The sequence below is a fragment of the Arvicanthis niloticus genome, chromosome 3 (genome assembly GCF_011762505.2).
Source record: "Arvicanthis niloticus isolate mArvNil1 chromosome 3, mArvNil1.pat.X, whole genome shotgun sequence".
NCBI lineage: Eukaryota > Metazoa > Chordata > Mammalia > Rodentia > Muridae > Arvicanthis > Arvicanthis niloticus.
In genome coordinates this window covers 127,280,707-127,352,795 of record NC_047660.1, presented here as the reverse complement: position 1 = coordinate 127,352,795, position 72,089 = coordinate 127,280,707, and the positions used below count along the sequence as shown (strand labels likewise).

At 40.9% G+C, this 72,089-nt stretch overlaps 1 protein-coding gene across 2 annotated transcripts; it reads right to left on the bottom strand.

Annotated features, from left to right (window-relative positions):
- Positions 1–21,958: 21,958 nt before the first annotated feature.
- Sf3b1 (splicing factor 3b subunit 1) lies at positions 21,959–58,780 on the bottom strand. 2 transcript variants are annotated; one of them, XM_034499117.1, is made up of 25 exons: positions 58,175–58,780; positions 50,462–50,628; positions 49,084–49,188; positions 48,684–48,798; positions 46,792–46,871; positions 44,265–44,435; positions 41,312–41,549; positions 40,131–40,343; positions 39,779–39,900; positions 37,557–37,754; positions 37,372–37,473; positions 35,849–36,028; positions 35,459–35,545; positions 35,091–35,361; positions 34,680–34,825; positions 34,429–34,575; positions 34,043–34,168; positions 32,480–32,701; positions 31,858–32,040; positions 31,658–31,769; positions 30,196–30,316; positions 29,330–29,461; positions 24,893–25,165; positions 22,899–23,115; positions 21,959–22,430 (listed from the first exon to the last, which is right to left on the bottom strand). In XM_034499117.1, exons 1-25 carry the CDS (start codon positions 58,200–58,202, stop codon positions 22,272–22,274), a joined length of 3,915 nt encoding a protein of 1,304 aa, XP_034355008.1. In that variant the 5' UTR covers positions 58,203–58,780; the 3' UTR covers positions 21,959–22,271. The 2 variants fall into 2 exon arrangements, 1 of the variants encoding a protein (XP_034355008.1); XR_013109533.1 differs by lacking the exons at positions 21,959–22,430; positions 22,899–23,115; positions 24,893–25,165; ... (14 more) ...; positions 40,131–40,343; positions 41,312–41,549 and adding an exon at positions 47,178–47,233 and having other exon boundaries at positions 44,305–44,435; positions 58,175–58,332.
- Positions 58,781–72,089: the final 13,309 nt, after the last annotated feature.

Here is a 72,089-nt window from a genome sequence, read left to right as displayed (position 1 = left end):
CGCAGCTAGCACTCCAGAACCACATGTTCTCAGGGAGCTGTCTGCCCCTCGTGAATAGGGCAGCCAGGCAGTTTGTCCAGCCACCAGGGCATGACTCACTGAGCCGAAGATATGGGCTTTAAGGTTTGACTGCCGATGGTCATTTAAAGACAACCACAACAGGAGCATCTGGTTTCAATTGAGGGTCTACTCTTGATGTCCTTTGAATCAGCTCAAGATTTCCCCTCCAGAACAATCCAAGGCTTTGTACTAAGTTTACAGTTTAAGGGGGGTGAAAATGCCCTTTATTTAAAACAAAATGCCATTGGCCACAGCACAATTTGGAAACGTCTAGCTCCCTGGGCCCTTCCATTAAGCACACATTCCATACACTCACCTCTGCAAAGTACTGAAGATATTTGACCTTTCTGGCCCCTAGGACTTAACACACAGCAAAGCCTTGATGGAAAATACCTGCACAATTTACAGCTAGCGGTGAGCTGAGCCTTGTTTATAAAAAGATGCCTCCTAATGCTATGTCCATGTGCACTGGCTGGCTGGTTACAGAACCGTCCCGCCCAGCACCCTGACCATTACTTGTTGTCCTTTATCTAATTATGCCTTTAGAAATTATTAGAAATAAAAAGGCTAGAATATGTAGTATACAGGCATTTATTTTTGGGTTTTGTTGTTTTGTTTTTTGTTTTTGATTTTTCAAGACAGGAGTTCTCTGTGGAGCCCTGGCTGTCCTGGAACTTGTTCTATAGACCAGGCTAGTCTCAAACTCAGAGCTCCACCTGCCTCTGCCTCCTGAGTGCTGGGATCAAAGGTCTTGCACCATCACTGCCTGACTCAAACTTTATTTTTTAAACAAGAAATATATATTGTGTCTAGAAAGCTTTTTAAACCAACTTATAATTCTAACCATAATATACAAAAGAATGGTTGGTCTTCTCATCCACACTTGGTCTTCGCCAGGAAGAAAGGCCAGCTTACTGTTTTAATTTGCTTTTCTTCAGTTACACACTGGCGAAGCATCTTTTCATTTTTGTATTTAGTTTTTGTTTGTTTGTTTTGTTTTGTTTTTCAAGACAGGATTTCTCTGTGTATCCCTGGCTGTCCTGGAACTCACTCTGTAAACCAGGCTGGCCTCGAACTCAGAAATCCGCCTGCCTCTGTCTCCCAAGTGCTGGGATTAAAGGCCTGTGCCACCACTGCCTAGCTGTATTTGTTTATTTATGTATTCACCGTGTGGATGGATGCACATGTCATGTGTGTGGTGGTCTGGGGACCACTTGTGAGAGTCAGTTCCCTCAACCGAGGGGCTCCTGGGGATAAAACGCAAGTTTCCAGGCTTGGCCACCGGCACCTGCACTCACACCAAGTTATCTCACTGACCCTTGTCAAATGTCTTTTTTTTTTTTTTTTAAATATTTGTTGGTTTTTATGTGTATGTGTGAGGACATGTGTGTCACTGCACACAAGTGGAATTCAAAGATGACTCGCACTTTGTTTCCTTGTGTGTGTGGCATGGCCCAGCAGCTGCTGAGAGCTGGTCCTATCTCCTCCTGTTTTAACCTAGGAGTGCTTGGATTTTAGACACACACCAAGTCTGAGGTTGCTTCTGGGAAGACAAATTCAGGCGTCAGACTTATCTGCAAGCTCTATGAGCCATCTCCCTGGCCCAAACATCTTTCTTTTTCCTTTTTCTTTTTTTTTTCTTTTCTTTTTTTTTCTTTTCTTTTTTTTTTTTTTTTTCTTTTCTTTTTTTTTTTCCTTTTCTTTTTTTTTTTTCTTTCTTTCTTTCTTTTTTTTTTTTTTGGTTTTTCGAAACAGGGTTTCTCTGTGTAGCACTGGCTGTCCTGGAACTCACTCTGTAGACCAGGCTAGCCTCGAACTCAGAAATCTGCCTGCCTCTGCCTCCCAAGTGCTGGGATTAAAGGCATGCGCCACCACCGCCAGGCACAAACATCTTTCTTAATCAACACATAAAATTGTTCCTATATATAAGGCATTTTAGTGGGTGGGAGGGGGTGTTGGTTTGCTTCATTTCTGAGAATATGCTATGTAGACCAGGCTAACCTAAAGATACTCTTGATGATTCTGAGTTCTACACTTAAACTTCTCATAAACAATATTTATTTACATCCATCCTATACATCCTAGAAAATACAACTCTAAAAATGTCATCAGTCTTTAGAAAATCAATAAAGGGTCAAAAGGGAAATTTTACAAATTAAGTGTAGTGGTTTGAATAAAAATGCCCTCATAGGCTCATGTATTTGAGTGCTTGGTCATTAGGGAGTGGTGCTATTTAAGAGGGATTAGGAGGTGTGGCCTTGTTGGAGAAAGGGTGTCACTAGGCTTTGGGATTTCAAGTGTTCAAATGAGGCCCAGTGTCTCTCTCCTCCCACTGCCTTCAGATCTCTATGTAGAACTCTCAGCTGCCATGTCTGTCTTCATGCTGCCCTGTTCCCCACTATGAGGATAATTGACTAAACCTTTGAAACTGTAAGCCAGCCCCAATTAAGTTGTTCTTTTTATAAGAATTGCCATGGTCATGGTGTCTCTTCATAGCAACAGAACACTGATAAAGACAATGGTCCAAAATATCCACAAGGTTAATACACACACACACACGCGCACACACACACACACAGAGAGAGAGAGAGAGAGAGAGAGAGAGAGAGAGAGAGAGAGACCTTGTGAGTTCGAGGCCCGCCTGCCCTACATCCAGGTCAGCCTGGTCTACATTATGAGATTTTGTCTCAATAATAATTTAATTTAAAAAAAAAACCTTCAATAACAACCACAAAATGCATTCATTACAGTGGACCATAATGCATTAGTTATGAAAAAGCAGAGATGTCGTCAGGTAAAAATGATAAATAGTCCTTATGTATATAACTCAAGAGAGCATCACATCCACTTTTCAGTGCTTCAACACTGCTTGACTTAATTGAACATTTTGTTATTTTAGCTTTGCAAATTTAATACCAGTATACACCTGAAGAAAAAATGGAAAAATTACCTAATGTGCTCCGATGAATCCATATGTGATAATAGGACCCGTTTCTTTAAACTCTTGTCAGCAGGGCAGAGTGTGGTGCTTAAACACCTTTAACACCAGCACTCAGGAGGCAGAGGCAGGCAGATCTCTGTGAGATCGAAGCCAGCCTGGTCTACAGAACAAGTTCCAGGACAGCCAAGGCTACACAGAGAAACCCTGTCTCAAAAACAAACAAACAAATGATCCAAAAAAGCTCTTCTCAGCCAGGTGAGGCAGTGCATACCTGTAATGCAAGCATTCAGGACACAGAGCCAGCAGCTGGGAGTACAGAAACTGGCCTGGAATATATACACAAGCTGAGGGAACACATAAGCTAACCTGGGCTACAAGGTAACGTTCTTTCTTAAACAACAAAACCTCTTATGCTCTCATCCAACTACTGTTTCTAATATTGGCCAGACACACACTGGTGTGGTCACTAAGGACACAGAGGCAAACAGTAGTAGTTCTCACACCATCGGGCTAGCATCCTTGTAGACAGCATAAGAAGCACCATATGGTGTTGGTTCACAACAAAGGCCTAGTAGAAAAACAGAGTAGGTTGGGGATACACGGCGGTAGGGGCAGGGTAGTCCATAGGGTATCATAGACAGGAAACCTGCTTCGGAGAGGGGCATTTGAGCAGGAATATGAATGACGGTAAAAGGAATCTACACAGACACCTGGCAAAAGAATATCACCAGGCAAGAGGGTATCAGCAGCAAAGGCCTGGGAGGGAATGTGGGTCAAGAGCAAAGAAGACAGATAGAGGAGGAGAAAGAGGAGGAGGAGGAGGAGGAGGAGGAGGAGGAGGAGGAGGAGGAGGAGGAGGAGGAATACAATGGAGGGGGGAAGAAACCAGGTCACTGGGGCCTGGAAAGCCTTTTTTTTTAAGATGTACTTATTTCATATATGTAAATATCTGTCGCTGTCTTCAGACACACCAGAAGAGGGCATAGGATCCCATTACAGATGGTTGTGAGCCACCATGTGGTTGCTGGGAATTGAACTCAGGACCTCTGGAAGAGCAGTCAGTGCTCTTAACCATTGAGAAATCTCTCCAGCCCATGGAAAGCCATTTTAAAGTCCTTAGATTTTGTCCAAAATGACTGGAAGCCACTGGAGGACTGAGGAGAGGCAGGGACAGAGGTGGCGGTCTTTTCACTGGGGGGAGGGCAGAGGGGAGCGGGACTAATCCTGTGTCAAGTAGGGAATTTAGTCAACACATTGATTTGGTTTCTTTTTCTTTTTCTTTTTCTTTTTCTTTTTCTTTTTCTTTTTCTTTTTATTTTTATTTTATTTATTTTTATTTTTCTTGAGATGCTTTTCTGGCATTTCTTTTATCACCCTGGTTAAGGACCTTTTTAGTTTTTAAATAGTTCAGCAACACTGGAACGGATGAGCTCAGTCAAGCGTCCAATCAAAGATGCATGTACTTCAGAATCGTTGCTTCGAAAGTTATTGTAAAGTTCACCCATCCATGAAATGTGACATGCTTAGGTTGAAAATTACTTCCAGCTGCTTGTGAAGATATACCGGAGGTGGGGGAGGTGGGGGAGGTGGGGGAGGTGGGGGAGGTGGGAGGAGGTGGGGGAGGTGGGGGAGGTGGGGGAGGTGGGGGAGGTGGGTGTGCTGATGATGGTTCATGCATCCCAGAACCCTCGAGGCAAACAGCTGTGGTGAGTCTTAACAATGCTTCTTTTAAGAAAGCAAAGACCAGGGCTGGAGAAATGGCTCAGCAGTTAAGAGCACTGACTGTTCTTCCAGAGGTCATGAGTTCAAATCCCACCAAACACATGGTGGCTCACAACCATCCTATCTGATGCCTTCTTATGGGTTGTCTGAAGACAGGCGACAGTGTACTTACATATGATAAGTAAATACAAACCTTTGAGAGAAAGGTTTGCGACCAGAGCGAGAAAGGAAAAAGAAAGAAGGTGCAGCACAATGTAAAACCAGGCATGGTGGTACATGGAAGGAGAGGCTAGGGCATCAAAAGTTCAAGGCCATCTCTGGCTACACAGTGAGTTTGAGTGGAGTGGAGGCTGTGGGTGGGAGGGAGAGTCTGAACTTAGCTCAGTGCCCACCAGTGAGATGTAAACAAAAAGCCAGTCAGGGTCGTGGTCTAAAAGACTGGCTCCTTATAAAGCGCCCAATCTTCCTTACGGTTAATACACTGGCTATGCTTCCAGACGTGCTGCAACCATTAAGAAAACTCACCACTAAGGATCCAGGATCACCTACCATCCTCCACCATTAGGTGCCTGCTTCCAATCTTTTTTAAAAAATAAGAAATAGACATTTGTATGTGTTTAAGACTCTGTGGATCTGGTTTTCTGTGGCTTGAGGGGAAAAAAAATTTTTTTTGAGACAAACTCTTTCTACATAGATCCCTGGCTGGCCTGGAACTTACTATACAGACCAGGATAGTGTGACTGCTTATATTCCAATGTTAATTGGATCCTCCAAAACTGTTTGCATGAGAGGGTCTCCATGGAGCTTCTGGGAACCTGTCCCCAGTTAATTCTGATTGGTAAATAAAGATCCCGACAGCAAATAGCTGGGGAAGAAAGACAGAGGCCGGATTTAGGATTCCAGGGCTTGGGACCTTGAGGAAGAGGAAGAAGAGGAGGAGACGCCATGGTTTAGGAGTGTGCAGAAAAGAGAAGCAGAGCCTCCATGTAAGGGGACCAAGAGAACACAGCCCAGAGGGTTGCTCGATTGGAGTTCAGAGCAGCCAAGATGGAACACAGAAATTAGTAAGTAGTAACTCAGAATTATTGGTGGGAGGTAGATTCTTACAGGATGGAGGTTAGACAGTTAACCAGCTATTGTGCTGCATAAGTCATATTAAAATATTGAGGTTGTGTGTGTGTGTGTGTGTTTCATTTTTTTTTAAGATAGGGGCTGGTGAGATGGCTCTGCAGTTGAGAGCACTGGCTGCTCTTCCAGAGGACCTAGGTGCAGTTCCCAGCAATCCCATGGCTGCTCACTGTTATCTGCAACTCAGTCCCAGGAGATCCAACACCCTCGTTTGCCCCCTAGCACCAGGCATGCATGCAGGCGAAACACCCATTCACATTAAATAAAATAAGTTGCAAAATAAAGACAGAATCTTGCCATGTATTCCAGGTTATCTTTGAACTCACTGTGTAGCCCAAGCTGGCCTCAAACTCCTGAGAGCAGTTATGACCTGCACCTCCACAGCTGGACCTTTCAAATCATCTAAGTGTCTAAATTCTAGGGTGCCCCAGTCCCACGGGGCATTGAACTGGGATCAGAAGACCTGGAAGAGAGAACTGGAGGACAGGGAACACAAAGAATGAGCGGCTTGCCTATAGTCTGATCAAACCGCTGATTTTCCTTTTTCACACAGGGGTTATAAACACATAAAGGCAGGATATGGGGAAGGGGATGACACAGGAGCGTAGGTGTTCAGGGGGAGTACAGATATCTTCCAGAACAGGGTATCGGCTGGGTGGAGGTTCAGGGAACAGGTCACTATGGCTCTGTCTATGATTCACTTGTTTCTTTTCTAAGCTGGTACTTCCCACCAACGCTTCCTATCCACAAGGTCTATGACTATTATCCAGGCTGGTGAATTTCCACCAAGGCTACTTGTTTACAAGATCCTATAGCCATCTGTTCAGTGTTTTTCCAAAGAGACCAAGACCTTGTATTAGCAGGCATGTATGTCAGGTCTATTGCTGATTTTAAGCCTTCACTGTATAAGCGAGGCTGCCCCTGACACTGGGGAAATAAAATGTCCTTGTTGCTTATAATCTAAAGTGAATAAAATACACCTATCAATGCTTAAAAGCACTAGTGAAATCTCACTTCATACCAACTAAATCCTTTCAGAGGACCACCAAGGAGCATCTCTCCTGATCTTCCAGGCATCCCTTCAATTAGTTAGTATTTAATGTGTTGTTTGGGGGGGGGGGTCTTTATTTATTTCTTTGTTTGAATTAGAGTTTTTCTAATAGCCCAGGCTGACCCTAAACTCAAAATCCTTCTATCTCACCCTGCATATACCCTGTCCCCAAGAGCTGGGATTACAGGCATTAACCACTGTAACTTTGATTTTTTCTAACCTTATTCTTAATGATGGTTCTTAAACACTTAACCTCCCTTTTAGCTCATTACCTATCAGAGGTAGTGAGAAAGAAAGAATACAGGGAAAATGGACCTGTTCAGAAAGGTTCTTTGGAGCAATTCCCATCTGTGTTGTCTGGAAATCGGCAGTTCAGTTCACAGGTCAGCAGTGGCAGCTCGATCCACTCACAAACATTCATGGATACAGCAGCAGTCTGCTATGATAGAGTCAGGATAACAAACACAAATCAATAGTGGTGGCACTACCTAGTAGAGACAGCCAGGCCTCAGCCTCAGCTAGAGTCAGCAGAAGGGATCTGGAGGGACACACCAGGGATAGTTCTTAGGCTGTGCCTCTCTCAGGGAAGTGAAGATCAGTGAAGACTCGAGACCAACAACCAGCAAGCCAACCTCAGCCTTTGTCACTGTCCCTCAAGTCTTATCCTTCCAAACATTCTACCTTCCAAACGTCGCATGTCCTCCACGGGTCTTGCCTCAGCATGTGCATCTGACTCAGCTGACATCACTCTGCCAATCAGTCCGAGTTCAAGGAAGCAGCAAGAAACTGCAGCACACCACCAGAAGTTTTTTTAATGCATTTCTTTCTGTGGAGTCCTGACAAATGCAGCTCAACTAAGCAGTGTAAGACAGACCGATACATGCACATTGTTAGCAAAGAATCCTTCATCACGTATCCTTTCACGTGCTTGCTTTAGCAGAACATCCTTTTACCTGTGTCTGCTTCAGTGAAACATTCCTTCTCGTGTTTGCCCCAGCAAAACATCATTTAACACAAATGACTTTCCAAAGAACCTTTAAGCTATTACTTCCACACTTGGCTAAGCTTAATGGTTTTTTTTTTTTTTTTTAACCTTTAAATGTCTATTGAGAGAGCCAGGTATGATAATATATGTCTATAATCTTATTACCTCAGCACGTAGAAAGTTGACGAAGGAGGATTTTGAATTCAAGAATAGCTTGGGCAAAATTCTGAAGAAAACAAGGAGGAGGAGGACCAGGAGAAGGAAGGAGAAGAGGAGAAAATGTCTATTTGAAAGGAAGTAACTCTAGAGCAAACTTTTAAATATGTTTCATTACTTACTAAAGTATTTCATATATTCATACAGTGTATTTTGGTTATACTCAACCCCACACCTCCTATTCCTTGAGATATTGCCTCATCCTCTCCTAACTTCATGCATGTTGTCTTCTTCTTCTTCTTCTTCTTCTTCTTCTTCTTCTTCTTCTTCTTCTTCTTCTTCTTCTTCTTTTTTCTCCTCCTCCTCCTCTTCTTTCTCCTCCTCCACTTTCTCTTTCTCCTTCCTTCTCCTTCCCCTTCTCTTTCTCCTTCTTCTTCTCCTTCTCCTTCTCCTCCTCCTCTTTTTCTCCTTGCTCCTGCTCCTGCTCCTGCTCCTGCTCCTGCTCCTGCTCCTGCTCCTGCTCCTGCTCCTGCTCCTGCTCCTGCTCCTGCTCCTGCTCCTGCTCCTGCTCCTGCTCCTGCTCCTGCTCCTGCTCCTGCTCCTGCTCCTGCTCCTGCTCCTGCTCCTGCTCCTGCTCTTTTTTAATAACCCACAGAGCCCAAGCTGGATGGTGGTGGTGTGCACCTTTAGTCCCAGCACTTGGGAGGCAGAGGCAGATGGATCTCTGTGAGTTTAAGGCCAACCTGGGTCTATGGAGTGAGTTCCAGAAAAGCCAGGGCTACACAAAGAGACCCTGTTTGGGGGGAGAAAAAAAACAGAGCCCAAAGTGTTCTGCCCATATACTCAAAAGTACCGGCATCCACAGGACCATGACTGGCACACCAAGCTCCACACCCCTAAAGAAAGCTGCTTCTCCCTCCTCTAGCGGCTATCAATTGTCAGAAGCTCCTCGGCTCTCTTGTCCTTGCCATGGGAGGACTGACCCCAACCCTGTGTGCTGTAATGCTGACTGGCTTGATATTGTACAGGCTTTGTGTTTGTGAACAACCACAACTGCCGGCAGTTCATGAGCACCACTGTCCTGTGGTGTCAGGAAAAACTTTTCGCCCTGTGCTTCCAGACTCTACCCTTCCATTTCTAGGGAGTTTACTGAGTGAGAAGTGAGCATTCCAGGAATCTCTGTTGTCGGCTTGCTGGCTTCGAGTTTTAATACATTGATAACAACTAGTCACATCTTAGCCCTTTTGTACTTCCTGGTGTGTGAGGAAAGAGTCTGTGGGGGTGGATGGAAGTGGAGCTCAACAGGAGAGTTCATACTTAGCATGTCTGAGGTTCTGGGTTCATCCAAAGAGGACCCTAGAACCAAGAACGTCCATTTTGACTGGCTCAGGATGAGAACACACAAAAATCTAAGTATAAAACATGTTACATGCTTTCTCTCTACTGTTCTTTGTGCCAAGATAACGACTTCTCAAGAATTCCAGAGATAATGTTGTTGTTAGCCCGGAATTCTACCTGGTCTGTATGATGAAGAGACTGTGGTGTCTTTGCCCCTCTCTACCCCTCCCGGCTGCTCTCGTTTGTGCCATCTGTAAACCATTGGTTTCCTAACTGTGAATCACTGTGTTTCACGGCTCATGTTACTGTGTTTCAACTTGCAGCCTCTTTCCACCCCCATGCTTACATGAGGAATAAGACAAAGTAGGAGGCCAGTTGGAATTTATTTTGCTGTCTCCACAGCAGATGCTAAATCCAAACTTTTAAAATAAAGAGATTTTTAGAAACATTAGCTTTTTACTCCAGAACAACTGCCCTATTCTTCCCTGAACTCATGTTAGGTCACAGGCCTTGGGTGGAAGTCTCTTTGGTCTCCTGTCTCAAGGTATAGACGTAGCTGTCTGTTGCCGCAGACAGACAGACAGACAGACAGACAGACAGACAGACAGAGAGACAGACAGACAGACAGACAGAATATCCTTTTAGCTAAATCAGTTTTACAAACTAGGATAAAGAGTCGTTTGAAAGTATGCCTGAAGGCACACACCTGTAATTTTAAGGCAAGAGAATCAAAAGTTCAAGGCCAGCCTAGGCTACATAGGGAGACCCAGTCTCAAAGTAAAAAAGAGGACTGGAGAGATGGTTCAGTCACTAAAGGCTAGGTTCACAATCAAAACATCATAATAAAAAGGGGGAAAGCGTAGAGGCACAAATCAGTGTTTGCCTGACATACGCAAGGCCATGAGTTAAATCTCCAAAGGAAGATTTTTAAAAATCTCTCTCTTTCCCTTTCTTCTTTCTCTTTCCTCCTCCTCCTCTTCCTCCTTTTCCTCCTCCTCCTCTTCCTCCTTCTCCTTCCTCTCTCTCTGTCTCTCTCTGTCTCTCTCTCTGTCTCTCTCTGTCTCTCTCCCCCCTCCCCCTGTTCTTATGTGTATATATGTGCCACATAAGGAAGTTAGGGAGTGATCTCTGTGTCAATTATCATCCCCCACCTCAGTTGAGACCATTGCATATGCCTGACTAGCTGGGCCATGAATTTCTGGGGATTCCTTTGTCTCTGCCTCCTGTCTCTTAACTCTGAGGTCATTGTGAGCCTGATACCGCACCAGCCCATCAAATAATATTTTTACTTCTCTCACACATGGCTTATCCATTTGATTCACAAATGTCCATCCTTGTTTTGTAACCCACTCTCCAGTTCGTGCCTGAGCCTCCAACCCTGTCAGACCCCTGCTGTCAACTCCTCCACTGTCTCTGTCTAACTAGGTTCTTTGTAAAATGGTGACTTTGAAGGGAAAGGAGGGGTTAATAGAGAAGTTGCTTCACTTTTCAAGACTAGTGCTGTAAACATGAACAAATAACAGCCACCACAGTAAAGGATGGCAAAGAAAAGCACAATCCAAGTTCCACAATCCCATGTGACTCCAGAATGTGTCTGTGGGTGACCACTCTTGGTTGTCAACCGGACTACATCTGGATTTAACCAAAATCCAAAAATGGAAGGCACACCTGTGAGGGATTTTTGCTTAATTTGAAGTCGGTAGATCCACTTCTAATCGAGATCTTTGAGGCAGGAAGACACCCCTTTAATCTGGGCCCCACGTCTTGCTGGAAGCCTTTCTAAGGACATGAAAGAAGGAAGCTTTGGCTCTTCCCCTGCTTGCCCTCACCTTCCTAGCAAGTCCATCCCTTCACTGGCATTAGAGCCTACTTCTTCTGAAGACCAGCTAGCCTCGGACTTTCCGTTCACAGCCAGCCATTGTTGGATCAGCTGGACCGAAGCCTTTGAGCCATTTAATAAAACCCTGTTTTATATGGAGAGAGAGAGAGAGAGAGAGAGAGAGAGAGAGAGAGAGAGAGAGAGAGATTCATTCTATACGTTTGTGTGACTCCTAGAGAATACTGACTAATACAGTGCCTGAGGCCAAGTCATTTGCATTTATAGGTCATTTTTCCTACAGCATCCTGAGCCTCTTATTCTGTCCAATTTTGTCAGATTTCAACAAATGAAGTGTGATTTTGCTGTTCCTCTGCCTAAGGAACAGAAACAACTGCACGAGAGAAACAGAAGCAGGCAAGGAGCCTGGGCCTGTTCACATTTCTCCTAACAATCACCTAAAACCATCTCTGGCACGTTTTCTTCTTCATCCTTGTGGGGAAGCATGAAGCTTCAAGGCCCAAATCTGCACCACATGGTTTTCATTTCCTGGCCTCCTCCCTGTGCACACATGAAGGCACTCCGGATGCAAACATTTACACATTTTTTCCTCCAGAGCAAATGAGGCAAAGAAAGTCAATACTCTGCATACACAACAGCCCGAGTTAAAAAACAAACCAAAACAAACAAACAAAAAAACCCAAACAAACAAACAAAAAAAAAACAGCATCTGTCCCCAGATTTGCACTGATCCTGCAGCCAGGGAAGCGTGTGGATGGACACCCACTCACCTCATAGTTCACGTTCTAAATGGGCAGGTATCCTTAGACTTATGTTATAGCTGACACAGTAGCTGCTGGGAGAGGGAGAACCTGTCTTTTCTGCCAATGAGCCCCTGATATGTTATCCAATCCCAGTAGTCAGCCCTGAGCACGTGCACAAAAAAGTAACACTACACTGGGGGCTGGAGAGACGGCTCAACAGTTAAGAGCACTGACTGCTCTGCCAGAGGTCCTGAGTTCAATTCCCAGCAACCACATGGTGGCTCATAACCATTTGTAATGGGATCCGATGCCCTCTTTTGATGTGTCTGAAGACAGCTGCAGTGTACTCATGTACATAAAAAAATAAATAAATCTTTAAAAAGAAAACACTAAATGGGAGCAGTGGAAGATAAATATAGGAAGTGTATATGGATGGATGGATAGATAGATAGATAGATAGATAGATAGATAGATAGATAGATAGATATAGATGCCTGTAGCAATACTTATATAAGAGGTCATGAACTTGGGAGGGAGTCAGAGGAAACATGACAGGAGTTGAAATGGAAAAAAGAAAGGTGGAAATGATGTAAAGACAGTATTTGTGTATGAAATTATCAAAAAAGCAAAAAAAATTAAATTAAAGACTTCTATTGATGATAGTTTCTAAATAAAAGACCTAGGGATAAATCCAAGCAAAATGAAGAATTTCTGTGGTGAAAACTGTAAGCCACTGAAGAAAGAAAGTGAAGAAGACAGAAGATGAACCTGCCTTTTGTGCTCGTGGCTTGGCAGAATTTAAACTGTGAAACTGGCTATGTCACCAAAGGAGTTCCACAGATTCAAGACACTCCTCATCAAAGTTCTAATGACATACTTCACACTCAAACACACAAAAGGAAAAAAGCCTGAATTTCACATGGAAACACAAATTGCTCCAAACAGCTAAAACAATCCTCAAGAAAAAGAGCAAATGTGTCAAAACGCCTGATTTTAAATTATACTACAGAAGCACAGTAACAATAGTACTGATACAAAAACAGAAGAGTGGGCAAAACAAAACCAGAAAACCCAGAAAAGAGCCAACGTGGCAACAGTTGCCTAACTTTCAACAAAGGCTGAAAGGTTTCAGCAAACCTTGGAGGAAAGGTGACCTTTCAGTAATGGTACTAGAAAAGCTGGGTGTTCCCAGGTAGAAGAATGAAACTGGATTGCTATATCTCACCCCACACAAAAGTCACTTTTAAATGCATCAAAAACTTTCATATGAGACCTGAAATTCTGAAGCTGATAATTGAAAACTTTTCAAGATATGTACATGGACTTTCCAACAGAACAAGAAATAATTCCAAGAATTGCATGAAACTTCTGACAGAGAGGGGTGGAAGTGATATAACAGTAATAGGTTTTCCCTAAGGTCTACCTAGTCTCAGATTCTTGACCACTTTAGCAATGTCAGGCATATGTTCCCTCTCACAGAGTAGCTTAAATCCAATCAAAAAGTTGTTGGTTACTCTCATAACATCTGTACCACACTGCAGCAGTATATACTGCAGGCATATACTGTTGTAGATGGCAGGGTTTGTAGTTGAATAACAGTGGTCGTTTGAATAGTAATGGCCCCATAGGCTCATAGATTTGAATGGTTGGTCACCACTATTGGGAGTTGTGGCCCTGTTGGGGGAAGTGTGTCACTAAAGATAGGCTTTGGGGTTTAAATGCTCAAGCTAGGCTCATTCTCTCTCTCTCTCTCTCTCTCTCTCTCTCTCTCTCTCTCTCTCTCTCTCTCTCTCTCTCTCTCATGCCTGCGAATCCAAATGTAGAACCCTCAGCTCCTCTCTACCGCCACATCTGCCTCTGAGACAACATGCTTCCTGCCATGATAATAACGGACTAAACCTCTTAATCCCAACTGAATGTTTTCCTTTCTAAGAGTTTCCATGGCCATGCTGTCTCTTCACAGCAATGGAACTCTAAGACAAGGTGGCAGGGTTTGTAGCTGAGTGACACTGATCATTGCTTTTCTCCTCTAGCACTATGCAAAGTACTTCCAGAACCGTAAACATCAGTCGGGAGAGGTAAAACTTCCAGTTGGGTACAAGCTAGACTTCTCCATGCTCAGTGAAACAAGTAAGTGTGGTCTTTAGCAGTACGACCTTACCACCAGGCGTAGAGGGTTAAGCAATAGCCTTCACAATAGCCAACGATGTTTGGTGATTGCTATGGGACCCTTCTACCCAACAACCCAACAAGATATAACCCCTTCCTAGCACCGGAGGTTTTAGTTGATGGTTTAAAATGTCTACTTGGAGCGCCATCTTGTAGTGTGCAGTTTTGCTACCCCGCTTTAAGCTCCAGGTGGACCACACTACCAGCTCCGCTCAAGTTCCCTCAGATCCACAGATGAAACACACACATCAGCTTATTTTCAACCTGCCTTACTGACTCAATTGGTGGGCACTTCTACTTTCTCTCAGCTAGCGTGCCCTCCCCAATATCCTTAGCTCAGCACCCTAAATCTGCCCTCAACTTTACCCTTCTCAGTTACCTTTGGTTCCTTGTTCAGCAACCCAAAACTGTCCTCAGCTTTAGTTGTGTTTCTAATCTCGCATCTGAGGAAGCGGCCTATGGCTGCTCTGCCCAGGATCTCTCATGGCTGGACACCTTTTCACTCTCTGAAGCATGGTGAAATCTCCCTTCCTCTTCCTGCATCCCTTAGCCTGCCTGTGGGGACCCAGAAGTCCCACCTCTTTCCTTCCACCCAGCAAATAGCCCCTGGCATCTTTATTGATTAATCAAGAACCAATGGGGAACAGGACCTTAGCATCAGAACCACCCCCCTACATCTTATCTTTTCTGTCCAATAAAATAAAAAAAATAAACTTTTCTTCCTTCTAGTAGCAGTAACTACACAGCAGGAGTTCCCAGCCTCTCTCTGATGGCAGTTGTATTCCTTTGCTCTAGTTTTAGAGTGCTGGAACCACTTGACTTGGTTCAGCTCACCCAGAAACAATTTTCCCCTCTTCCTAGACTTATATCATTTGCGCGTGTATACCATCCTAGAATTCCTGAGTTAACAATGGATTCTCAGCTTCCCACCAGCAATGAGCAAGTATCCTCTTTCCCAGCAATCTCACCAGCACGTATTAGCATTTGTTTTGGCCACTCTCACTAACGTAAGATAAATTTTCAATGTAGAATATGCATTTTCCTGGTGGCTAAGGGTATTGAAATTTGTTTCTCAGCCTTTTGTGTTTCATCAGTTCAGGACTGTTTACTTCTTGAGCCCATTTTAAATTGGTTTATTTGTTTTCTTTATGTTCTTACTTCTTTGTATATTCTAGATTCCAACCTTCCATCAAATGCATAATTGGTAAAGGTTTTTTTTTTCCAATTCTTTAGGATGCCAATTTGCTTAAATAATGCTGTACAGAAGCTTCATGAACTTGTGTGTGTCTGTGTGTGTGTGTGTGTGTGTGTGTGTGTGTGTGTGTGTTTAGTTTTTTTTTATTTTGAGTCAGGGTTTCTCTGTGTAATCCTGGCTGTTCTGGAACTCACTCCATAGACCAGGCTGGCCTCAAACTCAGATCCACCTGTCTTGTGCTTCCCAAGTGCTGGGATTAAAGGCCTGAGCCACCACTGTCCGGCTTCATGCACTATTTTCAATAACCAAGATATAAAATTTGCCTAGGTGTGTATCAATAAATAAGGGGATAAAGAAACATACATGTATACTGTATAATTTTATTCAGCATAAAAAAATAAATTATTTCTTTTTCAGGGAAAGAGATGAGACTAAAGAGTAAATTCAAAATAAGTCAAAGCCAAAGGACTGCATTATCTTCCTTACATGAACAAGCTGTATGTTTAAAATATGTACAGATGTGGGGGGTGTCTGTGTGTGCTTACACAAACAGAAGGAGGACCGTTTGAGGGCAGAAGGGTCACCAGGGGGGCACAGCATGGGAATGAAAGAATAATTATGCAGAGTAGAAGATGAGGAAGTACAATGAGCCAGGTTTGAAAATCTTACCATGAAACCTAGCATTTTTATAACTAAAACTTATGTTCAAGGTTGAAAAAAATCACGTAGGGGCTGGAGAAGGTGGCTCAACTGCTAGAAGAACTTGTTGCTCTTGCAGGCTTAGCTCCCAACTGACTGTAACCCCATTCACAGGGGGGCACTAAAGCATGTGTATATACATTCTACCTGCTGCCAAAATACTCATCAAAAAAAATATATATATATTTTTAATTTTTTAATCAATATACAGCAGAAAAGGGATCTTTGTCCTGAAAGAAAAAGAGTGAAATATTGGGGGAAAAAAAAAACCAAAAAACAAATAACAAAACAAAAAACCCAACATCAGCTCTTGTAGCCAAACAGCTCACATGAGAATCTGGGCTCCCTCACCTAAAAGCTGTGTGGTTCTTGAGGGCTTCATTCACATTGGCACTAGGCACAGAATATTACCAGATACTGTTTGAGTTTGAAGGTTTTTAAATTATGGTCAAATGGTGGCCCAAAACAAAAAGCACTCGATTTTAAAATACCTTTATAAGAAAAATAAGAAAAATGCTTGCTTATATTATTTTAAACAGCCTTCATCTTTTAAAACATAGATCAAGTAATATTAAATATTAGTATTCATTTAATAAAAATATACTCTTCCTGGCAGCCTTTATTCACCCGTAAGGCTTGTCAGATTTCTACGGCCCTTCTCTTTTCAATGTATTTACAGAGGAAAGCCTTTGTTTTCCTGGGCTTTGCTGCCCCCTTTCGGACGGTAAGCATACTACAGAAATAAGAATGTTTTGAACAAAGCTCTTCACAAATCAGTTGCCTCAGTCCAGCAGTGACCTCTCACCCCTTGTGAGTTACCATCAAAGAATTATTTGCTTGAAAATGTCTGCCCACTCCCATGCTTCGAATTTCCTGAACAGTTCTTGGCATCAATGATCTGTCTGAAATAATTCAGGGGTCAGCTTTCACATCAAGTCCCTTGGCACGTGTGTCCCCTTGAAGTAAGCAGGTGCTGGGGACAGGAGGCTAAGCAGGGAGTCCAGTCCATGCTCTGATGACATCCACCATCCACCCAAGTGAAGAGAAGCCTGAGTTTGGAGTGATGAACAGTGTAGATCGTGGGTGCTGTCGTGAGAGCCAGACCACACAGTCAAAGGAGCCTGTCGTGAAAGAACTGGCAGGAGCCAGTCAGATGAAGAGGAGCCCATGAACCTTTCTGAAAAGCACCAATTGGATATGCCATGGCAGGGCAGCCAGTTCACGTAACAGCAGGAGAGGAACTGAGTTGGGCACGGTGATGCACACATGTAATGCCAGTGCTAAAGGGCTGAGGCAGAAGCATTTCTAGTTTGAGATCAGTTGGGGCTACTAGATGAAACCTTGTCTCAAAACAGAATACATTTCTGTCAGTAGAGAGCATGTGTGGCACCTATGAGGCCACTGTTTCAGTCCCTGGGTTGTGTATTTTTAAAATATGTAATTATTCTATAATACCAAGACCAGAACTCAATTTCAGCACTTAAAAACTGTAATACTCAATGTAGTCATTGGTGATATCAGCTTGGAGTCAAACCAGTGCCAGCTGATTACATGCCACTTCTCAGCCTCACAGAACCCTTTCTCCTCCATGCAAAAGGAATACATGTCTACTGGGAAAAGCCACTGTGAAAAATAAATGAGCAATGGATATTCATTCAATTATAAAGCATTAATCATATGAAAGCCATGCTGCTTCTTATTAAATAATTTCTCCTTTAAGCAGAAAGGTCCTAACTATGATGACCTTTTTGGCTTTGTTTTTAAGAAAGGAGCCATGTATCAGAGATTGGCCTTAAACTACTTATGTTGGGGCTGGAGAGATGGCTCAGAGGTTAAGAGCACAGGCTGCTCTGGTAGAGGACCTGGGTCCCAGAATGAGCTTATGTGAGTTGTTTTCAAAGTGGTCTCTCCTCAAGCCATGAAGTCTCCTTCATCACAATAGAAACAATAAATAATAGAAAAGTAAGAGTGTAACAGGATGCTGGGATGTGTATAACATCTCAGTACCTCTCTACTGAAGATTACCACTTACTGGGGAGAAAACTATTATGTCTATTCTATGAATTGAAAAACTGAGATCAGCTTGCTCAAGGTGTGCAGTGAGCAAGCCTGTACTGTGGCGGCTCTCCGTTCTCTTCCCTCACATGCTGCAGGCCCTATACCTATGCATGTATGAACATATGTGGACTCAATGAGGTTTTTGTTTTTTGTTTCAAGAAACAGCACATCAAGCTGGAAGGGGAAGAGGCAGGACAGATAAAGGAGAAACTGGAGGGCTGAGTTATCAAAACATTACACACATGTATCAAGTTCTCTAAACAACCTTTAAAAATGTTAACAAAAAATTGAATGATCTGCTTTACTTCTGTCAACCTCCATGTACTGTTGCGAGCGCCTCCCGTGTCCCCTTTTCACCCGTGGAAGAGAAACACGAGAGGCAGAATTCAGGTATCACCACAGCGAGGCTTTAATCTGTATCAGCAGACGTGAAATACGCGGAAGGGCCAAAGACAGGAAGAGGCACAGCTTAAATACACCCTAGAGTGACATGTGCACTTCTAATTGGCTGTTCACTCATCACCCCATATTACGCCCCCGGGATGGGCAGTGACTTTTGGCACGCTTTTGCCTTTTGCACCTGTGCAGTCCATTGTTTACTAGTGGGAAGGACACGATGTCCGCGCCATCTTGGAATGGCGAATATATCACCGCTGACAGCGGCTTCCTACACATGTACCCAGCCTGAAACCTCCCTTCAGTACTGGAAGACAGCTTTGCTGAATTGCACTATTATTGAATTTAGATGGGAGCTACAGCCGTGCTCATACTACTAAACTTCTCTCAATTTGTAACGTGTGGCAGAGAGGAGGTGATGATACAAAAAGAATGGACAATTTACCATTTGCAGATCCACCCCCCTGCCCACCCCAAGCAGTTTCCAGAATAACACTGCAGATGAACCCCCAGCCCCGACTCCACTTGGCTAACTTGTTTAAAAATGTCCTTCCCGTGCCTGAGGTTCTGCGGTAGAATAGCTACCACATGCTTGAGGTCCTAGGTTCCATCCCCAGTACCGTAAATAAAACCCTGCCTGAACTTACTAACCCGACTATAAAACACGGAGTGTGTATCTAACATGTCACAATGCCCAAAACAGACTACTAACGAATCTCCAAACTTTCTAATATGAACACTAAAAACGCCACTGCTCCTTCAGGCCTATGAATCCTGACTGCTTGGCAAAGCTAACTTTTTAGCAAGTCATGCTCAACTAAGTAGCTTCCTCTGGGAAGACAAGCACTAGTGGAATACACAGTGTTGTTCTTTCAAAGGAAGGGAAGCAGAACTTGGGAGCAAACATGGTTAACAGCTAAGTGACCTTGGCATTATCCTGTCTGGCCTTTTGTGCTTTATCCTGCACACTGGGATTGAGTTATTTCCAGGAAATCTTTCACCGAGTTGTGCTGTCCCCCCCATCCAACCCCCCGGCCCCCAAAAAATCTCAGGGCCAGACTCCCAAAGTTTGAAACAACTACAGTAACTACTACTTAAAATGCTCCATACTTCAGGTGCGTCCTACTTGAAGCCTGAGGCTAAACAGGAACAGTGGCATGTGCATGTGACCCCAGACTGTGGAAAGTAGAGGTAAGACCACCCAGAATTTAAGGTTAGGCTGAGCTACAAATTTCCAGTCAAAATGTCAAGTCTGAAGCTGTCACTCAACCCAGAAAGAGTTTATCCATAAAGGACAAAAGATGGTGCCTAGAGGCAAGGAGACGGGGTGTTCCTGGCACCTAAGCCAGAATTGTGGATGCATTTATAGGCCACCCCCCCAACAGGATTTTCTGGCCTAAACTGTTAGTGTTCACAATATAAACACCACTGGAAACCTAAGCCAAACTACTTATCTGATAAGCCTGCAATTATCTTCTGCCAACTTATTTCTGTTTTATTAGCTATTTGGCAGGGTTTTACACATGCTCCAAACAGGAGAACTTGCAACCCTCCTGCCTCTGCCCAAGTGCTGGGATTACAGGCCTGTGCTTATGCCTGCCTCAGTTTCTTACTTTATGAGGAAAAACATTTCCTAACATTTAGTTTCACTTCCTTGACCAACAACCCGAAGAGCTCTGTAGTTAAAACAGTAAACCACAGCAGAGCAACACAGTATAATGCCATAGAGAGTCAACTAAGATTAACAACTGGTATACTAGACTTTAGATATAGTAAGTTTTATTTATCTGGTGGTACTTGATGCTCACAGGGCACCATACAACAAATTTTAAAAATACAATATTAAAAAAAAAATTAAACAGCCAAAGAAATATTAATTCCATCCGAGGGCAATGGCCCAGAGGGAAAACAAAAGCCCAGAGGCAAACCCGCCGCTCTGTCCCCTTAAGAACATTTATTCCTCCTGCCTAAGTTTCACCTTAAGAAACATCAAAGTGCTAAAGAAAAGGTCTTTGAGAAGAGTTAAAACTTGACATAGCATCTTTCACAAGGGTTTATCCCAAAATGCTTCCCTTATTTAATAAGAGCATTTCACAATCCAAACATCTTTGAGCATCTATTTGGTCCTAATCTTGAGATTGCAGCCTCTAGCATTTTCCCCTTTTACCTCCATCAGGAAATGCTGACTAAAGGGTAAGCAGTCTCCTTTGATCTGTATTTCTATTGCAAAGCTTATTTTCCATAAATAGCAAGGAGCTAAACAAACTTGAGTATTTTAATAATGCAATAAAAATTTCCCAAGTGGTTTAAAATAAAAATTTAACTTTGAGAACTATACTCAATTCAAGATTGTAGTTACCAAGGGTTATTTGAAATCGACTATACAAAACAACAATATTTAAAAGTGCATAAGGTATGGCTAGAAAATTTCTAACAAGAGGAAATGGTTTACTACACAATGATAGTCAGAGCACATACAAGGAGCAAGGATCCGTGTGTCCTGCGTGGGAACAGTTAATGCTCGGTACCCATTCTACAAAAGCAAAGCAGAAGCTGTTTCTCATCTACGCTTCCTTGTTAATAGTCAGAAGCACAAGCTGCCTAGGGCTCCTGGAAGTTTAAGGGTGGTAGAGTCACATGCCAGTCACACTACTGGCAGAATTTATTTCCTTTTAGAATCCACACAAGTACAGAGGGAGACAAAACAGTGATGGCTAGAAAAGTTTTAAAAACAAAGAATTGGGGACACAAAATTTAAAAAAAAAAAAAACTGATTAATTCGTTGCCCCAAAACATTAAAATAGCCCCTTAATGTTGGTCTTCATGAACTGCAGGGTATTTTTGCTTATGCTCACACTTAAACCAATACAGTATCTGACTGCTACATACAAACTAAGCCAATCTAGGCATTTTTGCATTTGCCATTGCACAGCATCCTGGTACCCAAGGACTCTGTGCATGCCCTTCTATTATACAAAAAGTAGAGGCCAGATCATATGCACCTCCACTGCCGGACAGTGGCTAGCACTCAGCAGGTGTTCAACTCCTAACAGGAAGTACACTGTTTTGAAGTACAGACAGCTTTTCCACTTTTTAAGCACAGACCAATGAAGTTGGACGTGATGTAAAATACATCCTTGATGTCTGTTCATAAAGCATTTTGAGAAATCAAGAGGTGAAAGGTGCTATGTAAGTACAAAATAATAGTGAAGACAGTTCAGTCAGGGTGCTACTTTTCTATGGTGATGGAATGGTTATGCTGCATTGAGAAGAGGGGAGCACCCCCAAAGCTAGTCTTCATCATCAACAAAACAATGGACTTCTGACAAACAGGCCATCACTATCTAGTTTGCGTTCTGCTAGCTATGTTCCATAATAAACTAGATGACAAAATATGAAATTAAGCCACTTATTCTACACAAACCAGTACTTTACCAAAGTTCTGCATTTTACAAGTCATATTCAAAAAACACACACAAATTAGCATTTTTGTACACGAATGTTTATTTCTCAATTAAACATTCCTTTTAAACACAAGGAATGAATTCTAAATCTTCATAAAGATGAATAAAAAAATGATATCCCTCCAGAATAATGTGTATAATCACTGTCCTTGGTCACTACTGGCATTTACTGTTTAACATCAAAAAACAAAAGTTATTTAAAAATCATGCTACTGGATTTCTACCCTCTTCACTATGACCAGTTCTACACTGATCTGCAATGTTTTACAAGTTTATATCATCAGATCGAAGCAAGTTTAAGGTGTGAAACAGCTGTATTAGACACAAAGTTACAAGATATAGTCAAGTTCGTAACGAATATAGGTGTTCTTATCATCATTGTAGATTCTTGGGTAATGTGCTATGAGAGCATCCTGCGAGCCAATGTAGATGGAGTTGTAAATTTTCCAATACACATCCCTGACTTTCCGAGCTGGGTGAAACAGACCCTAGAATAATAAAAGGTAGAGTTACTATATTTTTAAGGGAATGAATATATATAACTTTAATATAACTATAAGCTGTAAATATAATTAGAAATATTTTAAAATTTAGTTGGTATCATGGCACACACCTTTAATGCTAGCACTCAGAAACAGAAGCAAGTGGATCTATCTAGTTCAATGCTGGTCTGGTCTACATAGTAAGTTCCAAGCCAGCCAAGGCTACATAGTGAGGCCCTGTCTCAAAGAACAAAATAAAAACAAACAAACAAAAAAAAAACCAAACAAGTACTTACTTTAAAAAGGGAAGAAAAATAAAAAGCTAGAAACTATACAACAAAATTGTGGTGGGCAAACACAAAATCTAATTCCTATCTCAATTCAGAACTGTCTTCCACATAGTAATTAGGTAAGTGATTTTTTTTGAGCAATCCCTGCATAAAAACAACAACAACAAACCCACATTTAACCTACCTGTAAGCAATACTGCAACATTCTGCATGGTCCAATAGCAACCCTCAGGCCCTCCAGAGCTCCCATAACTGCCTGGATTACATGGGGAGATGTCTCAAACACATTAGGCCACACGTAGTTCAGTAAGTGATTCAGAGAATCTTCACAGCCAAATCCATAAACACCAAGTGACATGTGTTGTACCACTGCACTAGCTGTCTGTCTGTGTACAAGGTCCCTGTAATGGAAGGGAAAAGTCTCTTTAAATTAATGTCATTTTTTATAAGAAATATTCACTTGCACATTAGGAACTAATTACTCCTCAACATTTGATTCTCAGGAGTTAATGTCATTTTAAATTCTGTAACCTTAAATATTTGATAGTTAAGACACAAGTCAAAATTAAATTTACTCAAACTGGTGTAATTTCATTCAAAAATTCAATTTAAGAGAAAAATCTATCAGGTTTTTAAATCTGCACAAACAAAAGTTTTTATCTCGCCGGGCGGTGGTGGTGCACGCCTTTAATCCCAGCACTTGGGAGGCAGGTGGGTTTCTGAGTTCAAGGACAGCCTGGTCTACAGAGTGAGTTCCAGGACAGCCAGGGCTATAAAAAGAAACCTTGGTTTTTTGTTTTGTTTTGTTTTGTTTTGTTTTGTTTTGTTTTTTTTGGGGGGGGGGAGGCCGGGAGAGGTGGAGAGGGGGAGAGAGAATTTTTATCTCTAGCAGCATCTGAATTTGTGTTCATGGCATATCAATCTATTATTCACACTATCTATTCTTAGTGCAAACATAAAATAGTGCTCATACATTATGCCAAAATAGTAACACCCTCTCAAAGGCATTAGAAAATCTGAACTGTAACACTATAATTTGCTAATTTATTTAACAAATTCTATTCTTTTTAGTAATTTTCAAGTGAGTTACTACCTCAACTTGCACAGAACAGTTTCTTTAATTTCTTAAGAAAATTGCAAACAATCGATCTCCAAAGCACAGTATTTTTAAAATACAGAAGCAACAAATATTATAAACTCCAAAATTAAAACCTGAAAACCTTTCTAAAACAGTTGAGATCACAAAAAAGAATGTAAAAAGCATAGAAAACTATTCTGGTGATTAAACTTACATGAAAATTACAAAAAGTAGATTTGACAGGAGTCTAAATTTTCCAAAAATAAATTTGATTAACTGGGTATATGAAATTCAAATATATTTTACAGCAATATTCAAGAGCCTTTTTTTCTTATGAATAACAGCCCTAAAACAGAAAGTTCTGCCAAATGTTCAATCCTACTATCAGTTTTATTTGAAGTCAGTATATGAAGAGACAAGTCATGTTTTCTTTTCACAAAATCCTTCCATTCAGAACAAAACTTTTCACCTCAAGCCACACCTCTCAGTGGTTGTAATGTTCAGGAATGCCTCACTAAGAAGCAGTGTAATGAAGCAAGGCAATTTATTGCTATTTTGTTTGGTCCTAGAAAGATAGCCTTACACAGACTGTGATTACTAATCTGATTCCGTAACTTACATCTGTTCTTTCTAGTACCTAAGTCTGTTTATAAAGTGACCTTTATGAAGGTTACCCAACACTCTGGAGGTAGAGGGATGAGAAATGAAGTTTAAGGGCATGTTCAGCTACATAGTAAGTTCAAAGCCACCCTGGGTGACCTAAGACCCTGTCTCAAAACCAAAATTATAGGTTTCTCTGATATACACTAATTCATGTTCACCTTTTTTTCCCTAATTATTTTAAGAAACAGTAAATCAGTTATTGTATTTCAAAATTTACTTACCTTAACACGTATGAAAAGAGATTAACAAGGGTAGGGGAACTGGAAGAGAAAATCTGGGTACCCCACTAATACAAATATTAAGGTAAGAAATTACATTTATGTGAAATAATCCACAGTAGTATTTCTTCTTTAACAATACATTTAAGTTATCTTAGTATACTCTAAAATGAAGCATAATTGTTAATTATTTTTCTGCATTTAGTTTTAGTCACTTACCTATCCATTAATGCATCCTCAAGTAAAGGCGTTACAGCATAGATGTAGTCTTTTCCCATTTCACCAATATACTCAAACAAGAAGGAGAGTGATTTTAACACTCCATTTTGAACATTAAGTTCAGGAACTCTGTATTCATTCATTAAGGCAGGCAGTACTGTGAAGGGTGAACATGTTTCAGCAACAATGGCTATTGCTACTGTCGTACAAACTCTGTTCTGCCTTTCCTGAACTTTGAGGTTGTTTAAAAGTGTAGCCAATACATCATGAGGGCTAAAAAGAAAGAAGAAATACATATCATACTTATTAAATTTGTTCTCAGAGAACACAAAAACTACAAGGGAATGAGAAACATTAGTAACTTTCTGATAAAACTTTCTCATCACTAGGACTGAAGTTTTAAAATGATCTAATTACAACTTCCAAAAAAAAAAAAGGCTAGAGAGAAAAGGGTTAAAAAACATCTTCAGAGGAGGGCAACCCCATAACACCAGCAGTCTCAACCAACCTGGAACCCTGGGAGCTCCAAGAGACTGAGCCACAATGCAGACAGCATATACGAGCTGGTCCAAGACCCCACCTGACATATATAGCAGAGGTCTGCCTGGTCTGGCCTCAGTGGAAGAAGATGGACCTAATCCTTGAAGCCCCAGGGAAGGAGGATGCCTATTTGGGGGGTGGGGGTGGGGGCGCTCCACCATCTTGGAGGCAAAGGAGAGGAGAAATGGGATGAGGAACTACATACAGGGGCTGGGGGCAATGACTGGAATGTAAATAAAGAAAAAAACAGGAATACAGAGGGAAAAGCTTCATACAAATTGTCAGATTCGTCTTAACGTTAATTCAGGTAGACTCTTTTTATTCTTTATATTTTTTGAAATGTAAAGAAATTCGAATGGCCTCAAGAAGGCAGCCTTATAGATATAAGAACATCCCAAACTCTGGACTCCTAGCCCAAACACATACAATCTGTTCCTCATCTTCCCCATTAGCCCACTCCCATGGTTTTCCTAAACAAGAGTCACCCTACCTAGTCCTGGCTGCCTCCCACCCAGCTTTTACATACTCCTTTGCTAACAGTGAGAGACAATGGGACTAAGCAATTTTGCACTGTATCTATTTGCAGCCTTTTTTTTTTTTTTTTAAAGTCACACCAACACTGACACAAACAGTTCTATTCCTGGAGGAATGTTACCTAACTCATCAGACTTTTGTATGTTTTTTGAAATTACTTCCCAGTTGTTCTAGTTTCTTTTCTGATAAACACTCTGACAAGATATGTGGGGAAGAACAGGTTTATTTTGGCTTCTTTTTTAAAGATTTGTTCATTATTTTAGTTTAAGTAAATAAGTGCTCTATCTGCATGTACACCTGGGTGCCAAAAGAGGCATTAGATCCCATTATAGATGGTTGTGAGCCACCATGTGGTTGCTGGGAATTGAACTCAGAACCTGTTAAGAGCAGACAGTGCTCTTAACCACTGAGCCATCCGTCCAGCCCCTATTTCAGCTTCCATATCCATGTCATAATCTATCACTGAGGGAAGTCAAGGCAGAAAGCCAAACAGACATGGAAGCACAAATCACCCAGGCATGGTGATCAGTGGCTCACTTACAGGCTCATGCTCAACTTGCTTTCTTATACATCCCAAGACCATATACTACCCACAGGAATCAAGACAACTTCTCACAAACATGGTCACAGGCCCATTTGGTCTGTGCAATTCCTTGTCTCCCTAAGGTGACTCGGCTGTGTCCAGCTTCCGGCTGAATCTAATTAGAACACTTGAAAATAAACATTGATAGTCTCATTTTCTCCAATTAACTGTTTTTCTAGGGTAAGTTCTGAAGAAGAAGCAAAGAACCATCGATGAATTCATAACACAGATGAATCAGTCTTAGAACAATGCAATTTTAAAAGCACAGGAAGTGAAGATATGAATTATCTACAAATATTATATGTTGACCTGGGTTCAATTCCCAGCACCCACATGGCAGATGGCACCTGTTATAATTTGTTTCAGGGCTCCTGACACCCTCATATACACAAATGAACATAAAAAACATTGAAGAGCCGGACAGCGGTGGTGCACGCAGGCCTTTAATCCCAGCACTTGGGAGGCAGAGGCAGGCAGATTTCTGAGTTCGACGCCAGCCTGGTCTACAGAGTAAGTTCCAGGACAGCCAGGGCTACACAAAGAAACAGAAAGAGAGGGAGGGGGAGGGGGAGGGGGAAAGAGAGAGAGAGAAGAAAGGGGGAGGAGAGGAGGAGAGAAAGAAAGAGAGAAGGAGAGGGAGAGGGAGAGGGAGAGGGAGAGGGAGAGGGAGAGGGAGAGGGAGAGGGAGAGGGAGAGGGAGAGGGAGAGGGAGAGGGAGAGGGAGAGGGAGAGGGAGGGAGAGAAAACCATTGAAGAAAAAACATTTAAAAAGGAGGAAGAGGAGGAAGAAGAAAGAGGAAAGAGAAGGAAGGAGAGCTGGATGCATGGATCAGGGGTTAAAAGGTTGATCTTCCAGAGGGCCTGGGTATGATTTTCAGTACCCACATGTTCCAAATTCCAATAGATCTAATACTTTCTTCTGGTTCTTTAAGGGTACAGGCACACAAGTGGCATGCAAACATATGTGCAGTCAAAGCGCTCAAGTACATAACAAAAAGATTTGAAGTATGTTTAATACAAAAAAAAAAAACCCTAATGTTAAGAATTTCATACATTCACATAAATGTGGTTTGATCAAATCCATCCTTCTTCCTCTCCTTTCTAATGCCTCTCCTATCTCTCCCTTCTTCCATCAGTCCTCTCCAACTTAATGTTTTTTTGTTTTTTGTTTTTTAAGTCCACTGAGTTAGAGCTGTATAGTCTGCTCAGCGGTAGAGTGCTAGCTGCTTTTCCAGAGGACCCAGGTTTGACTCCAGCATTCACATGATGGCTCACAACCATCCATACCTTCTGTTCTAGGGAATCAAACACTTTCTTCTGACCGCCACTGGCAGCAGCAGGTATGCACATGTACATACATGCATTTACATGCATGCAAAACATTCAACAGACATAAATAAATAAATAAATCTTTAAAAAGAAATTACATCCACTAAGTCCAGATGGTGCTACTAATATGTGCATGGGTGTAGACATTCTACTTAAGTATGTGTAGACTCCCAGGGACCACATCTCTTAAATCTGAGTCTCTGAAGAAGTCATCAATTGCCAGTAGCTACCCAGATAGGGGCAAGACCTCAGGATTCCCTCTCCCATCTATGTAGGTAGTTTGGTTGACTTGAGCTTGTCCTTGCAGTCATGAGTGATGTGAGTTCATGTGTGTAGTTGCAATGTCATATCCAACCAGTGTTCTGCTGCTGCAGATGTCCACTACCTCTGACATTTACCATCTTTATACTCCATTCTTCCAAAATGATCACCAAACCTTGATAAGAGGTATGTGATCTAATTGTCCACTATTATGCTTAATGGGCATAATAAACTGTACCCTAAAATTTTCATCTTTATAGCCATAAATCAGTGCACTTCTCAATTTTATTAGAGGTTGAGAACCTTATTTTAAAGATTTATTTATTTCATGTATGTGGGTACACCGTCACTGTCTTCAGACACACCAGAAGAGGGCATTAGATCTTATTACAGATGCTTGTGAGCCACCATGTGGTTGCTGGGAATTGAACTCAGGACCTCTGGCAGAGCAGTCAGTGCTCTTAACCACTGAGCCCTATCTCCAGCCCGAGAACCTTATTTTAATTCTTTAAAATACACTCATTTTTATACTTGTGAGTGTTGTCTGCATGTACTCACTGTCTGCACAGGGGATCAGATCCCCTGGCACTGGAGTTATGGCCATGGGTTGTATGAGCCATGTGGGTGCTGAATCAAACCTGGCTCCTCTGCAAACAGTGGCCAGGGCTCTTTACTTTACCACCTTTCCAGCCCCAGAGAAGCATCATTTTGTTAAGAGCAATTAAAACTGAGGCCCACAATCTGAAAATTTGAAAAAAAGTAAGAAACTGCAAAATACTCATTCTTTAATATTTTAAGCAATACTCCAGCCAGGCTTGATGGTGAGTGCTCTTAATATGTTTTTGATCTCAGCACTGGGGAGGCAGAAACAGGCAGATCTATGAGTCTGAGGCCAGCCTGGTCTAGATACCAAGTTCCAGGACAGCCAAGACCAACACTCGAATGTGTCTCTGAAAATATCTCTACTTTGCTAGGAGAAATTTTAAAGCCTACTGTCTGAATTAAGTAAAAACTTTAAAAAAAATATTTTAATAGGGAAAGGCAGGTCAATGGTTAAATAAATATTTTATTATTTATTAATATTAATATTTTAAAAAGTAATAATTAACTATACTATGCCTCAAAAGCTATGTCTACATGAAAGTACTTTCCAACACAATGGGTCTATTATAACCTACAAAAATACTCACCCAATAGCCTTTGCAATATAACCAAATGTATTGACGGTAGCTCTTCGAATAGCTTTTTTGTGAGCTTTTAAGAGCTCTAAAAGCTCAAAGCAAATCCTCATCCACTCTCTTGCAGATACATATTCAGCTCCCCTAAATTTAAAAAAAAAAAGGGGGGGCCAATTAAATGAATTAGCATGGTTGTATTATCGATGTATTTTGATATTTGTTTTGTTTCTGTAGTGTTAGGGATGAAGCCCAGGGCCCATGAATGCCAGATAAGGGTTCTACTACTGATCTATACCTCTTACTCTAATGAAAGTTTAGAAAGTAAATGTGCATATTCAATTCTGAAATTATCACTAACTCATCTCATATATTAAATGAAAGCTATTATCACCCTTTTAAAAAGCCTGACTTGTTAAGTGGTGCTATACAGCTTTAATCCCAGCAGTACTTGGGAGGCAGATCTAATTTAAGTTCAAAGTCAACCTGGTCTGTATAGTGAGTTCCAGGCCAGCCAAGGATAAGGTCAGACCTTGTCTCAAAAGAAAAGAAAATAACAAAAAGAAAGCAAGCCTGACTTAGTTTTAAAACTATACTGCTAAGCCGGGCAGTGGTGGCACACGACTTTACTACTCCCAGCATTTGGGGGGGAGGCAGAGAAGTGGCTCTCTGAAGACAGCCTGGTCTACAGAGTGAGTTCCAAAACAGCCAGAGATACATAGAGAAAACCTGTAGGGGGTGTAGGGGAGAGAAAGACACCCACACAAAACACTATACTGCTATTTCCTATTACCACTCAAAGTGAAATCTTGCTAAATCTAAAATGAAACACTGCCTATACTTGAACTAAACAGGAGAGTGTTGCTATGTGATCTCCTTACCTGTCAGCAATGCGTCCAACAAGATCAATACAATTCTCTTGTACTTTTTCATGTCTGTTCTTTAAGATGGGGGTGAGTCTAGGCAGGAGATCTTTAATCGGTGGTGTCATCTTATGCATACCTATTTGACAGAAATCAAAGAACTATTAAAACCTGAACTGCAACCTTTCATTTCTCCTTTTACAGTACAATGTAAAAATACGAACTTATACGCTACCCGTGGATAAAAGCCCCAGATTCTAATTAGACTTAGAATTTTTTAAACTATTAAGAGTTTCTACTTACATTTAGAAATCAAAGATATCAGTGAAATGATTTTAAAAATGAGTGTTACTCAGTAGTAGAAAGGTATTTGGTTTTGAAATGTTATTTGTACATTGACATTTAAGTATGGGGACAGCCTGTGTTGTGGCTAAATACAACAATATAAGCCAAAGCTAGATCAGATCAGCAAGGGTCCCTACACCCCATAACTGAAAAACAGACCTCCAGTCTCCCTGAGATGCAGGGCACACCTCAAAGTTATTTAAACCTATGAAGAGAGAAAAAGGGGCAGCTAGCAGGGGCTCTTGATCTAACTAGAATTACGTGCTCTGATTCTCCACTGCTTTTCTCATGTTTGCCAGATAAACAACATGGTTTACAATTCTGGCAAACCAGAGAACCACAAGTAGCTAAAAGACTTTTGGCAAGTCATTATCTGTGAGAATCTGGGCTAAATTGGGGATTCTATGTAAATGCAACATTTCAAAGCTCTATACTGCATAATACTCCTTATCCCTTCCCCCAAAATGGGGAGAACAGTGATTATCAACAGCCAGGTATTATGAACTCTTAGCCTTTTCCAACCCTTTCAGTCCTGAAGGAGTTACTTTCAACACTGCTTAAATACAATGACATTTTGAACACAGGAATCCTTTTGTTTGCTTCATAATTCCTTGAAAAGAAGTTTTCTGCCCATACCAGAGATTGTTCTTTATTTGTGTTTTTACTTATAGATAGCCGTTTTTTAACCAAGTCATCTTCTTTGAACTCATAGTAAACAAAAAACAACAAAAACAAAACAAAAAACCCTCAACAACCAGTCAAAATATTTAAACATAGAAGAGTAGATAAAGAAAAATTCTAAAACTAAATTACACCTTCAGGGCTGCTCCTTCCCTTTACAGAAGATGCTAGGTTATTTTTCAGCTGATACACTAGTTCTAATAGGGCCCCTCTTCCATTAACTCAAAACATTTGGAGCTATAACTATTTCTGTACTTTAAATTTCTCCTTTAACATTTTTACATAAAATATAGATAGGTAATAGTAAGAGAGACTTGTGACATCTGACAATCCTAAAGTTGTCAAGAAAAGAAGATAAAAATCAACAAACTCCTAAATACAACCTTATATTTTGCTTTCAAAATACCAAGAAAATTAAAAGGTCAAATTCTCACGTGAGCAGCACATTCCATACCTATTACGTTTACAATAGCCTTCAGTGCTCCGAGAATGCTGCCCAATACTTCAGGGTATTCTTCACCCAAATATTCATACAGCACCACACCCAAGTGCCCCATCAGTTTTTCCTTAAAAAAAAAAAAAAAATGTTTAAAATGTTATATTTTCCATTAAGCTACCTGTTTAAAAATATACACATCAGGTAGAATAGATTACCTCTTGACAAGTCTTCATAACAACAGCAGTTCGAGAAATCAAATCAGCTGCTTGTTGCCTAACTTTTGCTGATTTATTATTTAAACGCCACAAAACTGTACCACAGATCTGAGGCAAGTATGGTTTGACTCGTTTGCCAAGAGCATTAACTACTGTGCCAAAACCATTCAACATTACTGAATCCTGAAAGAGAAAAGTTAAGTTATATTTAGAAAAACAAAATCACTAAAAATATAGAATATAGTTTCAACTGAAAGTTCATTGTTCAGTAACATTCAATCTTTGCCAACCACCCAAACATCCCATTTGTTTTTAAATCGAACCAAAAAAATCGGAGGTAAAAGAGCAAGTTAAACTGAGGAAAACTGGTCACTAAAATGTCTTTTAAGGGACATCTGCTTTTAAGTCAATGACAACATGCCATGATACTTAAGTTTGTGACAGGCCAGGGTGATGGTGGCTCAGTAAGTACCTGCTTCCAAGCCTGATGCCTATTCCCCAGGAAACACATGGTGACAGGAGATGACCGATCCCCAAAATCTCCCGGTAATTTTCACCCACACATATGCACACAAAATAATAAAATTTAAAAGCCAGAAATAAAGTGGCTGGCTGCCCTTACCTCTGTAGTCTGTTCTTGGAAAGCATAGAGAATACCATCAATCAGCTGTTCCTCGAGTTTGTGGTCAATATCTGCTGCACCTAGATTGCCCATAATTTTCTCAATTGTTTCCATCACCATTTTCCTGTACTGCTCAGCTTCATCCTTCAGATCATCAACAATCCTAGATATGATCTCTGCTGCACCTACTTTGTTTGCCAACTCCACAGTTGTGTCGACTAACTAAAAGACAAAACAAAAACAAAACCCTGTAAATCTATTACTTTTCCAAGGAAATAAAACTTACCTAAACTTTCAATGTGAGAGCACCTAGATATGGTGGTCCATGCCTATGATCCCAGCTCTCAAAAGGCTGAAGAACATCTTTGAAATTCAATGCGAGTCTGGATGGAAATTATATATATCAAAGTCCAGGCCAGCCCAAAACGTAAGATCTATCTCCAAAACAATAACAATTCTAAGTAAAACTATACTTAGGTTTCAGCTGGCTAAAGCCTCAATTTACCAGACACATCCATCAACTGTTGAGCTGGGAAGCTGAGACAGAAAGACCAAGATTTTGAGTCTAGCCTGGGCTACAAAATAAAATTTTTTTCAAAAAACAAACAGGGCTGTAGAGAAGGCTCAAAAGGTAAAAGGCACTTGCCAACAAATCTGATAACCTGAGCTTAATCCCCATGATCCATCTGGAAGAGGTAAGTCCTCTGCTTGCTGCTCTCTGACCTAACCGTCACATATACATGCCCTGGGGCACATATACAGACCAAGTAAGTAAGTGTAAATTAAACACAATACATACACATACATACATACACACAGAGGCCAGGCTAGACAAAAGGCTCAGCAGTTAAGAGCACTGGGGGTGGGGATAAGGTTCCTTCCAGAGGACCCAACTTCAATTCCCAGCACCCACATGGTGGCTCATAACTCCAAATACCAGATCTGATAAGCTGGCCTCTGCAGGCATGACACACACCAAATGATGCACAAATACACATCCAAGCAAAAAAACAATACACATAAAAGATAAAATTTTAAGTTTTAAATGCACTAGTTAATAGAAATTTTACATTAAATGTATGCTTTTAAAAAAAAAGACAACAAAAAAAGAGGGCAGATGTGGCTGAGCACACCTTTAATTCCAGGATGTAGAAGGCGGCAGCAGGTAGAGCTGTCAGTCTGAGGTCTACAGAGTGATCTAGGCTATTTAGTGAGACCCTATCTCAGTCAGACACACCAAACAGAAAGAATAAGCTTAAAAATTCCATCTCTGATCACAGTAAAATACATACAAGTATAAATTTTAAGACAGTCAAAGCAAATCATAATATGTAATATGCATTCTAAGTAGGTAAAGAATTAGTCAAAAAGATTTGTAAGAATCAATTTTTTGTTTGTTTTTATTTTGTTTTTCGAGACAGGGTTTCTCTGTGTAGCCCTGGCTGTCCTGGAACTCACTCTGTAGACCAGGCTGGCCTCAAACTCAGAAATCCGCCTGCCTCTGCCTCCCAAAGGCGTGCACCACCACTGCCCGGCGAGAATCAAATTTTAATAAAAGGTCACCTGTCGGTAATTTCTTCTATCCAAAGCCATTCTGTGTTGCCAGAAGTGTTTAAAGAAAGGTGGAAGAATCTCTGTTTTGATGTAGTTCGCTTCTACACCATCAGTTCCACAACACTGTTTCACCACCTAAAAGGTTAAAAAAAAAGTCATCAAATGCAGCATGGACAAAACACAATCACAGTTATGAGTAGATACCAATACCTAATTTTCACAATACAATCCAAATTTTAGCAATATATGTAACCAAGTATCCAAGCTGTAATACCTTTTGCAGTACAAAACAAGTTTGTTTTGTTTTAACGGTATAAAGATCTCTTTGAACTTCCTAAAACATGCACAGTGTGGTAACAAACACGTACCCACAAATTGAACAACTAATTACTTACCTTCAAAACAATTTTCTTCATTTCTTCATCAGGGGACTGGAATTCTCGAATAAGGATTAACATCACTTCTCTAGTATAGTAGTTGGCATACTCTGCATCCATAAGAGGAATAAGATACCCAATAGCCTTCAAGAAAGCAGCCAGACCCTATTTAAAAATAAAATATATATATATATATATATACACATGTCAGTAAATTAAGTTTGTGTTATCTTACTAGCAACATAAGCAGATCTAACGAGCAGACTCACCTTTCCTCTATGTTGGCGGATACCCTTCCATAGGGGCTTGAGCACAGAATCAAAAGACTCAATACCATAAGGAGTTGCTGCCTCAGCCAAAGCAGCAATGGCCAGAGCACTGATAGTCCGCACTTTCTGCTGCTCATCCACGAGACCTATACAATCAGACAGAGTTATGAGTAGGTAATTTTCACAGTACAACCCAAATTTTAGGAGTGTATCTAACCATGTATCCAAACTGCAAGAACTTTTTTTACAGTACATGAAATTCAGGCAAAGGCAATTTAACAGAAAATATTGCAAACTCCATTTCAAAATATATCATATTTGTGTGAGGAAAGCCTTTCATTTATTTATTTACATATACACTTCCCCCATCAGGACAGTTGATCTATATATAAAAAACATATCATCACTTACCATGTTCAATGATTTCAACTAAACTTCTGAGATGTGGCAAGATAGCACAGCCCATGAGAATGGCTATCTGCTGTACAATCTTAATACCAGTGTGCCTTGCTTGCCAAGATTTCTTGCTTTTGCACACAGCTTTTAAGAAAGGCAATAAAGAAGGAATGCCCAGGGCAGAGGCTACGACAGCAAAAGCTCTAGCTGTTGTGTTTCGGACATATTCATCCATGTTATCTATATCCGGTCTCATGGTAGAAATCATAGTAGCCAGACCAGCAGCCTAAAGGGAACAGTTACAACAGCAGCTTCAGTTAGTACCATTAATCCTCAACCCATCAAAAGACAAAGTTTCTTTTCTAAGAATCTAATGGGAATACCTTTGCCAAATTAGAAATAATCTCTCGGCCTTCCACTCTAGCATAGTAATCTTCATCAATCAACAGTGGCTCGATAACCACGAGAATCTGAAAGGGAAAAAAGAGGAATTACATTTCCACATCAATTTATCAAAGACATTTGTTAATCGAGGGATAGATGAAAGAATTTTAATTCCCTGGCAGTAGTTACACATTCCTTTAATCTGCACTCAGGAGGCAGAGGCAGGTGGATCTGAGTTCAAGGGCAGCCTGGACTACAGAACAAGTTCAAGGACAGCCAGGGCCACACATACACACAAAGGAGAATAACTTCCAGATTCCACACAGTGGGAAATAGAACCAGAAAAATAAAAGTTAAACCACTAAACACTACTTCAAGAACAAACCAACCTTGTGCACATAGGGCCGCACCAAGTCATCAAGTTTATACAATATTCTATCAATAACTTTCACAAGTAAGTGTCGCTCTTGATCCTCAAGTGTAGGGGACATCAACAGAGGAAGAATCTGGTTAAACAGTGGTCCAGCTCCAAATTCTCGAGCTTTATCAGTGATCTGACGTAAGGCAGCCTGAGGAAAATCAGAGGAAAAAGAAAAGTTACTTTATTACGAGAAAACATTCCAAAGTCGCAAATTTCACCAGGAATATTACAATGTATACTTTTGCAGGCAATTTATATACAGTAGTCTGAATTCCTGTCAAAATTGTTTTAACATTCAAACTCTTACAATCTTAAGTTCAACATTAGCATCATTTAAAAAGGGCAATTAATTTAGTGGTAGGTGAGGGCTGAGAGGTAAAGGTGCTTATCACCAAGCCTAATGACTCTATTTCAAACCTGAGATCCAGACAATAAAAGGGGGAAACCAACTTCCAAAAGCTGTTCTGGGAACTTCATGTTTATGGAGAATGACCTACCTGCCCACTTGCACACACATCCATGCACCATGCATGCACACAAGTGTGTATAACAAATGAATAGATGAGCATAAAAGAAAAAAAAGGGTAATTTAGAGGGTTAGCAAGATTCTTTCCTCAGTGGGTACAGGGTACTGGCAGGTCACCAAGCCTGATGTTCATCTGAGTTCAATCCTCAGAACCCTTACAGTAGAAGGAAAAAACTGACTCCTGAAAGTTATCCTGACCTTCCACCTGTGCTCCATGTGCACATGGCCATAAATAGATGTTTAAAAAAAAAAAAAAAAAAGGATAACTTAGTAGAGCTATGGAGCCATGCAAGCTTAAACATATGCCTTAGTTCTGCCTGAACAACCTTCTTCTATATGCAAGCCACATTTGGTGTTAATAAGTAAGTCATAATTTCCACTAATTACTATGTTCTATGAAGACAAAAAGTATTTAGCCTTCTCATATCCTTCTTAGAACAAAAATCCTTTGATTAGAAGAGTGAAATGCATTGAGCCTGGAGCATAAGTCTGTAACCCCAAGCAGCTGCTCCAGAGGAAGACGATCCACAGCTCAAGCCCTGACTCAACAAGCTTAAGACCAAGCTATCAGAGACCATATAAAGTCAAAAAAGGAACCGGGGCAGAGCGCCATGTCTTATTCTGCTAATTCCATCACTCAGGTAACTAGACAAAGACTTGTTATCAGTCTAAATCCAGCCTGGGCTAAGAGTTTCAAGCCAGCCTGGGATAGTTTAAGAACCTATCTCATAAACAAAAATAATGAACATAACAAATCAAAAAACTAGAACTAGGAATCAGATGTGATACACACCTTCAATGTTTATTAAAGATGATACATTATCTGTAATCTGAGCACTTAGGAACTAGAGGCAGGTAGATCTCTGTAGGTTCTAGGCCAACCTGGTCTACCTAGTAAATTACAAAACTACCAGGACTATGTAGAGATCCTGTCTTTAAAAAATTGAATGAATGAATGACCTTACCTTTCTCATTGGAGGTGTACCATTCTTAATTTTTAAAAGCAACTTCATTATTTTTCTTTCTTTTTGCTCTTCTGGACTAAGTGTTGATTCATCTACATCAACCTACAATAAAATTTAAAAGTAGATCAAATTCATGATTTGTAACTCCCAAAGAGCAATACTTCAGTTTTGCTATCAACACTTACCAATAGTTTATCAAAGTACTGAATGTCATCAGGTTTTAAAAATGGAAGATTCCCAGATGGCTGGTCATTGACACTTTTCATAGTTCTGTCTTCAGTTTGCATGTGGAAACCAGTCATCCCGCCCAAAGGTGTGGGAGTTGCCGTCAACTTTCGAGCTGGAGTTCGAATAGGAACATAACCGGCTGGAGGCGGGAGCACCTAAGAGAGTTAAAAACATGTTAGTACAACTAACTGCCTTGGCTTTGGATACTCAAAGACAAACTGAGCAGCATTTCTACTTATAGACATTTCATAATGTATTAGCTAGCACGTATACCTGAAGAAAATATATCTCACTATGTAATGTTAACTAAAAGTTAAGATTATTTTTGTTTGTTTGTTTGTTTTTCGAGACAGGGTTTTTCTGTGTAGTCCTGGCTGTCCTGGAACTCACTCTGTAGACCAGGCTAGCAACAGTTAAGATATTTACAGAAAATATTATTTGCTAATTAAAATTTAAGTGGAAAAGAAAGAAATATATGAAGCACTCTATAAAAAAGTCTGATCATCTGGGCAGTGGTGGCACACACCTTTGATCCCAGCACTTGGGAGGCAGAGGCAGAGGCAGGCAGATTTCTGAGTTCCAGGCCAGCCTGGTCTACAGAGAAACCCTGTCTCAAAAAACAAACAAACAAACAAAAGAGCAAGTGTCCCTTCTACTGGTATTAAGGAAGCTAAGAACTATAATTGAGAAAGATATTTATGCAATTAATATTAGACTGTCCACATGCAAAACATTACAAGGAGGCTATAGGTGGTTTGCTTTTTATTTTTAAAGTTTTACTGATTGATAGTGGTTATAAGACCCTTACCTTCCTGGGCAAATACTCTAGCACTAAGCAATATGACATGTTCATCTAAAGCAAATGATCTAATACTCAAGTGAAATGGGGGTAGCACACACATCAGCTCGCTGTTCTGACAATGGTCAACAGCAGAAAGGCTGTCTAAAGGTCATGCATCCTAAGACTGAGCTACAGTGTTGATGTAGACTCTAGCTGTCACCACAAACACTCTGCCAACAAGTATTTTCATAATGATGGTTACTTAGAAAACTTCATAGTTCAAAATAAACTTCAATAAACCTGAGCTACAGAGTGAGATCCTGTTGTAAAATTAAAAACATGAATAAATTTCAAGTTATTACTGGTAAGGAAACATTCTTTGTGTCACCAGCAATCTATGTCATTTAGAGAGAAAGTTTTATTGAACTATCAAAACCAGCATGTTATGAGCTCAGTCCCACAAAACTAATTTAGAGGTTCTCTAAGCACTGTCTGTGGACCTCCAGAAGCCCTTAAGATGCCTCACAGAAAGTAATAAGTGCCAGCAGCGGTAACATACCCTTTAGACAGATCTCTGTGCCTTTAAAGTCACCTGATCTGTATCTTGAGTTCCAGGCCAGACATGATCACAAAGTGAGAGACTAACTCAAAAAGTAATAATTTTTTTTTTTTCAAAGCAGAAACTAGGAAAGTGATTTAAAGCACTTGCACCTCAAAATCAGAACCCAGAACCCAAGTTGGGCCGCTCACAATTGCCTGTGATTCTATTGGAGGGATTACACTGGCTTCTGCAGAAACCTGCATATACTCACACAAATAATTAAAAATAAAATAGTATGTAAGATAGTGTTTTAATTGTGTATATATGTGTGCCTGGATGTAAGTTTGTACACTTGAATACGGAGCCTGGAAGGCCAGCACAAGACCTCTCGGGTTCCTAAGAGATCATTACAGGTAATTGTGAGCTCCTTGATGTGAGTGAGTGCTGGGAACCCCAGTGTTCTTTAAAGGCAATACATGTTCTTAACCACTGAGCCATTTCTCCAGCCCCAAATAAAAGTTTCTGCTGGGAGGGGTTTGAGGCAGAGTATCTCTATGTAGCCCTGGGTGGTCTAAAACTTGTTATCTGGACGAAAATGACCTCAAACTCAAGAGATCCGCCCACTTCTGACTCCCACCAATCATTAGGACTAAAAGCTGCCAAAATAATAAAGCTTCGTGCTATTTATTTCATCTCTATGACTTTTTCAAACTGAAATGCACTTAGTAATAACTAAAAATATGACATTAGTAAATTTTGGAAAGGCCAATGCAAATTTACCAGGCAACCTTTTTAACTAAATACTTAAAACTCATATCTTCAACACAACACATTTATCATATATTCGCTGCTAGTACCTTATATCCTTCTGGGAACATAGCATCTAATTCTTCATCAGAAAGTGGGCGGTTTCGCTCATCAATTTCTCTCTCCCACCGCCAAGCTTGAAGCTGCTCAGGAGTCATGCTCATTATGTGACCTACCATAAAACCAAAATTGTTAATGATCATGGTGTGAGCCCTTCAGATACAAAACAACTAAGATCAGCCCTAGTATCAGAGTGTTTTACACTGCAAATGCAAATCAAGAGTTATGTATGTATATTTACATTCTTAATAGAAAAGTCAGCATTAATAAAACCCAGAAAAAACAGCAGTTAAAAAAAAATTCATATAACTGTAAGAGAAAGAATAATGAAAAAATTTGTACCTGGAGTGGGTGTAGCCATGTTCATGGCCGGTGTGCCAATTGGTGTTTTTCCTGGAGTCAGAACAGGAGTGCTTCCACCCATTTGACTAGCTGGCGTTTCATCCCAACGAGACTTTCTTTTACTTGCTCCAGGAGTTGGTGTTTCACCAATAGAGTCTCCACCTCGATCTGTCCGAGGAGTCTCAGCCCATCCACTTCCATGCCCAGGAGTATCTTCAAAGGCAAAGGGTCAGTAAAATCACACTATTAACCACTTTTAAAACGCTAATTCCCCGACATGCAATTTGATTAAGTTCAAAAAGAAGATATTTCTAAAACAAGATCCAGTTAATCTTTTGCCCACTATTTGTTTCGTTTCCACTGACTACAAAGTCACATACATCAACTAACAGAAAAACAAAACTTTTTATCCACACCTCACTGTTTTTTATCTTGAGCCATGTTCCAGCTATTCTCACTATATAGGAAACACTAGATTTAGGCAAATTTCTGAGACAACATAAAATATAGCCTAGCAGAAGCCAGAAAGTAATGGAAGAAAGGAAAAACTTTATCTAGAGAATGCAGTTTCTTTTTGAATCACTGAAAGAAAAAAAAGTCAATAGCAGTCAAAGTCATAGTTGTGCAACACTGGAAATATGCTTAAGATCACTAAATTGTGCACTTTAAAAATGGTTAAAACTAGCGTATTTAAACACACACACATACACACAGGAGGCTGAGGAAAGTTAAAGGCTAGTGAAATGGTATCCACAACCTTTTTTATTTTTAAGTTTAAAAGTTTAAAAAAAAAGAGGGCCACAAAATTATCTTATTTTTAATATCTTAAAAACATAAAATTTGCTGGGCAATGGTGGTGCACACCTTTAATCCCAGCACTTGGGAGGCAGAGGCAGGCAGATTTCTGAGTTCGAGGCCAGCCTGGTCTACAGAGTGAGTTCCAGAGCAGCCAGGACTACACAGAGAAACCCTGTCTCGAAAAACAAACAAACAAACAAACAAACAAACAAAAAAAAAACCACATAAAATTTATCTTCTCTTACGGTTCTTCCTAAAATCTTAAGCCTCTTCAAAGAGGGAAAAAAAATTTTTTTTTAATTTTAATTTAAACAAAGTTGAAGTGTATTGCGTTTCTTTACACTTCACCTAAACACACATCTACATTCCACTAAAGTACCCACCTCTTTCTGTTTTGGGGGTCTCATCCCATCTGTTTTTGCGAGCACTGGAAGTTGCACCACCATGGCCTGGGGTTGCATGGCCTGGCGTATCCCCTCGTCCAGGAGTGGCGGCTCCCGCTGGTGTGTGACTAGGTGTAGGATCCCATATTTTTGAGCCTGGGGTTGCTCCAGGTGTTTCACTTCCTTTTGCACGACCCGGTGTCTCATCCCATCTTAAAGAAGGGGTATGCCCAGGGGTCTAAACAAAGCAAAGAAATTTTATTTCACATACCTATCCACCTTAGATATATAACTACAAATTTTCTGTTGCACAAAACCCAATAAAATTATCTTTCAGTGGAAAGTTAGACAATCTTTTATTTTGCTGACTTGCAAATGCTTATGATCACAACCAAGTTACAGCTTTCATTTGAAACTGAACAATGTAAAAAGCACTAGTTTAAAACACAAGGCTAGAGATAGCTCAACAGTTAAGAGCACTGGCTGTTCTTCCAAAGGACCCAGTTTGATTCCTAGCACCTACATGGTAGCTCACAACTGTCAGTAACTGCAGTTCCAGGGAAGTCAATACCCTCATACAAACATAAATGCAGATAAAACACAAATGTACATTAAAATATATTTTTAAAAATACACAAAACATTCTGGGTTATAAACCTTTGTGAATATATATTGTGTTGATAATTTGCCATGAGCTGCTTAAGCTTGTAAAAGTTGACTCTGAAAGAGGAATAACCCCCATTTCAGACCTAAGCATGTTTGTCTCAGTTATTAAGACACATATCCTGGCTCACTCAGGCTGACGCCCTCTTACTGTAACAAGACAGAACAGCAAAGGAGTCCAAGAGTAAAAACACTGTTCTTGAAAACAGCTAAAAACACCTATTTTTTACCCCATGATAAAAATGTCTGGCTGCATAACCAGGTAGTGGTGGTGCACGCCTTTAATTCCAGCACTTGGGAGGCAGAGGCAGGAGGATTTTGAGTTCGAGGCCAGCCTGGTCTACAGAGTGAGTTCCAGGACAGCCAGGGCTATATAGAAAAGCCCTGTCTCAAAAAACCAAAAAAAAAAAAAAAAAAAAAAAAAAAAAGGAATATATTTATTTATTTGTAAGCATGTGTTTGAGTACACACATGCCACTGAGCAAGCATGGAGATCAGAGGATAACCCATGGGAGTGTATTGTCTCTCTCTACCACATGAATCCTGTATTTGGAACTCAGACTATCAAGCTTGGCAGCAACATTAGAGGAAGGAAAGATCAGAAGTGAATTTGAGTAATTTTTCCAAGAATGTAAAATAGCTCTGAATATCCGGTGTCTTGGTGGTGGGTGCTTGGGGAAGTGGGTAAGTTTTTCTGAGACAAGTTAGCCCAGAAACTGGCTTATATCTCATAATCCTGCCTCACCTTCCCCATACTCAGCTAATAAAGATTTTTATTCATGATGGAGAAAAAATGATTCTGGATAAAGGTAGGTGGGTCTCTGAGTCCAAGGCAAGCCTGGTTTATACAGCCAGTTCCAGGACAACCAAGGCTACACAGGGAAACCCCGTCTCAACAAAGACCTCTAGAATTAGGTAAGTAATGAATGAAAATGAATTGTTCACAAACTTAATTTGCCCTTCCTATGCAAAGAAAAGGTGGGAACATGAATCTTCCTGCCATGCATCTTAATTTCCATAAATGAACAAAAGAAAGTAAGGTAGGTCTGAGTCCTAATAACTTTTCTAGAAACACATAAACTCAGCTCAAGAAGGCTCAACTTAAGACTGTTTAACTGCTCTTGCATAGAACCTGAATTCAGTTCCTACCACTCACAGACATGGCTCACAACAACCTCTATCTCCAATTTCAATGCATCTGACACTTTCTCCTGAGTAGCTGCACACATGTGGTGTACATTCAGTCAGACACCTAACTAAAAGTAAATCTTGTAAGAAAAATAAAGTCTTCTAGCTAGTTACAAACATACAAGCTAAGCAGCTTTGAGTAAAATAAGTTTATCGTGGCTTTGGACTAGGCATGGTGGCACATTCAGAAAGCAAAGAGAAGAGAATCTTAAGCCAGGGTGGTATGCATAGCTTATTCCAGGCTAGCCTGGGATACATAGGAAACCTTAAGAGATGATCCAAGCCAGGAGGTGCTGGCTGGTACATGCCTTTAATCTCAGCACTGTAGAGGCAGAAGCAGGTCTATCTTTGTGAGTTCAAGGCCACCCTGGTCCACAGAGTAGCTATATAGAGAAACCCTGTCTTGAAGGCAGAGAGACAGAGACAGAAAGAGATCTCAACAGTGTATAAGCTAGCAAGAATATAGTATTGTTACCCAATTACCAATTTGGTCAAGGAAAACTATATTGTACTCCACAATCTCCACAATGTAACATACCACATGTTTAAAATTAATATTCTAACCCTGAGTGGTGCCTGGCACACACCCTTTAATCCCAGCATTTGCAAGACAGAAGCAGATGAGTCTCTGAATTTGATGCCACTCTGATCTATAAAAACAAGATCCAGACTGGCCAGGGATACAAAGCAAAACATGCCCCCAGGAAGAAAATAAAATTTAAAAACACAAATAAAATTAAACTGAAAAAAAAAAATTCCATTCGTCAACATATGGAATAAACTATATCTCAAAGCCCTATTGAGATATTGAAGTTGTTAACCCTGATAATGACTGTATTAGGCTGGGAATATTCAAGGTTAGATAAAACCAAAGAAGAATTAGAGAAAAGCTATAAGAAAACAGTGACAAGGTGCTCTCCCCAGACAGGAACCCTGCTAGCACTTTTGATCCTCTACTTCAAACCTTCATTGTTGAGAAATATGGACATAAACTTCTGTCACTTAAGCCACCTAATCAATAGTAACTGGTTTTACAAACCCAAAAATGAGCACAGACAAAAGAGAAAAATATGGAAATAGCGATAAAAAAATAAAAAATTACCTCTGCCTGATCCCAACTTGATAGCTTTTTGGGAGTGGCACCAGGAGTTTGGTCAGCGGTTTGATCCCAGCGCCGTTTTCGTTTTGAGGGAGGCTGGGATGCTGCTGCTCCGTTGACGACTTTTAGTTCTCCAGCTTTAGCTTTTTCTGCTAGTTGTTGCCTAATTTCTCTCTGAAAAAAAAATTTGAAAGAGCAGAGAGCATTTATCTTTCATATCATTTTATTAACATTCTTCACACTTCTTTTTTTTTTTTGGGGGGGGGGGGTCGGTTGAGACAGGGTTTCTCTGTGTAGCCCTGGAACAACTCACTCTGTAGACCAGACTAGCCTTGAACTCAGAAATCCACCTGCCTCTGCCTCCCAAATGCTGGGATTAAAGGCGTGTGCCACTACTGCCCAGCAAAAGAAAAAAAATTATTTAGTGAAGTTTTTATTCTACTAGTATAATCATTTTTCTTTTTTTTTTTTTTTTGTTTTGTTTTGTTTTTTTTTTTTTTTTGTTTTTTGAGACAGGGTTTCTCTGTATAGCCTTGGCTGTCCTGGAACTCACTGAGTAGACCAGGCTGGCCTTGAACTCAGAAATCCGCCTGCCTCTCCTCCCAAGTGCTGGGATTAAAGGCGTGTGCCACCACTGCCCGGCGTATAATCATTTTTCAATAAGCTGTTTAATATTCCATTCACAGCCAGGTAAATGGTACACACCTTTAATCCCAGCACTGGGAGGCAAAGGCAGGCAGATCTCTAAATTCTAGGACAGCCAGGACTATAAAGAAACTGTCTTCAAAAAAATTAAAATAAACCAAACACTCATGTTGTGTTCCTAGTGGTATAGTTCCTTTGCTTTACTATTGTGTATATTTATGGTTATGCAGCATTGTCTTTCTTCCTAAACACACATACACAACTCTAGAGTATTCAACAGCCTACGATTTGAAGCTAGTGAAGTAAATCTTATTGAAAAATAAAATCTCTAGTCAGTGAGGCTAGTGAAGTTAATCTTATAATCTCCCTAGTCAGTAAATATCCACTTAACAGCAGAGAATTGAAAAATATACAACTGAAAGTTTTTACAACTTAAGACATAAAAAGAAGTAAGGTGCAGTGGCTAAGGCAGGTATATTGGTCTGAATTCAAGACAATGTGTGAGTTCTAGACCAGCCAGGAATACATAGCAAGACTCTTGTCTCAAAACCAAAAAAGAACTAAGTACATGAAAATAAAACTTAAGTGCCGGGCGGTGGTGGCACACGCCTTCAATCCCAGCACTTGGGAGGCAGAGGCAGGCAGATTTCTGAGTTCAAGGCCAGCCTGGTCTACAGAGTGAGTTCCAGGACAGCCAAGGCTACACAGAGAAACCCTGTCTCGAAAAACCAAAAAAAAAAAAAAAAAAAAAAAAAAAAACCCACAAAAAAAATTAAGTGTCATAATAAATGCATTTAATTTAGCCTTTCATTTTAAAATGAGCTTTCAGTTCCCTTTAAATCACCTAACAAACCCTGCTTACTTTTATTGTTAATAAAGATATAAAAGCTATTACAACAAGCCAAGGGACTCTCAGTGATGTGCACCTGTCACTCCTTAACCCTTAGGAGGCTGAGGTAGAAGAATCAGCCTGTGACTATGGTGACTGAGTACTAGGTTAGCCTGGGCTACAAGAAGACCCTTCTTCAAACAACAATAAAAAGATTAGGACCAGTGATGGCAAGATGGCTCAGCTGATAATAGCACTTTCTGTTACCAAGCCCGAAAATCCCTGGAACACTCTTGGTAGAACAGAACTAACTCCTGCCAGTTGTCATTTGGCTTTCAAAGCACACCATGGCATGTACTATGACATACCTCGCACACACAAATGAATGTAATAAAAACCAAAAATACAAAAACAGTTGAGGTTTGGCTTATTAGCACTGCATCCATGTTAGCACAGAATTATCTCTGAAAGCCAAAAGGATTACTTAAAATTGTCCATCTACTGCCAAACCCAATCTCCAATAGATAGTCATCAAAAATTAATGTGACCACTAGCTTCATGAGGTATACTAGTAACCTCCCTTAAACATCTCCCCAGGCAAGCAGGCACACACAGGAAGCCAGGGAACTCCAGGAAATCAAAATATCAAGTGTCATACAATTCTGAGATTCTTCTTTTAACTTTTTATTATTGAAATACTACAGTCCAATTTTGATTGTTCTACCTTTAATTCCAGCAATTCAGAGGGGGAAGCAGACAGATCTCTCTGCGTTTTAGGCCAGCCAGGGCTACATAATGAGATCACCTTTTAAAAATAATTAAAAAAAAAAAAAAAAAAAAGCTAGGCAGTATCGCACACAGCTTTAAGCCTAGCACTCTTTTAGAAAGAGTTCCAGCACAGCCAGGGCTACATAGAGAAGGGGGGGGGGGGGGGCCGAGGAGGAGGAAGCAAAAGCAAAGAATATTGCTATGAATATCAAAACCTAGATAAATATAAAATTCTCTCAATGTTCCAACAGTATTTCACAACTATTACTCTGAGAAAGCAGTTCCTACCTCTTCCTTAGTCAAATGTTGTTCTCGCATAACATCCATGTAGGTTCTAGCATTCATTTTAGGGTCAGGGGTCTTCCCTCCTGCAGAAAAGAACAGCAACAGGACAAGAGTACAATAAATAAAGGGTATTAGGTTCAACTGATTTCTCTGCCCTGCTCTAATATTATGTTATTCCATAATCATTTAATTTACTTTTTGGTGGAAAACTTTGATAATTATACATCTTACTTTTTTATTGAGTTTGCTGATCAATTTAACCTGTTTGAACACAAACATATCTACAGCAGTTTAAAACAATTATTTTAATGCATATATAAAGCAAAATGACAGCACAGTTTAGTCTTCAGAAGTGATGGGTTCCTGGGTTGCTAATCCGGAATACGTACACTTTCGTGCCTTTGTCTCCATCAGCAGTTCTGACTTCAAGCAGCAGAATAGAAGCCTAGAAAATTATCTCTTTACCATTAGTAACACTTTGGAAAGATATTTATATTCAAAACATTACCTGTTGCAAGCTGTTAAAATCCTGACTACAGTAACTGACTAACATAACTTCTTCATACAGTGATCTAAACAGTTGTAACTTAGAAAATCTGATTATAAAAAAATATACCTACAATCATATTCTCAAGTCACATTACTAAAAAGGGCTTCATGCTTTTTAAAGTTTTTTCCTTGACCCAATATATAATTCTATTTCTTAGAAAGTACAATTACAACTGGAAACATATAACTTAAATATTATTCTACCAGTTACTACTATGCACACAAAAGAGAAGTGGTGTACAAAGAGATGTGTTAGTCTCTTGGTTAAAATTTCAGTATTTGCTTTTCAAACTGTAAAATATCTTAAAGAAGCCCAAACAGTATATAACAAGAACCACAAAGGCACACTATGCTTTAGAAACGAGATAATGGCTATACAAGTAGTATAGCATTTAAAATTTAGGACAAAATAATAAAATTCTAAGCCATCTCCTATGCTGACGATCATGCCCAATTGGTAGTGTCATTCTTTCTGACACTAGCTCTGCTAAGACCTCCTTTGGAATACTTTTTCACCATAATCTAGAGAGGATGTGTTGAGCTGCACCCTTAAGAATGCAGACAGGACTGGCATATAGCAGTACTGCTGTAGGAAAGAAATTAAGGACAGTTAGTATGGGCCTGTGAATTCTGACATACATGTTTAAATCAATTACAATTATGCAAGTAAAGCAAAGAATATCCCTATTAATTCATGCAGGCTGAAAGTCTAATTTGTAAACCTGCAGCAGAATCTATTTTTAAAAACAGGCACTTAGTTTTGATGGTGGGACTCACTCACCTGAGGAAATCTTCCATCAGGCTCACTATGCCCCTTGCACACTACAATTACCAAAACAGACTCCAACTATTAAACACCAAAGTCTTTGTATATAACTTTGTTTTAACTATATAAAGTTGACTAGAGCAAAGTAGGTGCATTTACTAAGCTATAACAGTAAGAGGGGAACTAATGTGAGAAACAGTTTCTCAAAAGTAACAATCCAAAACTTTACAATTTGGAATGAAAACTTTGCAATAATTTGAAAGTATTTTGAGCAGAAAAACACATTTGTTCAAAGTATACCAAGAGTACCCAAAACAAAAGTAAAAGAAAAACCTTTAACCCTTTGCGTTTCTATGGCATTGGCTCATTATTTTCTTGTCCTTCTACCTGGAAAGAAAACTTGCATTATAAAGATGAAGAATATGGCATCTGTGACTTCAACCAAATCTATACAAATCTATAAGGGGGTCTTTAAAAACAAAAAGCAAATTCATAAGCATGCCAAAAAAAATCAAAGGGCTAAAGACAACTTAATTAAAATAAATTTCTGAATACTTATAGAAAAGTGGGAAAGAATTACCATCTGCAAAAGGATCAAGACGCTCTGGGGAAATTATCATGGTCCGCCTATGCTTTTTGTATTCATCTTCCCGGTCTGCAATCTTTGGAGGACGATGCTCAGCAAATGGGTCATACTGAAAAACAGGTACGTCTCATTTTAATATCCACTCTATTAAATAACTCCTCCCCACCACACACATCAAATGAATAAGCCATTATTTAAGAAAAAAAGTGTGTGTGGCTGATCAGTTTCCAAAAGTCGAGGTTTCATGTAATGACTGTCTTTACAGCACAATTATTTCTGACTCCCCCAAGTCAGCTCTTCTCTCCAAACAGTCTGAGAACTGACTGCTAAAATTCCTGCGCTCCCATGGGAACGCATTCCCTTTTTGTAAGCTGAATCAACTGTGAAGCATCACCTGTTCTGTTGACTGTGGTATATCATTAAGCAATGCCACGGGGGCATGATATCCGGGCTTCTTCTGACCAAGCAAGCTTGTAGATGATGAGTAGTCATCGTCATCCTGCAATCAAACACCCAAAGGTCACAACATAAAAATCAACATGACAAAATTTGTAATTTGGCAACTACCAGGGGTTTATTTGGAACTCTTCAGTTTTAGTTAACCACAGAAACAAGTCAACAATAATTTTTATCAAAGGTATTGACTTCCCTGACAACATGTTTACACAGCATTACACACTCATACATCCTACTTTAAAATAAAATGTTTCTAGAACGTACAGCCATCACTGTCTTTCACTACTAGGTAAGAAAACCAAGTGCTATGGCCAAGTACGGTGGCATCAACACAGAATTCCTAATCCTAGGACTTAGTTAAGGCAGAGACAAGAAAATTCTAAGTGTAAAGTCAATACTCAAGTGACAGAGCTAGAAGGTCATAGGGTAGGTCTGGGAAGAGTTAGGGGGAGGAGTACGTGGTGAATAAGATCAAGATACAATATAATCAAGTATGAAATTCCCAAAGAATAAAAATAATATATTTTTTAAAAAACTGAAATAGATACAACACATCAAGAAAAACTTAAGTTATGTATAGTGGCACAAGCCTATATTCCAGTACCCTGAAGTACCTATAAGGAGATCCTGTCTCAAAACAACAATAACAACAAGAATACATAATTTAAAGGGTTGGTTAGCCAAGTGGTAAAGCATTTGTTAGAATGAACAAGACCTGAAGCTTCATCCAAAAACAGGAATCAAATCACAAAAAATTATTTATAGTCCAGTTACTTTTTCTATAGGGTACTTTGGACAGGATTAGGTAACAAGAATTTATATCACAAATGATGTGAAAGCACTTTATATATTATTATGTAACAATATTCAGATAAGTCTTCTACAAAAAATTCAAAACTAAGCACTTTAGGAGGTATCTGAGGGTAGTGAGGATTTAGCAGAAAAAAAACAGGCTGACTGTGAAATATTCTATCAAAAACCAGGGAGGATTATGGCAGCATGCCCCTTTAGTCTCAGCAGTTGGAAGACAGACAGGTAGAGTTTGAGGACAGCATGGTCTACATATAGGATCACATATGTGGCACGTATGAGTATGTGTGTGGATGGGTCTACATATCCAGTTCCAGGCTAGCTAGGATTATACAATGAGGGGTGTGTGTGTGTGTATCTGTTTTCTCTCTATGTGTGTGTGTGTGTTATTAAATTGTTTCTCTCCTTTTAACCATGCAACTCAAACAGAAAATTCCTCTATTTTCTCTCAAAAAAAAAACAAAAACAAAACGAAATCCTTGCCTCCTAGATAATTTGTAACTTACATCTTCAAGTTCAGTTGCAGCAATCGATGTTACATATCCAGCGAATCTGCTATCACTTCCACCATAAATTTCTTGGTCATAATAACCAGTGGAATCAAGGCCCACTCCTTGGGCTTCATCAAGAGCTGCCTTCTTGCCTTGAATTTCTCGAATCTGTGCTTCTATATCTGTAAGAAAGAAAACAAACAATTTCATGTTTTAAAGAGCTCTCAGTATAGCTACTCAATCCTTACTAGATCTTTTCAAAATATCCTGAAATACAGAAATGTTATTGAGAGGTTAACAGAACTAGCTGTATTCAGTACATGACCTCTCCTTACCTCAAAAGATGAAAGGAACCCAAAAGATCTGATTTACTGTCTCCTCAACAATTTACCCTAACCATTAGGATGGGCTATCAAAATTAATCTCAAAATTCTAAACCTTCCCCCAACTGAAAACTAAAACTACTTTAAAATATATATTTGTGGGGGCTTTGAGAGATGGCTCAGTGATTAAGAGCACTGACTGCTCTTCTAGGGGTCCTGAGTTCAATTCTCTCGGCAACCACATGGTAGCTCATCACCATCTGTAATGGGATCTGATGAACTCTTCTGGTGTGTCTACAGTACTTGCATACGTAAAATAAATAAATCCTTTAAAAATATGTATGTATTTATTACTAGCATGCACAAATACTAGCAAGGTCAGATACTTGGAAAACTTAGTTCTCTTCTACCTTTTTGCATGGTTCCAGGGATCAAACTGAGATCACTAAGCCTGTGTTGACAAGTGACTTGCTGAGCCATCCCTAGCAGCCAGAAAAACTAAAACTGTTGATGTTAATTAAGAACCAGAGCTATACTCACAATTATTTAAACCTGCCACTACCAGAACTGACAGACATAATTCAGTGGTAAATCAGTTGCTCAGCATTGTATAAGGTCTTCAATTTGATACCCAGTCTCATGTATTATATTACAGCACAAAATAAAACCCACTACCAAAGAGGTAAAGATCACTTCTCTGCTCTTTAGCTAAAACCAAGTATAAAACAGCTTTAGGCTGGGGCCAGTGAAACGAACCAGCCGGTAAAGCACCTGATGTGAGCCATTTCTTTCCACTTGCTAAGTCTTATTTCTCAACTGTACAGTGGACTCCCAGTGAGCTGGCCCAAAAGTTCCCAGCCAATTCTCTTTATTTTCCCTCCTGCAGTAGAGTACTGATATTACACATCCACTTTCACACAGCTAACATTGTACTTTTTAAACATCTAGCTTTTTACGTGAGTTCCAGGGATCAAATTCCTAATCCTTAAGACTACTTCTGTGAGTTAACATGCCCAGCACTCTTTAGTTTTCTTTTCAATACACACTAATTGGGTTGGAGGTGTTGCTCAGTTCTCAGGGTGCTTGCCTAGCATGAACAAATGCCCAGCACTGTACAAACAGGGGAATATAATAACTCCCACTTTGTAACCTGAGAAACCCAGAAGAGGAGACGGGAATTCAAAGACATCTTTGGCTACATCACAATTTTAAGAGCACCTAAGAGTTTTAAGAGATTTTAAGAGTTTATGGGGAAGGTCACCTATGGACAGTAGGTCACCTATGGACAGAGACTCTCCTTCACTAGTTACAGGGATCAAATGCCAGGTACAAATAATTATATTAATTGCCCAACCCCACTGAGCCCCACCTAAGAAAAACACTGTATTCTCAAAGGTAGATAGTTTAAGAAAATTTAACAAGTTTATGTAGTCCAAAGAATAGCTGGGCTCCTTCCCCAGTAAGAAAGAAAGGGCCAGGCTCAAGGTATTAAAAAGAGGCAATGAGGGGCTGGAGATGGCTCAGTGTTTAAAAGCACTGGCTGTTCTTCCTGAGGACCCATGTCTGGTTCCCAACACCCACATGCCAGCTTACAACCATCTGTAACTCCAGTTCTGAAACAATTTTCTGGCCTCCAGAGGCACAGCATATATGTGGCAACACAAACATACAAGCAGACAAAACACCCATGCACATAAAAATGAATAATTTTTTTCAATTGGATATTTTCTTTATTACATATCAAATGTTATCCCCTTTCCCAGTTTCTCCACCCCCTTCCCCTGAAATCCCTTATCCTATCCCTACTCCCCCTGAATAAATCTTTTAAAAAGAAAATAAAAAAATAAGAGGTAATGAGTTTGCTGTCCCCCATTTTATTTGCTTTACATCTCAAAATTCTTAGCATGTGTTACTGTAATATCTTCACAGACACAATCACCTCCTACCAATTCGTATCCCTCTTTGCATCCCTCAAAACTGTTACAGCAAACAAGCATTTAGAATTACCCTAATTTGAGCTATATTTTCCTTGTTTCTCTTTTGCCATTATCTCTTTTAATTCTGTGTAAAGTGAGTGTGTGTGGGGGGGGGGGGTATACATATGTATGTACCAAGAATGGTGGTGCATGCCTTTAATTCCAGCCCATGAGAAGAGGGACACAGAAGCTAACAGGCTGTTTGGTCAACCTCATTTGCTCATTTGTTTCCTTCCAGAGTCCTGATGAAAGTGGCATTTGTGATCCCTTAAAACCTGAGTCTCACATTTGATTCCAGCACTCAAGAGGCAAAGGCAGGTCAAACAAGTTCAAGGACAGTCAAGGCTACATAGAGACCCTGTCTCAAATCAACAACAAAACCTTGCCCTAGAAAACCAAACCAAACAGAAGTAGCCATCTCTTTAAAAATAAACAATACACAACAAAAAAAGTTTAAGAATAGTATGGAAAACTATTATTGAGAAATAAGTTACACCAGGAAGTTCGAAGACCAGTCTCAATTACTCCTATAACCTAATGACTGCCTCCAATGAAATTATCCAATAACTTTCTTAAAACACAAAAATCATCTGGAGTGGAGAGATGACTCAGCCAGTAAGAATGCTTGCATAGAACCCAACTTCAAATCCCCAAATGCCATGTTAAAATGGCTGGCAGAGTCATGCACATCTGTGACTCCAGTGCAGATCGGGAAAACAGGCTTGCTGGCCACCAGCATAGCTCCAGATTCAGTTAAGATACCCTGCCTCAAGGGAATAAGCCAACTGCCTCCTTTGGCTTTCATGTTCACACAATGTGTACACAGGTGGGAATACCTATACACAGCCATATACTACGCAAATGCACATATGCATTGCATGACACTCACAATATTAAATTGTTACTTATTTGTGGGAAGGAAGATCGATTGTACTTTATTCAATACTCACTGGGAAGCCAAAAATCAAATCTTTAAGTATCTAAAGCCTTCCAACTTTAATGCTAAATCAACTCTTCCTCTCAGTTCAGATTCTCAAAAGAGAATAGGCTATTTCCACGAGGCAGTGGTGGCACACACCTTTAATCCCAGCACTTGGGAGGCAGAGGCAGGCAGATTTCTGAGCTCGAGGCCAGCCTAGTCTACAGAATGAGCCAGGGCAGCCAGGGCTACACAGAGACTGTCTCGAAAAAAACAAACAACAACAACAAAAAAGAATAGGCTATTTCCTACCTGTCTGACCAAACTGATGTACCAAAACTGGGTTTTAAAATACCCCTTTTCAGAGTGGGAGGGTAGTTCAATGGCAAATGCTCTATGATACAAACTACAAAATCCTGGGGATTGACCCCAAACTTTGAGATCTGGACAACATAGTGGTACATTCCAAAAATCCCAGTGTTCAAGAGGCAAAGAATCCTCCAAGTTCCTCCAAGTGTGAGGCTAGCTTAAGTAAGATACAAAGTGAGGATGTAGTTAGTGGTGCATGCCTTTAATCCCAGCACTTGGGAAGCAGAGGCAGATGGATCTCTGTGAGTCTGAGGCCAGCCTGGTCTACAGACCAAGTTACAGGACAGTCAGGGATACATGGAGAAATATGGCCTGGGTCCCAAGGAAGGAAGGAAGCAAGCAAGCAAGCAAGCAAGCAAGCAAAGAGTAGCCAGCCAGCCAGACCAACACAGTAACTCCATTTCAAAGAGAAAATGTAAGTGAAGTCCAGCAAGATGGCTCACAGCTAAAGCCATTTGCAGCAAGCCTGAAAACCTGAATCCAACTCCAGAAAGTTGTTCTGACTTCCATATGGACACAGCGGCAGAAATACATAACACAATGAATAAATATAAGGAAAAAATAAAACAAAAATAAATATGATCCCATTTCTGTGAAACAATTTCCATAAAACCACAGGGTATGAATTCACATGCCTATAATCCTAGCACTTAAGAGGTAGAAAATCAGAAGTCAAGGCCAGCCTGGACTACAAGAGATTCTTTCTCCAATAGTAAAATAAATCTAACACATGCTAACTATCAAATAAATGTTGATTTAACACTAGAACACCTATTATGGACCAGATACCAGAGCTATCAAGGTATATATAATTCCTGTGTACTGTACTAGCAGTAGAGAAAGCTTTAATGAGATTATTCTGATTAAGGGTGTGAACTCACTTCCTGCCAAACCTGACAACCTGAGTTGGAATCCCAGGACCTACATCACAGAAGGTGGAAACAGATTCTTCCAAGTTGTCCTCTTGATTTTTGCATGAAGCAAATATAAACGTAAAAAATTTTCAAAAACTCCAGTTTAGACAGGCATGGTGGTGTATAACTCTGATCCCAGCTCTTGGGAGGCAAAGGCAAGCCAATCTGAGGCCAGCATAGTCTACCCAGAGTTTCAGATGGAAACTACATAATACAGAGACTGTCTCAAAAGACAAAACAAAGTTTGAGGCCAGTCTGATATACAGGGCAAATTCCAGGACAGACAGAGCTACAGAGAGAAATTGTCTCAAAACAAACAAATATACCAACAAAAAAAAAAAAAAAATCCAAGACAATCAAGATTTACACTGAGGGCCACACCCCTGGAAAAGTAATTTTGATCCATGTTACAGAAATGACTTAAACAACAATTGTAAAATACTAACTATATTCTCCAGGAAAATGTCATAAGGGAGCAAAAGGCCATGAAAATGCTGTATACAGCTCTACTAAAGTTTTCAGGAAGTGTACAGTGATGATACAATCCCAGCCTTTAATCCCAGCACTTAGGAGACAGATGAATCTGAGTTCAAGGCCAGCCTGGTCTACAGAGTTCCAAGTCAGCTAGATCTACATAGGGAAACCCCACATCAGGAGTGGGAAAAGGAGTAGCATTTCTGACTTATACCTAATAATAACATATAGCACTTGTACAATATTTTTTATTAATTCAATAATAAAATAATCCTAAATAAAATAGCAATTTTTGCCAACAAGTTTAGCTGGGCTTCTACAAGTAAACAGCAGAAATAAAGAAGGAAGGACAGAAAGACAGAAAGAAAGAAAGAAAGAACGACAGAAAGAGAGACAGACAGAGACAGGGAGGGAGGGAGGAAGAGGGGGAGGGAGGGAGGAAGAGAGAAAGAAAGAAAGAAAGAAAGAAAGAAAGAAAGAAAGAGAGAGAGAGAGAGAAAGAAAGAAAGAAAGAAAGAAAGAGAGAGAGAGAGAGAGAGGGAGGGAGGGAGGGAGGGAGGAAGGAAAAGAAAAGAAGATCCCTAAACTTTTTTTGTTTGTTTTTTTGTTTGTTTTGTTTTGTTGTTTTGTTTTAACAGAGACAGGGTTTCTCTGTATAGCCCTGGCTGCCCTGGAACTCACTCTGTAGACCAGGCTGGCCTCGAACTCAGAAATCCGCCTGCCTCTGCCTCCCAAGTGCTGGGATTAAAAGGGTGTGCCACCACTGCCCGGCTAGATCCCTAAATTTTATGTTTACCAGGGGCTGGAAAGATGGCTCTGCAGCTAAGAGTAGTGGCTGCTCTTCCAGAGGACCTAGGTTCAGTTCCCAGCACCCACATGGCAGCTTACAACTGTCTTTTAATCCAATTCCAGGGAATCTGACACCCTCACACAGGCGAACGTGCAGGCAAAACACTAATGCACATAAAATAAACTGCATTTATCTAACCAGGAGTATGCTACACTGAAAATATCAGTAAGTCAACAATCAAAGCTACAAAAGATCCATAAATAAATAAATAAATAGCCGATCAGGGAGGGCATGGACCTCTACCTATGCAGCTATGGGGAAGCTAGTATGGAGTCAACCCTGCTTCTGTTAGTAAACACTTCCCCTAACCCCATGCTCTGTAAGCCCAATAAACTCACTGGTTCCCCACAATGGAAAACAAAATAACCTACCCCTGACTAAACAAAACAGAAACATTTCTCAGTTTCCTAATTATTTTGCAAACAACATCTGAAGTAATCTAAAGACAAACAAATAAGGCCAAGAACTTTTCTGGCTTTAAAAAGTGTTGGACTAGCCAGACATAATAGCACAGGCCTTTCAACCCAGCACTTGGGAGGCAGAGGCAGGTGGGCCGGTCTCTTTGAAGTGGGACCCAGTCTTGCCTACACAGCAAGTTTCAGGGCAACCAGGATTACATACTGAGACCATCTCAAAAAAGAAAAAAAGAAAACAAAAACATGTGTTGTGCTTTTAGGTTTAAAGACAAAAGACACTAAGGCAGGGGCATTTCTGGCTTTCAAAAGTGTTGGTACTTTCAGTTCCTCAAATGTCCCAACTATCCCTTTCGGTCCTAAACCATCTCTCTAGATTCTTATCAGAATTCCCTCCTTACACCCTCTAGTCCTACCACAGCAACAAGTCACTGCATTGTTACAAGATGTTCCCTCGGGCTCAGACGTCCTCCCCTAATTTAAAACCGATTGATCCTTTTTTATCAGCGCCGCGTCATCACCTCCCAAAAATAACTAAGCATAAATTAATGGCTCCGCTACCCAGCTTCTCAGAAAGTATTGGGATTACTTCTCTGTACACATTCCTTTGACTTTTCTAAGAGAATACTCACACAATCTGTCAAATTTCGGACATCCTTAGCTTGTTACCTCTAACACTGAGAGACACACACTTAGAAAGGACCTGTTTAGTGACTTAGCAGCCATGGTGTCAGCGTAAATTGTGGCTTCTAAACTGGGAGCCAAGAAACGGATTCAATCTCTCACACTCAAAGTCCTTCCCGTATTCTCGTCCTTATGGAATCCGGTCGCTTTTCAACACGTTTCTAGCTCTGTTTACTCTTGTGGGGGGACAACTTAGGCAACCGGTGAAATCTGCCTTTCCTTCTTTCTTACTCCTGACTCTCCAACACTTAGCTCTCGAAGAAAAAGATAAACACTACGCTAAAAGTGACTAAAGGAGTCAACTACCAGATTTTATGCCGGAATCACTTAGTGCAAGCACCACCACACAACCCAGCCGCCTGGACATGCCTGTATCACGGAGGTTTGGAGTAACAGGCCTGCGCTAAAGCGGACTCCGTTAAGAGCGGCCCGAAAGCGTCATCCAGGGCTTTCCGGGTGCAAACTGCCAACGACAGCGCCCGGGGGGCGAGAGAGAGCCGGCCTCCCACCTCCGCCTCCCCGCTCCCTCCCCCGGAGTCCTCCGGAGCAAGCCGCTCCAGCGAGGCTCTCCGGTCAGAGCAAGAGAACTCGGAAGCACCAACATCCAGCGCGGAACAAAGCATCGGTCTCGGAGTGCGAGAGGACGCCATTACGCGGGCAGCGGCCTGCGCCGACGAACCGAGCAGGCCCCGCCGCGCGAACTCGGCCCCGACCAGAGAGGCCACGCGAAGACGCCGAAAGCCATGAGAGAAGGCCGCGGCTGGCCGGCTGCCGAGGTCGCGCGTGGGAAGGGAAAGGCCGCTTACCTTCGTGAGTCTTGGCGATCTTCGCCATTTTGTCCACTCGAACACACAGACGGAACTGGCGCTCCCAAGGACTTCCGCTCGCCGCCGCCACCAGAAACAGAGGATGCACTCTGAGCGTGCGCACCCGGGAACGCGCGCCGCACTGTGGCACGTAGTTCAACTGCCACCTAATGAAACTGCGAGGTGCATGATGGGAATGGGCGGGGCCAGGACGGGCTCCGGGCGGCTTCCTTAAAAATCGAGCGAAGCCGAGGAAGGACTAGCCGCTTGAGACAATGGCTACTTTCCAGGGAAAGTGGATCTTATCCGGGCAGTGGTGGGCACATGCCGTTAATTCAAGCCCTCGGAAGACACGAGGCAGTTCGAGGCCAGCCTGGTCTACAAAGAAAGTTCCCGAGAAGCCAGTACTACACAGACAAATCCTGTCTCAAAAAAAGCAAACGAAAGGAAAGAAAAGGAGGGGGGAGGGAAGGAGGGAGAAAAGAAAGAAAAAGGAGATTATTCTAAGGGAGTTAAATTCTGGGTCCGGAGATGAAATATATCCCAGCCTTCCAACGGTGGGACAGGAAGATCCAGAGTTCAAGGTTCAAGGTCAGCCTCTGCTTTATAACGAATTCGAAGACAACCTTGGCTCCCAGCCTTGGTTCTCAGAAGCCTAGCTCAAAAAAAAAAAAAAGCAATTTTTTTTTTTAACATTTTAAAAGAGAAAAAAGGGCCCGTCAGTGGTGGTACATGCCTTTAATCCTAGCACTCAGGAAGCAAAGGCAGGTGGATCTCTGAGTACCAGGCAGCTAGTTCAGGACACCCAAGATTACACAAAGAAATCCTGTCTTGAAAAACAAATTAAGCCGGGCGGTGGTGGCGCACGCCTTTAATCCCAGCACTTGGGAGGCAGAGGCAGGAGGATTTCTGAGTTCAAGGCCAGCCTGGTCTACAGAGTAAGTTCCAGGACAGCCAAGGCTAACAGAGAAACCCTGTGACTAAAAAATAAAAAAAAAATAAAACAAACTAAAAATCAAAAAAAATTAAAAAAAAAAAAAAAAAAAAAACACCAGAGAGGTCAGATTGCTATAAGACATGGCTGGGGACATAAACACAAACAGTACCCAGTGTAGTGAAAGCACATCTTTAAGCCCAGCACTTAGTAGGCAGACATAAGCAGGTCTCTTCGAGTTCAGGGCCAGGCCAGATCACAGGACTGCCAGGGTTGCACAGAGATACCTTGTCTCAAAAGAAGAGCACTTGGGAGGCAGAGGCAGGTGGATTTCTGAGTTCGAGGCCAGCCTGGTCTACAGAATGAATTCCAGGACAGCCAGGGCTACTCAAAGAAACACTGTCTCCAAAAACCAAAAAAAAAAAAAAAAAAAGAAAGAAAGAAAGAAAGAAGAAGAGAACTTCCATATTCAGGACAGGACAGTGGAAAACATTTGGGACAGGTTGGAGAGATGACCCAAAGATTAAAAGCCAGTTGCTCTTCCAGAGAACTCAGATTCAATTCCCAGGACTCACATGGCCCCTCACTAAGTACAATCCAGGGTATCTGATGATCTTATCTGACCTCTATGGGCACTACACACATATAAATTATTTTAAAGAAAGAAAAAGAGAAACTCTAGAAAAAGCTTGCTGCATGGCCTCATAATGAGACATGGAGAGAGATGGGTAGTTTTTCAAGTAATGTTTTCCTTCATGTGTGCATTATTAAAAGGATTTGATGTAAAAGAAACTCTAATAGAATTGATGTAGTAATTACTAATAGGTTTGCTTAAGAGACATTAAATTACACAAAGTAGAATTTAGCTAAAAGAATGCTGCCTCCAAAATACCCCAAAAATAAACAGGATGCCAACCAGGCCTGTTAGAAGTAAAGTTTATGATGCCTAAGATGTCAATGTTTGTTCGCCAGTATTGACCAGCCATTAGATCTGCCCCCACACCATAGAATACTTCTCTAACAGGCAGCTCAAAGGGGAGAGGGCAGTATCAGTCACAGGCAATGTTAAGTCCAGATCTACAAGAAAGCCCAGTTCTTTTCTTGAGAAAAACATAATTCCAGTGGGCAAGATGACCCCAGGTAACAGCTATTTGAAAAAGTACAACACTGGTATACTTAAAATAATTCTGGCAATAATTTGCTGTGTAAATCTCCTATTTGCCTAAATGACCAGGCAAATAGGAGTGACCTATTGACCAGATTTTCAGCCCTCTGTCTCTGTTTAAATTGTTCTAAAAGTAACCGGGGCTGGGACCTAAATTAAAATTTTAAGAATGACCTCGTATTTGGAGAAAATAAGCCTAAAGTGTGTCTAAGTTATCAAAATCTGTTTAAGGCTGGCTCTACTGAGAATTAGCCAGAGCCAGATGTGCCAGACCCTTTTATTATCCTATTACTTATATGCAGAATGCTTTCTCACTGGGAAGGTTTATTATTTCTATAACAGATTTAAATGGGCATTTGCTTCATTTGTGGTAACTGTTGGAGCTAAATACTTCCTGGAGTCCCAGGGTAATGATAAACATCACTAAAAGGTTGCTGGGGATTGCCAGGCAGTGGTGGTGCATGCCCTTAATCCCAGCACTTGGGAAGCAGACACAGAGACAGGTGGATTTCTGAGTATGAGGCCAGCCTGGTCTACAGAGTGAGTTCCAGGACAGCCAGGGCTACACAGAGAAACCCTGTCTCCAAACAAACAAACAAACAAACATCGCTCAGGAATGTCTTGTGAGTCCTCTTTTATAAAAAATAAGATTTTCTCACTGCAACCTACTTGTCTGTATGTTTGTTCCTGAAAGGATACTAATGTGGTTCAATACAAGAAGGAAAGCATTAACAAATGAGTGAGAGATGGCTCCCTTAGGCTCTGGTACTTGACTGCTTGGCTCCTTATTTGGGGAGGTTGTGCAGCCTTGCAGAAAAAGGAAGTACATCACTGGAGACAAGCTGTGAGAGTTCCTAGCCTCTGTCTACTTTCAGTTTGCTCTCTCTGCCTTATGTCTGTGGTTGAAGATGACCTCTCAGCTTCTTGTTCCCACCAACATGCCCCCTCACATACAGACACACTTTGGGAAAGACCATTCTCATACTGTAGTAGATTCAAGAGACTAGTAAGAACAGAGCAGGTTTGCTTCTTAAAGCAATTTTGTTTTGAAACAGGGTCTCACTGTGTAGTCTTGGCTGTCCTGGTGTTGCCTGATAGCTCCTCCCATGAATCTGTTTCTCCATCACGGAAAGAATTGCCACAGGTAGGTTAGTGGCACATGCCTTTAATCTCAGCACTCTGAAAGCAGAGCCAGGCAGATCTCTGAGTTTGAGGCCAGCCTGCCTGGTCTACAGAGTGAGTTCCAGGACAGACAGACAGGGCTACACAGAGAAACCCTGTCTCAAAAACAAACAAACAAAACAGGTTGGGGGTTTGAGAGGTGACTCAGCAGTTAAGAGCGACTGACTGCTCTTGCAAGAGGATTCAGGTTCACTTCCCATCACCTGCATATTTACCAACAACCAGCTATGGTTCAACTCCCAGGTGGTCTGGTTCCCTCTTCTGGCTTCTGTGGGTATGGGGTACACATATGATGCACACATATACATGCAGGCAAAATACCCATACGCCCAAAATTTAAAAAATTACAGGATGGAGAACTGCAGCCTATCACATATGAGATTACTTGCAGTTGTGGTACAAGAAAGGGTGAACAGAGAGGGAGCGCCATAGACCCCCTAGGTAGTCTGTGTTTATATGCTTTTTAATAAGGTGTGCAGCAAAATTTAGCTCTGTTTTTGTTTGTTTCCTTGACAGTGTCTGACTGTGTATCTCTGGCTATCCTGGAACTCCCTCTGTAGACCAGGCTAGCCTCAGGTTCAGAGATCTGCTTGCCTCTGCCTCCTGAGTGCTATGATTAAAGGCGTATGCTACCCCAGGCCAGCTGTTTCTCCTTGAATTAGATCTGGTAAGATGCCTTTAGCTGCTTGGGTCGTCTCAAATAACAGTAAGGACTTGACTGGATGAAACACCGGTTTGGAGAACCTGAGAAAGTACCTGTGGCAAAAAAATTTCTCAGAGCCAAGACACTTGTTATCAGAGGTCCACAACAGTGAGAGGGCATGAGGCCTCTGTCAGAGGCTTACTCTGCCAAGCCCACCCAATGGGTTATCTGTGGCCCCCAAGGGGGTTTGGGAGGAAGTTAACCCAGTAGCCCCCCAGTGAAGAAAATGGTCTGGGTAATGAAGGAGTTTCTTCTGTGCAAGAGTCTGGGAGTCTGGTTAGTTTGATAGCTCCTATCCAGGACCTCTTTCCCTAGCTGTCTACCCATTTAAGAATAACCATCTCCTATCTCCCCTCACTTAACTCATATGTAGACCAAGCCTTGAACTCATAGAGATCTGACTGTCTCTGCCTCCCTAGCGCTGGTATTAAAGGCATATGCCACCATGCCTGACAATTTTTTTTTAATTTCTTCATTTTATTCTATGTCTACGGGTGTTTTATCTGAATGTATGTGTGTAATCACATACATGGCTGGTACCTTCTGAGGTCAGAAAAGGACATTGGATCCCCTAGAACAGAAGTTAGGAATGACTGGGAACTATGACCTGGATGCTGGGAACTGAACCCTGATCATTGGCAAGAACAGTGAGAGCTTTTGACTACTGAGCCAACTATCTGAATCAGTCTGCAGAAAAAGTCAGCCAAAAAAAAAAAAAAAAAAAAAAAATGGCAAAATTGTCTGGCATGCTGATTTGGCACAAGAGGGTGGGGGTTTTTGTTGTTGTTTATTTTGGTTTGGTTTGTGTGTTTTGTTTGTTCATTATTTGTTTTGTTTCCTTTTGTTTTGCTTTTTCCAGCTTTTTGTTTGTCTGTTTTGAGATGGGGTCTCTCTTTGTAGCCCTGGCTGTCCTGGAACTCTACAACGCCTAAGCTGGCCTTTAACTCACAGAGATCTATGTGGCTCTGCCTCCCAGCTGCTGTGGTTAAAGATGTGTGCCACCACACCCAGCAAGATAGTGGTTTTAAAGTCCCTGGTGGACTTTTAAAAAGCAGAGAAGGGAGAGAAAGAGGAGAGAGAGAGAGAAAGAGAGAGAGATTCCCTCCCTATCCTCTATCCCATAGGCTGAGACTTCAGAGATTTCACACCAACATAGGCCCTTCCCAAACACCCCTATTCTATTGGTACTCTAATGCATAATTAGAGGCTGGAGACTTTTCCTTGTTCTGGTCTTGGGCTCAGTCACATAGCCAGCTATTTATAACTCTCTAACTCTTAGAGCTCTGAGAAAAGCCTGTGCCAACCCCTACCTAGGGAGAGCCTCACGCTTCTCTCTAACACTGCTAACTGAAAAGCTCACAGCAAAGGGACCTCAAGGATTCCTTTTATCTTTTGAGACAATGTTTCAGTACGTAGCATTGGCTGGGTTGGCATTCTCTATGTAGGCCTCCAACACAGAGTTCCCCCTGCCTTAGCCTCCAAAGTGCTGGGATTAAAGGAGTATGTCACTACACCCAGTTAATGATTTCTGTTTTAGATAGTGTAGAGTGAAAATTATAAATTATAAATTATAAAGACCATTTTATGAAATATATGTAGTTTTTTTCTTTGCCCTTAGACCTGGGCAGAAAAAGTGCAGGTTCCAGAACGAGGAACTGAAAATAAGATTTCAGGCCTTCACTGCCCTGGGACACATTCCGGGTGAAGGACATTATCCCTGAATCAGAGGACACTTGCTGGATTACATTCCTCAAGCCTCAGGCAGTAGACCCACCTGTGAGTGGGAAAAGCCCAAAGCAGGAAGACACATTCCTGACCATAAAAAAATACAAGTCATCTAGGTGGGGCTGTGGCTGGAGGAAGTGAGAAAAATTTAACCTGAAATAGTTGGTAATGACATGGTAAGACTACATTTTTGAGAAGAATGAGTGTGCAGAGTGATTTTCACATGACTCTAATCATTTAGGGTGAGTGCCTCTGAAATGTTCCACTATTTTTATGTTTTGTATCCTTGACAACCCCTCACCCCCCTTCCCACTCCCCTGGTTTATGGTTTTTCCCTTTAAAACCCTCCTCAGACTGGATGGCGGGGTTGAACTCTACTCCTGCGAGAGTGTGTAGTTAGACCGCTGGCTGCCAGCTTTCTTCCCTAATAAACCTCTGCTGATTGCATCCAGGTATGGTTTCTTGTGATTTTTTGGGTGGTCATGATTTCCTGAGACTTGAGGAAAGGTCTCCCGAGTTTGGGGGTCTTCAATAGTGTTAATCCTGAGAGTGTTGAGAGAATCCATAATTCAGTTCCACAAATTTTGAGCCAAATTTGACATAAGCATTAATTAAATACTGGCCAGGAAGACTGATTCTGGCCAGGTCCACCACTGGGTTCCCAGGGAATGGCTACAAGTCATGTTTCCCAGGGATTTAAAAAGTCAAAACCGCCAGGCAGTGGTGGCACACGCCTTTAATCCCAGCACTTGGGAGGCAGAAGCAGGCGGATTTCTGAGTTCGAGGCCAGCCTGGTCTACAGAGTGAGTTCCAGGACAGCTAGGACTACACAGAGAAACCCTGTCTCAAAAAACCAAAAAAAAAAAAAAAAAAAAAAAGTCAAAACCATGGGCCACCATATTTCCCATCAGGTCTAATCAGAGAAGCATAAATCCTGACATACTTCCTTCCTGCCTACATATGTCAAGGGCAAACATACATCTTGATGTATTTCCTACCCAGGTACCTACTGCCTACATGTGATCAAGCACAGCAGTGAACAGGCGACCTGTTATCTCCCATCAACAGTAGCCTCCAGCATTTCAGGGAATATCTGTCCTTGGGCAAGGGATTTACAGAATAGAGGCATTTTGTTTCCTGGATCTCTTAGGCATAGTGATTCAAAATTAAAATGTAGCTTTGACTCTGATTATTGGCCATGATGAACTCTTAATGTCTCTGGAAATGTAAGCTAAAACAAACTGTTTCATGAATTGCTTTGGTGATGGTATTTTATCACAACAACAGAAAATTAAGTAATATAGGACTCCTAGAATTTAGAAGCCAGCTGTAATGGTTTGGTTAAGAATGCCCCACCCCCACACCCAGGCTCATAGATTTGAATGCTTGGGCACCAGAGAGTGGCACTAATTGAAAGGATTAGGAAGTGTGGCCTTATTGGAGGAAGTGTGTCAATGGAAAGAGTGGGTGGGTTTCAAAAGACCAAGCCAGTCCCCATATCTCTTTCTGCCACCTGTGGCTCCATTTAGAACTCTCAGCTCCTTCTCCAGCACCATGTCTGCCTGCATGCTGCCACACTTCCCACCATGATGAAAATGGACTAAACCTCTGAAACTGTAAATCTGCCCCCAATGAAATGTTTTCTTTTCTAAGAGTTGCTGAAACTCTTCACAGCACACAGTGTCTCCTCACAGCAGGAGAACAGGGATGCTGCTCAAGTCCTACATAAGAAGGCTTGTCCGGCCTGCAGGGCCAAGAGTGCCACTATAAAGCAAAGCCTGGTCTAAAAGTCTCATGAATGTCATAGAACTTTAATTTTCACTGGTTCTATTTGCCACTCCCTAGGGCATGTGACTTTCCAAGGCTTTAAATGTACTTACGTTTTCTTAGGCTGATTAAAATGATTGAACAATGAAATTTACTAGTAACACAAAGACATTTGTCAACTAATATGATTTGTTACATCACAAGGTTATACCAGCTATCAAAAGCAGAGGCAGATAATCTCTTCATCAAGGTCAGCCTGGTTTATACAGTGAGTCCAGGACAGCCAGGGCTATGCTGAGAGATCTTTTTTTTTTCTTGTTTTTTTTTTTTTTGTTTGTTTGTTTGTTTTTTGTTTTTTGAGACAGGGTTTCTCTGTGTAGCTCTGGCTGTCCTGGAACTCACTCTGTAGACCAGGCTGGCCTCGAACTCAGAAATCCGCCTGCCTCTGCCTCCCAAGTGCTGGGATTAAAGGAGTGCGCCACCACCGCCCGGCCTGAGATCTTGTTTTTAAAACCAAACAAACAAGTATGTCACACACAGACACACACACAACCAGAGACAAAAGGGGTGGCTATAACAATGTTATAATAGGGTATGTTAATGGAAGAGTTAACAATTTTTAAAAATTAAAATATAGGGGCTGCAGAGATGGCTCAGTAATTAGTAGCTTGGGTGTTCTAGAGGATCTGGGTTCAATCCCAATCACCCATACAACACCTACTGACCTTGCAAACCAGGAACATACATTGGGTGCACAGACATACCTGCAGGAGAAATACCTACACACAGAACAGGGGAACATGCACTGTGTGCACAGACATACCTGCAGGGCAAGTACCTACACAGAGAACACAAGAAAGGAGGCTGGTGAGATTGTTCAGCACTTACGAGCACTTGGCTGCTTTTCTAGAGGACCTGAGTTTGATTCCTGCATGGTGGCTCTCAAGTGTCTGCTATTCCACTACATCGGACCTTATGCCCTTTCCTGGTCTCCTTGGGCACAAGGCATGCATGTGTTACACAGATATACATGCAGACAAAACACCCATACACATACATTTTTTAGTTAAAAATTTTTAAAGCCAACATAAGCTAGATGAGATTTTATCTCCAAAAACAAAAAAAGAGAGAAGAAACAAAATACAATAATTAAGTGTAACTGTTATTCAGCTCAAGAGAATGCACACAGTGAACTTAAATCCTCTCTGTTGAAAATGGGAATCAGCCAGGCGGTGGTGGCTCACACCTTTAATCCCAGCACTTGGGAGGCAGAGGCAGGAGGATTTCTGAGTTCGAGGCCAGCCTGGTCTACAGAGTGAGTTCCAGGACAGCCAGGGCTACACAGAGAAACCCTGTCTCCAAAAACCAAAAAGAAAAAAAAAAAAAGAAAGAAAAACAGAAAATGGGAATGAATGAGCTGGAGAGATGGCTCAGAGGTTAAGAGCACTGACTGCTCTTCCAAAGGTCCTGAGTTCAATTCCCAGCAACCACATGGTGGCTCACAACCATCTGTAATGAAATCTGATGCCCTCTTCTGGTGCGTCTGAAGACAGAGTACATATTCATGTACATAAAATAGATAAATAAATCTTTTGAAAGAAAGAAAGAAAGAAGAGGGGAATGAACTCTTAGCCAGGCCTGGTGGCACAAACCTATAGTTCCAGCACTTACAAGGTGGAGGCAGGAGGCAGTGTTGTTTGCATAATGGGTTTGAGACCTGGCTGGACCACGTGACAGCAAACAAAGACAACAAAAGGATTCTTATCAGATCAACTCAATACCATAGATACCACATCTGGCAAAGGGGTTGCTACTTGAATGAATCTAAGATTGTTCACTATCCTCTGTGGTGGCTAAAGAGACTCCCTTTTATGCTAGGCATCCATCTTGGTACCTGACCATGTACTTGTTATGCTATGACTGACTTTTTTTTTGTTTTTGTTTTTTGTTTTTTTTGGTTTTTGTTTTTTGGTTTTTTTTTGTTTTTTGTTTTTTTTTTTGCTTCTGCAACCATGTGATGAAATCAAGGACCATTTTGAGGTTGCCTAGACTGCCTAATCTTGACAGAGCAGAACAGCTTCTGGCTTGTTTGTACAGAAACTCAAGATCTTCTTGTGGATTTTATCTTTAAAAATCCTTCCCTCACCTCCCTTCTCCTGGCAATCTCAAGTTTAGTGTCCTTATATCAGCTAATCAATAAATCTTATAATCATCCTTGGATTGTCTATGGTCTTCTCCAGGGATCAAAAAGAAGCAAATAGGCAAGGCTGCCCCACCTTCACCTAAGTTATCTTCCCAGTCTGTTGTGTGCAATCAGGCTCTAATTGCATGAGACTTCAAGGCTTTCTGGAGAAACTAGGGTACACAGGCTAGGTAAGGAGGGTGTCCACCTATGCAGCAATGGAAAGCTCTCAAACATATACTGGGTAAAGGCTCCAGATAGTAACCCCACTTAGGAAGAAAATCATTACAGCAAAGTCTAAATGTATTCATTACTGTAATGTTTCAAGTTATTGAAATTCTTTTTTCTCTCTGGAGCTATAAGACCATGTCATGGGTAGGGGTTGGGAGGAAGACGCATAAAATTCCAAGCAAAAAAGTTAGAGGTTAAGAACACTGACTGCTCTTCCAGAGGTCCTGAGTTCAATTCCCAGCAACCACATGGTGGCTCACAACCACCTGTAATGAGATCTGATGCCTTCTTCTGGTGTGTCTGAAGATAGCTGCAGTGTACTCATATAAATAAAATACATAAAATACATAAAACTTAAAAAAAAAAAAAAAAAAAAAAACAAGCCAGGCAGTGGTGGTGCATGCCTTTAATCCCAGCACTTGGGAGGCAGAGGCAGGTGGATTTCTGAGTTCAAGACCAGCCTGGTCTACAGAGTGAGTTCCAGGACAGCCAGAGCTACACAGAGAAACCCTGTCTCAAAAAACCAAAATAAATAAATAAATAAATATTTATTTATAACAAAAAAGTTAATGGTTAAAAAACTATACATAGGTAATCTTAATTTGCTATTGCATGCTTTATATTACTTAAAATCAATTCTTGTTATCCCCTTTTTAGACTAAGGAAGCAACAACAGGTCTCCAAGATATTCTGAATTGGGATGGATTTTTATATGATGATTTTTGTCCTAGAAATAAAAATTTTAGATAAAAAACATATGCTTAGTAAAAAGATATTTAATAAATAAGGCTTATAAACTCTGAAGGTCTACTCAGGTTAACAATAACTGAATTAAAAATATATATCTAGCCTCTTTGTCATTACTAACTTTGTTAAGATTTTAGCTATTTGGATATACTGAGTCTTACAAGAAATTGTAATATTCTATAATTGTATACAATAAAAGAATTGGAAAAACAGGTTCCCAGTTTCTGAGGGGTATACTATGGTTTTGCAAGATTTCTAGTCCCTTTATTGACTGTATTTATACTTTTAAGTTTTATTTTACTGCCAGAAGATTTTCAATTACATTTTCTTTTTTTTCTTTCAAAGCTGAGGACCAAACCCAGGACCTTGCACTTGCTAGGCAAGCACTTTACCCCTGAGCTAAATCCCCAACCCCTATCAATTACATTTTCAATTACATTTTTTTGTTTGTTTTTGTTTTTCGAAACAGGGTTTCTCTGTGTAGTCCTGGCTGTCCTGGAACTCACTCTGTAGACCAGGCTGGCCTCGAACTCAGAAATCCACCTGCCTCTGCCTCCTGGGATTAAAGGCGTGCACCGCCACTGCCCGGCTCCAATTTTTAAGACTAAAATTTAACAGAGATAAAACTGCAAAAAGAAAAAAAGAAAAAGAAAAAAAGAAAAAGAAAAAAAGAAAAAGAAAAAAAGAATGCTTCTCATTTTGCTGAAAACATATCTATATACATCCAACCCTCTAGACAGAGGCAAGAGGGAAGACTGTCACAATCAAGAACATAAATAAGTACACTTAGTATAACAAAATTTGTATTTGATTATGCTGAGAGTCACTACAGCCCCTGGGTCTATTTTTCCAAGGCTGTTCACCTGTGTGTTGTATTTTAGCTGAAGGTCAGATTCAGCTTTTATTAGAAGTCTTTGATGTAAGGGTTAGGATCCTGGGGGAGACTTTCCAGATGTGCAGAGCAGAACATTACTCTTGGTCTCTGCGTTTATACTGTCCAGTGGGTGTCACAGGGTTCTAGAACTATGTCTAGTTATCTTGAGTGAGTAATGTCGCTGAGTTCTAGTTATCAGGTGCAGCCCTGGGGGCAGTGGGGATCCTGACCAGGCAATTTTACATTTCTAAAAGACATTTTTCTTTTTTACTATGCTCATAGTCACAGGGCAAATAGAGGTGGCATCTTTCCAAATGTGCAGAGTAAAGCATTGGTTTTAGCCTCTGCTTGTATATTGTCCATTAGGCATTATGAGGTTCTAAAACCATGTCTAGTTATCTTAAATAAATAATGTCACTAAGTTCTAATTGTCAGGTGTAGCCTTGGGTATAGTGGAAATCCTAACTAAGCTATTTTGATTCATCTAAAAGGCATTTTTACTATGCTTATTAAAAAGAGTGTTCAGGTTTTTAACCCCAAATCATGTTGGGTCCCCAAACTTTTTGTTTGTTTGTTTGAGACAGGGTTTCTCTGTATAGCCCTGGCTGTCCTGGAACTCACTCTGTAGACCAGGCTGGCCTCGAACTCAGAAATCCGCCTGCCTCTGCCTCCCTAGTGCTGGGATTAAAGGCATGTGCCACCACTGCCCAGCTAGAGTTTGTAAACTTTTACTTTGACTCAATGTTAGGAGTGGACTCCAGCTTCTTCCGGACACCTGTTATGTTTTTTAAATTTTATTTAGTTTTTATTTTTATGAGTACACTGTAGCTGTTTTCAGACACACCAGAAGAGGGCATCAGATCCCATTACAGATGGTTGTGAGCCACCATGTGGTTGCTGGGAACTCAGGACCTCTGGAAGAGCAGTCAGTGCTCCTAACCTCTGAGCCTTCTCTTCAGCCCTTCTAGACACCTGTTAACTGCTTTTTCTATAGTGAAGATTTCAGTGCAGATTACAAACAATGAAATGTTAATATATAACTTTTGTCTTGTTTTATAAACTTAAAATTTTCTATGTAAGCTCCAGGGTGTTGTGACTTGGATCCACCTGTTACAGGTCAGATGAACTCCAAATAAACACTCCTATCATGTACAGCAACAGGTTAAGCTTCCTTACCCTTTTCCTAATGCTGAGGGTAGGCTCTCGTCTCTCCCTGATAGTAAGACTTCTTCCACTGTCCCAACTACCAGAAGCCAGAAGTTTCAGATGTACACCTAAGATAAAGATTTTCTCCTAATCTCCTTAACTTTACCTTCTGACCTTAGTCTATATCTGTCCTAGCAGATTTTCAATCAACTATTCCAAACACGCTAGCCTCAGGTGGTCCTTTGAAACTGAGAAGCACTGAACCTGCTGAAAGCCTATTGTTATTGTTTGAATATGCTTGGCCCATGGAAAGTGGCACTATTAGGAAGTGTGGCCTTACTGGAGGAGGCGTGGCCTTGTTAGAGGAAGTGTGTCATAGTAGAGGCAGGGCTTTGTGGACTCATATATGCTCAAGTCTGACCAGTGAGATCCATGTCATCCTACTGAGAGCCTGCAGAAAATGGTCTCCTGGCTGTCTTCAGATCAAGATATAGAACTCTTGCTCCTTCTCCAGAACCATGTCTGCCTGCAGGCCACCAAGCTTCCTGCCATGAAGAAATGGACTGAATCTCTGAAACTGTAAGCCAGCCCCAATTAAATGGTTTCTTTTTTAAGAGTTGCTTTGGTCATGGTTTCTCTTCACAGCACTAAATCCCAAACTAAGACACCTATGTAAACCAGATGCTTCTGATGAAATTTCATACCAGCTTGAGCCCCAGCTTCAGAGCAGCCTTCCAGACTGCTCCAAAGATACCTGCACTTCCCTAACCCCAGGTGGTACAAAAGAACCTGGGTGGGCAGCAAACCTGATATACCTGCCCTGCCTCAGATTTTGACAGGCATTCCAGCCTACCCCAGCCCTGATTTCAGCTGAGAAACAAAAGTTTAGAATGTTAGGTCCAAACGGTCATGGTGTGTTGTGCGCACCTCCCGTGTCCCCTCCGCCCGTGGAAGAGAGTACACGTGAGACAGAATTCGGTGAGACAGAATTCGGGTATCACCACAGCCAGGCTTTACTCTGTATCAGCAAACGTGGAAAACGCAGAAGGGCCAAAGACAGGAAGAGGCAGAGCTTAAATACACCCTAGAGTGACGTATTCACTTCTGATTGGCTGTTCACTCATCACCCAATATTACGCCTCGGGATTAGCCAGTGACTTTGGCGCGATTTCTGCCTTTGCAGCTGCGCAGTTAATTGTTTACTAGTGGAGAGGACACGATGTCTGCGCCATCTTGGAATGGTGGATTATACCACCGCT

Bases quoted from the DNA above. Each gene is read 5' to 3' on its own strand.
- Sf3b1 (XM_034499117.1), bottom strand. From the start codon at position 58,202: ATGGCGAAGATCGCCAAGACTCACGAAG. The intron at 40,344-41,311 runs GTGGGTACTTTA...TTGCCTTTGAAG, and splicing joins GACCCCCAAAACAGAAAGAG to ATACTCCTGGGCATGGAAGT. The intron at 25,166-29,329 runs GTGAGTATTTTT...CTTTCTTTTTAG, and splicing joins TATATTGCAAAGGCTATTGG to CCCTCATGATGTATTGGCTA.